The sequence below is a fragment of the Crassostrea angulata genome, chromosome 4 (assembly GCF_025612915.1).
Source record: "Crassostrea angulata isolate pt1a10 chromosome 4, ASM2561291v2, whole genome shotgun sequence".
Classification (NCBI taxonomy): domain Eukaryota; kingdom Metazoa; phylum Mollusca; class Bivalvia; order Ostreida; family Ostreidae; genus Magallana; species Magallana angulata.
Window position 1 is genome coordinate 19037494 of NC_069114.1, and position 52463 is coordinate 19089956.

The 52463-nt window shown below is 33.1% G+C and overlaps 3 protein-coding genes and 1 long non-coding RNA gene across 4 annotated transcripts in view; 2 read left to right on the forward strand and 2 right to left on the reverse strand.

Moving 5' to 3' along the window:
* Window positions 1–1040: 1040 nt before the first annotated feature.
* On the forward strand, window positions 1041–8460 carry LOC128182491 (fas apoptotic inhibitory molecule 1-like). Its single transcript, XM_052851128.1, has 4 exons — window positions 1041–1499; window positions 4710–4801; window positions 5662–5711; window positions 7892–8460. Exons 1-4 carry the CDS (start codon window positions 1426–1428, stop codon window positions 8051–8053), a joined length of 378 nt encoding a protein of 125 aa, XP_052707088.1. The 5' UTR covers window positions 1041–1425; the 3' UTR covers window positions 8054–8460.
* A 2816-nt stretch (window positions 8461–11276) lies between these two features.
* On the reverse strand, window positions 11277–20101 carry LOC128181952 (tetraspanin-7-like). Its single transcript, XM_052850534.1, has 7 exons — window positions 19883–20101; window positions 19518–19706; window positions 18992–19066; window positions 17857–17943; window positions 17079–17240; window positions 13176–13259; window positions 11277–12455 (listed from the first exon to the last, which is right to left on the reverse strand). The coding sequence occupies exons 1-7, from the start codon at window positions 19973–19975 to the stop codon at window positions 12384–12386; spliced, it is 762 nt and encodes a 253-aa protein (XP_052706494.1). The 5' UTR covers window positions 19976–20101; the 3' UTR covers window positions 11277–12383.
* A 1884-nt stretch (window positions 20102–21985) lies between these two features.
* Window positions 21986–28879, reverse strand: LOC128180801 (uncharacterized). Its single transcript, XR_008243255.1, has 2 exons — window positions 27464–28879; window positions 21986–22167 (listed from the first exon to the last, which is right to left on the reverse strand). It is a non-coding gene; the product is annotated as an uncharacterized LOC128180801 (long non-coding RNA).
* A 12148-nt stretch (window positions 28880–41027) lies between these two features.
* The window catches only part of LOC128180800 (alkaline ceramidase 3-like), a 30830-nt gene continuing 19394 nt past the window's right edge, over window positions 41028–52463 (forward strand). Inside the window, exons 1-3 of the mRNA XM_052848953.1 lie at window positions 41028–41336; window positions 43854–43964; window positions 47271–47323. Coding sequence (XP_052704913.1) covers window positions 41243–41336; window positions 43854–43964; window positions 47271–47323 — 258 coding nt within the window. The 5' untranslated portion in view covers window positions 41028–41242. The remainder of the gene's footprint in view (window positions 41337–43853; window positions 43965–47270; window positions 47324–52463) is intronic.

Genomic DNA, 52463 nt, shown 5'->3' on the forward strand with positions numbered 1-52463 from the left:
ATTTGTTGCTGCCTACATACCGCTGGGTGTAAAGGATGATGATGATGATGATGATGATGATGATGATGATGATGATGATGATGATGATGACGACGACGACGACGACGACGACGACGATGATATAATTCATAATGGAAACTAAAAGAATACAAAGGGTGTTATACTAATATAAACGTGGAAAATACAGATACTTTTATGCTTAACCTATCGTTTTTTAATTCACTTCGATACTGATACATTTAACACAAAAAACTGGCATTATCCAAAATAGAATTTATAAAGCATGCATGATTATGCATGTAACAAATGCACAAGACAAATGGGTTGCCCTATTAAGTGTCAAGCAGTGATATTTAAAGTTCTCTCAGCTTCCTATTTTCTCAGAAAATTCTCCGCAAATTAGATTTTTTTTTAAAACCCACATACTTCAGTAGAAGTGCGCTCAAAGTGTACAACAGGGTGTATATTCTATGTTGTCATTTTTTTCTCTCTTTTCTTTTTTTTCTCTCTTTATTTTATTTAATTAATTTTCTTTTTTTGAAATGTACTCGATCTTAAGGATGTAGCGTTACCTGGAACAAAGATAAGACATTGTCATTTCCTATCAATGCCTGGTTGTAAGATTTCAGGTTGGAAGGTGGTAGTCATTACCATATTTTAAATCTTATTTTATTCCAGAATAAAATTTTATAGAACAGTTATTTAACAGAAAGATAAAAAAAACAAGCAAACTAGCAAACATATCCACAGAAAAGACAAACTTTTCCATTCACTCTTTACTCAGATGACAGCCGATTGTTTAAAAAAAAAAAGTTATTGCATTTTTTAAGAATCACAGAAACCAATGGCAATATAACCATTTCTCTTTCTCGAAGGGAGAGATCAATAGAAAAAGTCAATGCTTTGCGGAACCTCTCGAACGGATTATGAACTTAACAAGAGTCTGAAATCTATCACCAATTTAATAAAAAGAGATCCATCCCGCCATCATCACTCGCCGATCGAACGTTTTGACAAGAGCCGAAGTTTTAGTCGCAATGCCGTATGCTGCGAACATACTGCGAGAGCTTGCATGGATATTGGTTTATACGCTATTGGCTTCTTGTAAACTTTGAAATCAATTTTTCTATTGGACTGGTTCGGGGAGGCACGGGATTGGATATATTGGCTCAGTGGCGTGTTTTTTTTTTTTTAATTTCTACCTGAAAATTCTACAGGTCTCAACACAGTGGGAGTATTGCTTTTCTTTTCATAATCCATGGTTAACGAGATATTATAGCGAGTATAAAAGCGAAGTTTAGTGCAAGATTTGGTATAGTTAATATTTCGCTCCAGATATCATAGAGATTCAATATCATACTTTTGAATTTTTTTCTCTCGAATTTGTCATCTTGAAACGGGGTTCATTTGGCCCAAGTTAGCAAAATGTCGGTAATTTTGATGGCATGTAAAAGGAATATAGCGAATCGGGATATGTCTAAAAAGAAAAAAGTCATCAGGTAAGATTGATTTCGGACAGTTTTGATATATTTTTATTTTTGTTTTTTTTTTTTTTTTTTAAATTGAATTATATGTAAAATGCATTTTGTTAAAAGCCATTTGAATTTTGATCCGATATTTCTATATCAATGACCATACTTCGATTAAGTTACAAAATGTAGAAGCTATTCCAAATAGCAGTCGGTCGCTACTCTTATTTAAGTGCGAGGAGGTTTGCAGGTTCGAATGTCGGCAGCGACATGAATAAAACATTTCTTTGAAACGATGTTATTATAGATGATTTTATTGGCGAATCATTATACATCGTGAGGCAAAAATTATCAGAACCGTTTGCTGAATCAAAATAAACTGGCGGTAAAGAATATGTCATAAATTAAATGTACACAAACAAAAGGACAGATATACAAACGAAGAAAGTATTGCAAGAAATTGATGAAAAATATTTGAACATTATCATTGGCAACAACTGGGGATTATTAATTCCAGAAATGGACCCTTGTCATTATTCCATTGCAATGGTTGAAACCCTTTTATATAATTGGCCAATATAAGTAATGAACAGTAATTCTAGAAAAATAATTGTGTTTAACACGTTTTAAGGAGTGTATGCATTATAAGTTTTTGGTTCATGAATGTCAATATATTTTCACTTCAATTTTTTTCGTAAATACTTTGAACACGAAAAAAAAAAATAATGATAATATACAGTTTTAAAACCTGTTCTTCGACATATTTTTAAATCAAAGCATTCAGGGACATGAGTTTGAAATGAGAGTTTGTATTTGACGTATATATTTTAACACGATACTAAAAGTGATGAGTAATTTCCCATTAATTAATAAAACACCCGACCTCAAAACCGCGAGCCTCTTTTTTTTGGTATATCTCCTTTACACCGGGGACAGGAATTGTTACAGTTCTGTTCGAGTGATATATTATGAGCAGTCGATCGAGATGCAACTCTTCCCTCACGATCAATAAGTGGCTGGATTCTCTGATCATTGGATCAATTGACACTTTTATTCATCACCATTAGACAACGCTGTGTGTGTGAATAAACGTGTTTACATAAAGCATACAAATATTTTCGTGACACATCGGTTTAATGCATTTTTCCAAATACTTTATTTTTTTCCCTTCTAATAGATAATGGCACAGAAAATGGAAAAACTTCATGCTCATTTTTACCTTTTTTGAATCTGAAAAACTGGATATGCAATTTTTATGACGTGTTTGAATATAATTAGTCATAGCTATAGCTTTAATGCATTTTTTCCAGGTACTTCTTATTTTCTCTAATTGATAATGATAAAGAAAATGGCAAAACACTCTATTCATCTTTATCCTTTTTTTGCATCTGGAAAACTGGATAATGCAATAGTTAGGACGTGTTGGAATATGGTTATTCATAGGTATAGGTATACATGTACACTGTATATTCATTGCATTTTCCAAGTACTTCACATTTTCCCAATACACATCGATAATGGCACAGAAATTTACAAAACAATATTCTCATTATTACATTTTTGACATCTGGAAAACCAGATATGAAATATTCAGGAAGCGTTTAAACTACTGAGTATGGTTATTCATAATTATAGCTTCATTACATTTTTCAACGTACTTCATATTTTCTTTCATAGATAATGGCACAGAGAATTGCGAAACGCCATACTCATTATATTAGTAAACCTGTTTTTCATCTGGAAAACTGGATATGCAATATTCATTTGTATAGCTTTAAATTTTATTGCATTTTTCCATGTACTTCTTTTTTTCTCAAACGGAGAAAGGCACAGAAAAATTGCAAAACATTATGCTTATTCATAGATAAAGCTTCACTGGATTTACACGGTTTAAAAGCACTGGTATTGTTTTAGATGTTTGTTCGTCGGATGAGCAGAGTGAATTTATTTTTAAAATGCGTTTGGTAGGCTTTCATTTTTCAAAAACTGGTCTTTAAAGCTTAGTGAAAGGATTTGCAGATGCGATATTAAAACTGGGCTCAATCACAATATCATCCTATCCAAATATTTGTTTTTAGATCGGGCGAAAAGTATAAAGAAATTTGTCGAAAAATTCCCAGCTAAGACGGTTTTTCCCTGAAATAGGAGGTGTAAAATCGATGTATATTTCAAAAGAACTACTCTGCAATGCGGCGTTATATATTTTCCTCAAAACACGGAGGCATTGATTCCTTTATGAAATATTTGTCAATTTCAGGTTATTTGAATAAACTAATTACCGTATTTGAAATTTAAGTGGGGTATTTGATGAAAGATTCTGACCATTAACAAACATGTTAACAATGAAGGGGAATCATGTTAAATATATGTTGACTTGGCTTCTAGCAAATCAATAGGACCGAGTTAAAAGTTTCATGGTACTTAAACAAAACGCGAAATGCCTGAAGATTCTAATTGATAGTAATAGCAATTAATATAACATATCAATTACGATGCTAATTAAAAGATGCTTTTAAGAAGGGATTTATTTTTTTTTTGTCGGTTAAAATTGACCCAAAAACAAGCAAAAACCAGAAAACCCACCAGAAAAAGAAAAGAGGAGAATTTTAAAATTTGTGGATGAAGTGTACTTGTGCAAAAAAAGTTTTAAAATACAGATCTCCGTCAATTTACTGCTAATGTTACAGCAAAAGCAAGTTATTTTGTAAACTAAAGATGGATAACATGAGTTCGAACGGACCGTCGCACTCGGAGCTAGCCGCATTTATCTATTCATTCATGTCGAGCACATGCATAATATATAACAATATTATCGGACTCGGTACCACCCGATCATTATACAAATGCACTGCATTTGGTGTTAGATAAAGTAGTTTACTGGTCTAATGCGTCCGTGTATGTGTGTTGACTGTATATTTCACACCTATTTTGTGTAATACAATATGATGCATTTCCGATAACTTCTTAACATGCACACCTATATAATCGAAAAAAGAACCAATACGTATCTAGTTTTTGTATAAACTAAAATAATGAATATTTCCTATAGTTTCTTACTATGTTCAACTACAGTGGTGACCAAAAAAGACGGGTTTTTTCTATAAAAATGTACTAATGCAATATGTATTCATCACATATATCCTAACTTTTTAATGTGCACAATTATAATGGTAAATTTAAAAACCATCAGTTTCGTATTATTATTTTTTTTTGGCATTCTCTTTCCCTCTCTTTTTCCAGAAAGGCGGGTCATGTTTCACAAGACGGCGTACCAAAGCTGACCACTGGCTGGGAAATAGAGATGGATTCCAAGGAATTCAAAATCTCCTTCTGTACGCCGTTTCTTCATCATACGTTCTGTCTTCTACATAAAATACGTCTTATCCGATTTATATGCAATTATTTTCATAGGAATTTTTAAAAAAGAAAAAACGATATCTCTTGTCATACACATGCGCAGATCAAAAAAATTCCGGGGGCGGAGTTGAGGGATATTTAAGTTTGCCCCCGGGGGGGGGGGGGGTCCGGTTCGATGCATATTTTCGGTAATTTTACGATTAAAATTTGAATAATTTGAATTTCCCTGGGGGGTAGAACCCCGCCCCCTTACCCTCTAGATCCGCGCATGATAGAGAAGATATCTCCTTTTTTACCGGAGATACCTTTTCTCTTATAAAAAAAAAAAATTCAACTTAGATATCTTCTTGGAGATACATGTCGATCTTTTCTGCCATGTGTAAGCTACATTGTATTTGTAATCCATTTAATGTAAATAATCTGTATACGCGTAATTTTATTACTCTTTGAATTCAAGACGTAAAATATTGGGAATTGGAAGTCTTTATTGTGGTAGATCCATCAAAATATTATCAAGATCACTCATAGTTTTGTCTTTTTAATGCCCTAGGTGTCTACTTAATAAAACTTCAAAAAGGTTTAAAACATTTAAGAAGTGTTTGGTTTTTCCCTTCTATTGGAGTGAATCGGGTTAGGCAAACTTGTTTACATCAAGTAAGCTCATGCAAGACTGACCACTCTGTCTGGAGGAGGGGGGGGGGGGGGGTCTTACAAAGGAAGGAACCAGATTATCCTCTTATCTAGATTCCATTCTTTGTTCTTATAATAGTTGGTTATATACCGGTATGTATATATACATGATTTTGAAAATATTCCCTTTGTTTTCATTGTATAGCTCGGGATAACTTGCACGTTTGGATCAATGGAGAACCCGTGGAAACTACGGTAATGTAGCGCTTTAGTTGCGATAGCTTCGCCTATATAAGTAGAAACACATAACTACCCTCGCCCCCTTCTTTATGATGTGCAAGCGCTGTCCAACTCGATCGCTGAGTTTTCTTGTTCTCGTGAATAATTCATGCTCTATTTCTATTGGCTCCTTCACAATTTCGTAAATGAAATTTCACCACTCGTGTTAGTGCCTGCGCACGCATCTATCAAAAACGGCATGAGAGTTTATCTCTTTCATTGAGAGTAATACATATTCATAAAAACAAAACCAATGAGTATCCCACGGTCAGTAAGCTAATGCGAGTCTACGAATGGGTTTCCGACGAAACAGATCTACAAAACGACAAGATTGATTTGGCACCAAATTGGACAATAATTTTGACTGCAATATAAAACTGCATTTCAGAAAAAAACCCTCTAATGATATGAAACTGTTGATAAATAGACAAGTTGAACAAAACCAATCAAAGCGTATAATATAACTGACAATTTTCTGCTCTTTCCACTCGAATGGTCAAAATTTATCATTTTCTCTGTCGCCTGTAAGCAATGACATGGAATCAATTTCTGTAACAGTTATTAATTTTGTATTGATGATGTTAATGTTTGAAACTTGTTGTAGTCGACGCATGCAGCCATCGGTTTTATTTTTTATATTATTATTTTTTGTTAATATTGTCTTTAAAGTTAGTATTTTTGACAAATCTTACTAAAAAGTTTGCAATATTGATGACGTCCTATTATTAAAGGAAGAATTAAACAGGAAAATCTTATTCTCCATTCCTATTTTTGACGAATTCAACACTAAATTCATTGAATTTTAGAGGAATCGAACGATGTTTAAATTTTAGGGCTAAAAATGAAGAACCATCGTATGTATCCCTTTTATCGTCGTTTCCCTCGAAAATGTTTGATATATTTAGGTGATTGACATTTACATATAGTTTACAAAACAGGAAGATTGACCTTCTGTGGTACATTAGTACATTATTTAATAGATGCGTCAACTCTCCAAAACTTTTTTGGAAAAAAATCCAAAATCATAAGTAGTTGAGAGCCAAAAAATCGTTTCTGCGAAGTAATGTTATCTAATTGCATTATGAACGCATCGTCAGGGTGAATTGCATGGGGATCAAACACAATTTGCATGGAAAAAATTCAAATGTATTCTCTTTCATTTCAAAGAAAGAAAACACAGCCCAATCCATTATTAAAGGTGATTTATAGCAAAGAATTGATTAATTTTAACAGACTAAATCCTATTATTGAAATCACAATTACACGCAGCATTTACCATGACCGAGACTTAGTACTGCATGGAAATGACGAATCTACAAGAAATTAGATTACTGAACAGTATTTATAGCATCTTGATTCTTGAGGGGGTTAAGTGTAAAGTGTAAAGAAAAGTATATGCAATGTGTGATGTATTATCTAACTTCTCCTTGGTTATTCGTCGGTATGATTAAAAGCTTGTGAAAGTTTGTATTGATTATTTCGTTTCATAAAACGCAAACTTGTATATACCTGGTCGTTGATTTTATACTCTCAGATAATTGATTCCAAACTCATGTAAAAAGAACTTCGAAAAATTTGTTTGCAATGTTACTCCCAATGTATACTTATACTCATCCGGTCGCAAATACATTCAACAGTAAAATAAAATGCTTGAGTTCTTTCTGATCTTAAAAGGTTAAAAATACAATTGATTTTATTTAAGGATTAAAAACGGTACACCGCTATGGTTATAAGCAAAGCGCGATGCAGCATTCATATGCTTTTATTGCCATTGTTATATCTTGCATCTGTATCCGGATTAGCGCCACCTATATACATAATCTATTTAAATTCTTTTCTAGAACATTTGAGATCTCGATCATTCCATAATAATTACAAGAATTTCTCCTGCCTATGTAATATTCTGATCGTTAATAAAATATTTCTAGATACTTTTGAAAAGTATACTATCATTAAAAAAAAAGTAAACAAACTGTAAATGGAGTATACATGATCATGTGGTTTGCCTAATGCCAGAGGTCCCTTATGAAACCTATTGTTTATGAAAACATGTCAGCACTTTGATGAATATAGTATAATCATAAAAAAAGAGAATTGCAGTGAATTTATGAACAGAAATATACCTTATGTAATTTTTGAAAAATCTTGTTTTGTAGGCTTACATATCGGATGAGGGCTATGACGTAGATATGTTTTTCGAAATCGAGGGTCATAAAGGACAAATTTTCAGTGACGTAGACAACGACAGAGATGAGATGGTGAACTATCTCCTCATCAACGATGAATGTGTAGCTAAATGCATTCAACAAGCTCATTAGTCTCCTGTCGTACAAAAAAACAATACCGACAGACCTACGCCATTTTATAGATTTGTAGACTTGTCAGTCCAAAGCGTATATACCCGGTAGTGTCCCTTGTTGCAGTGTGTATAGTATAATGCGTAAGGGAGCTTACCATTGTAATGGAATGTTTAGATTGCAAGTAAACCTTTTGATGTAGGGAATTTTTAATTTTAATTGTTATGAAACTATTTTAAAAATATATCCTAATCTTACATGTACATGTATTTCAATTGTAAAACTTTATGTGGTAGCTAATGTGATCCAATTAAGGTCCCATATCATTACATTAGTTGCTGATAAGGAGTTGAGTATACAATATTTTTTGTGGATTTTTTAAAATTTTTGACGATGCTGATTTTCCACCTCAAGATACACACTCTATTCCACAACCATGCAGTTCGTATAAATTATGTCAAAAATATTCATAAATCACATTTTAAGTCTTGATCTTTGATTAAAACAAATACTTCCAAATCACTCTCTCATTTTCTGCGATCGTCCATATTCAAATCGTTTTTAACATAACTGTTACATTTAATTTTTTTTCTCATATCTGCATATTGATTACTGAGAAATAAAACTCCAATCTATAGCACTCAGTATAGAGAAATAATATTTGATAACTTGCCAAGATTGTAACATGCATATGATATTAGCCTTATGTATTTAAAATCGATCCTCAGTGCAATATGCAAGCTCCAATACACAGCGGCTATGAATAATGCTGTTAAGAGCATCTCATTATCTCTCACTCTGCAGACATTGAAGGCCCATATAATATATATCAGCTGACAATATTCTTTATGTATTCAACGTTTTATGAGTTTAATATAGTAGAAATTTGTATTTGTGTTTTCAGTAATGAGTAAAAAAACCCACAAGTCTCATCGTTCATTTGTTGTTATTTAAAAATGGGTATTGTTATGTCGCATGTGTTTACATGAATTTACAATTATAGTTATTAATTTTATGGTAATACAAATCTGTCAATAAATATTTCATAATTTGGAATGACGCTGCAATTTTAAATGCACGCATGATAAATATTTGGCACCTTACAAAAAAAAAAACCCTTTACTAGAGTAGTTTACCAAAAAAAAATTCCGATATTATGTATTGATTTCTAGAACTGAAATTACCGAATTGATCATTATCTTTTTAATAAATTTACAAAATGTGGGATCTCAAATTGCTGCTCAGTTGCTACAAAAGCTTTTAGATATATACGATTTATGGGATCTCAAATTGCTGAAAAAGCTTGCAGATATATATATACGAGGTTGGTTTAAAAAAAAAAAGATGATACATGGCTGTTTTACCCACATTTATCAATATTTGATCCTTTAAATTCTACCCTTCAAATTACTTTCCCTTGGCTTGGATGCACTTATCAGACGATCAACTCCCTTCTGGAAACATTTGTCACGTGTCTGAATAGAGACACCCACCTTATACTGATAAATTGCAGACCTAATGGCATTTCGTGATTTGCATCTTTTCAAGATACTATAGATTCCTAATCAAACGCGCGGAATGAATATCCACGTAAAATCGGTGAATCGCGAGAAGCACATCTCGTGGATTTCTAATTAATTCTCGGCTTTTCTTTTTCGGACACATGAAACTTTTATAACAATTTGGCGTTTTCGATTTTTTTTTATCCTCGCGATCTGATGCAAAGCCATTGAATCGCGGAATTAAGTACTCGCATAAAATAGGGAATCTTTAGTATAGGTGGAATTTAAGTTGGGGAGCAGAAAGAAGTTGCAAGGGGCTAAATCTGGAGAAAACGGGGTGGGGTGGTAGGACAGTAACGGTAGATATATACGTATGGTTAAAGACCTCGTAAATTGTCAGAACTTGTGTCTGAACCATTTGTATACTTATCATACATGTATATACAATGAAATATGTTCAAATCGCAGTAACCTTTTCCGTCTCCAAATACTTAGTCACAATGCGTGCTTAGTGTGCAAACGCATTGTCGTACAAAAGTCGGATATACTACATTTCCGTTTTGGGGCGACGACCTTCGTAATATTTCTTCAGTTTTTAAGGGTACTCCACACTGGGAAAAGTTCTGCATACAAGCCAATTCTTCTTCAATAATTTAAGATATCAGTATTTTGCATGTGTTCGACTTGAAAATTACCCCCAAAAAAGTTCTTTATAAATTGTTTCACAATGATTTAAACTCGCCATGTTGTGACGTACTACCATAAAAAAAAATAGAAGTCCCGGGGTGTCGAGGATCCTTAAAAACATTTTTATAGAAGTTAGCTGCGACTGTTCTGTCCTTTTGCACAGTAATTAACATGACAAGGTCTTTATTTTCAACGAAAATAACATATAAAAATCTTCTTCACATTTTGTAATCTTTTAGCAATACAACAAAACACTCTTTTATGGAATGTTTTGCTTTCTGTGATGCCCAGATTCTCTTAGACCTCTTACGATATGGCTCAAAATAGTTTATAAACATCTCATCACTAGTAACTAAATTATCAAAAGTCTTCTCGGTATATTCTGGATACAATTTCAATAATTTCTTTGCATTTTCAACATTGCAGTGTCCATCTAGCGTTTATATTTCTAAGATTTAGATTTAAAAAAGAAATACTACGAACAAGCGCTAACGACGAGTTTGTCTTCAAGCCCATTGCATCACTGTATACTGTAAACCAACTTTTATTCGCGAAGATTTTATTTCGCGGTTTAGTTCCGATAAACTGGTTCGTGATGACTAATGTTCGTGCCCAAGCCTTCTCCAGACCCGCATTTTGTTATAATAACCATACGACAAGAACTGGTTCACGGCGAGAGAAATATTCGCGACGACGATGTCCTTACGAACCCCGCGAAAATTTCTCGCACGGGAATGAAAGTTTGTTTACAGTATCTTGCGTCTCTCTGTAAGATTTGGTTGAGTTTTACATTCGCAAGAAATCTCCTTATCAATAACTTAATTAGCAGTGTATTCATTGATAGCTTGAATAAAACTAATCTAAATAGTAGTAAATCAACTTGAAGGTATGAAGTGTTCTTTATAGGCTTTCATAAATGCGAAGGAAATCAAAATACTTCATCAAACCATCAAGAAATGGTTGGATTAATGATATTTTTAATTTTTTTTTTTTGTAGCCCGAAATCGAAGATCTTTATTGGTAGATGCACGCTAGATAATCAATAGAACATTATGTAGCAGTTACTTAATATATAAAGCAGTTCTTTTATTCTGAGAACAACAAGAGAAATGTATGTAACAACAGTCTATTGCACAGAGAACAAAGCAAGTAACATATGGTATATGAAGTATTTCAGTAGATAACTTTTCAATCTTCATGAAATATGCCTATATATAAAATTAAAATTGAGCATGTTCATTTTTAAAATACTAAATTTCCATAACCACAAAACAAAACAGAATTGTTTTTTAAAAATAGAAACAAGCAATTGCTGCAATTCACATTATAACAATATATGGCAGAAAAAAAAAACCAATGAACATTTTTTAATATCCAAAATAGGAAAAACAAGACAAAATATTGATTTAACAGTAAAAAAAATATAATTATTGTTAGTAGCGGTGGGGATTACACTATACTGTAGATAAACTTTTTAGTACATAAATAAACCTTGCACCATAATACTAAATTGTTGTACTTAAAACAAATGTAGACATACATACATGTATTTATATATACAAAAAAAAATCATAAACCTTTTTTACAAATATCTAACATTATGCTTTTTACTACAGCTGTAAAGTTTGCTAAAACTTTAATGTAAATATTTAACTTTCTCTAGATTCTATTCCGAGATCTTGTAAATAAAATTAACTGAAAAATTATATCAACAACTTTTAAAATACAACAACATCAATCAAATTGCAAAAATATTGATTAAGTATCCATGATTACAATGGAAGTTGTGAGCTATTCTTCAATACACTGTAACAGCTGGAAATCTTGTGAATTAAAATTGACAATTGATGTCAAATGCCCGATAGTGTATCACAATTAATGACATCATATTTGAAATCATATTTATATATCTTTGGAATGTCTTGTATAATTAGAAAAAATTCTTAAAATTATGTTTCTTTAATATCAATTAAAGAAAATCAAAAATGTAAATGCCCCATATATAGATAATACAATGTAAAATTCAACCTTAATTTCTAAATATATGAATTAGTTGAGAATTAGTTGATATCCAAACTGTTCTATAATCAAAGAATAAAACCGGTATATGACTTATCAGTTTTTAGTCATCCATATTTTTCATAGCGTCCACATCATGTCCATTAAGCCACCTGCTCGTAGTTGGATTTCTTGACCCGTTTTGCCAAGCAGCAAGCCAGCAGTGCTCCAAGAAGCTGCAATGAAAATGGCAGAATTGACATACACATGAATATGGTTATTCAAATTTAGTAAACACTTACTGTAGAAGCAGAAATATCTGATGAGGACTTAATTTTGTTATTTTCGTTGGCAGTATAAATCAACGAAATTAAATCCACCGCAAATTTTTAACCAAAGTACAAAGTTGATGCATGATCCATTTTAGGGATTACAATATGACGAAGTTAAACGCCAACGAAATTTAATTTTGTTTAAAAACAAAAAAATTTTGACCCAACAAAAATATGTGCTCAGTATTTCATTTCAATAGTATCATATCAAAAAATTATGTGAATTGCCTTTAAATACCTTGTCTTTATAACATTAGTGGCAGCATGGAGTTGAAAGAATCTATGTTTTTAATTTTGGCCAAGAGATCAAGATAAATCCTTTAGTTTAGACTACAGGTATAATAAAAGGTCCGAAGTACTCTTATTTTATGACATACATGTACATGAATCTCATGAATTGGAAGGTTTCAGCTTCATATTCATGTACATGTAAGCATGGGTATTATTTTGATAGAAATTGCTCTTGCATTTGATAAAACTAAAAATCAACCCTTGAGTTATCTCTCCTTACAAAGGAAGAACTGTTAAAAATTGGTAATAATTTTCCTGTCAATTACTTTTAGTTCATTCAAATACAAGTACCGCTATATGTTTAATAATGTATATTTAACTCAAAGAGCATACCTGGAAGAAAGATATACCAAAGGCTACACCTGCAATGAGGGCCATGTTGGACTTCATGAAACCTACGACCTTGTCGTAGCAACCCTGAAAAAACAGACAAATTTAAACTGCAGAAATGGACTGTGACATAAGGAGAAACATATGGCCAACAATAACATCATTTAGCATTTACATTTAAACATCATTTTGGAAATTAAGATTTTTTCGCATAACTTTGAAGAACGGTGCAAATTTTTAACACAGTGATCGAATTGTATCTATCAATTTACACCATGTTATGAAGAGGACTGCACAAATATAATTACCATTTCAGCTATGATGATAGCTGAGAATAATTAAAATGCTTACCAGTATATAGTACATGTATTACATAGTTGGTTTTTTTTTTGGTTTTTTTTTGGGGGGGGGGGTTTCTAGGCAATTCAGCTAAAGTGCAATGAACTTCAGCTTTCTTTATTTGTAATCAAATGTAGATTAAAAAAAATTGCAACTGCTGTTTATTTTGCTCATGTCATATTTACCACAACTTTAACTTAAAAATGTGTGTCATATAATTATAAGTATAACTAGAGCAAAGCTCGTTGCAAAGCAACGAGTGGGTCTTCCTTTAATGTCGGAAGTAAAGCTGTAAGTTCCTGTAAGATGCAGAGCTCTTAAACCAATTACAAGAGTAACTAAAATTAAAAAAAAAAAAAAAATCGAATATTCCTGGTATGACTTAACAAAATACGAATGATTTTAAGTACGACTTAACAACAACCTTTCCGATTTTAAGAACGACTTAACAAAAAAAATCCGAATGTGTTCAAGTACGACTTAGCAATTATTTTTGGTACGAGTTAATTTTACTTTGACATTACGCTATTTTTTAAACCAAGGACGCGGAATCAAATTTTCCGGAAAAATCAATTTTTAAACCCCGATATCTCTGTAATGCATCGTCTGATTTTCAAACGGATCTCAGTTTCGTATTCAGCATGACCAACTTTACAAACCTCGTAAACATTTGAAATTCAAATGAAAAATTCGAAAATTCAAATTTTTTAAAACACTTCCGGTTTGGACCGGAAGTAACAGAAACTAAATTCCAGCCTTATGTCCAAATAAAAACGATGAATGCTTCAACACAGAAAATTTCAAGTCTCTATCTTCAAGCGTTTTTGAAAAACGCCCTGGACAAAATCACTTTTTTAAAATTTAAAAATTGACGTAACGTAAAAACGGAAGTGACGTTGTAATTCAAAATTTAACATCTTGTAGGGACAGTGACGTTCCATTATCCCTGAAAGTTTCATGTAAATCCGTTGAAAACTTTTTGAGATATTAAGCTTTAAAAAAGTCAGAAAAATAAAGAAAAAGAATAATAATAATAACTAGAGCAAAGCTCGTTGCAAAGCAACGAGTGGGTCTTCCGTTAATGTCGGAAGCAAAGCTGGAAGTTCCTGTCAGAAGCAGAGCTCTTAAAGCAATAACAAGAGAAACTAAAATAAAAAGATGAAAAATATCGAATCATTCCTGGTACGAATTACCAAAATCCGAATGATTTTAAGTACGACTTAACAAAAACCTTTCCGATTTCAAGAACGACTTAACAAAAAAAATCCGAATGTATTCAAGTACGACTTAGCAATTATTTTTGGTACGAGTTAATTTAACTTTGTAAATTTTGCTATTTTTTAAACCAAGGACGCGGAATCAAAATTTCCGGAAAAATCAATGTTTAAACCCCGATATCTCTGTAATGCATCGTCCAATTTTCAAACGGATTTCAGTTTCGTATTCAGCATGACCAGCTCTACAAACCTCGTAAGGATTTGAAATTAAAACGATAATTCGAAAATTCAAAAATTTTAAAACGCTTCCGGTTTGGTCCGGAAGTGACGGAAACTAAATTCCAACCTTATGTCCAAATAAAAACGATCAATGCTTCAACACAGAAAATTCCCAGTCTTTATCTTAAAGCGTTTTTGAAAAACGCCCTGGACAAAATCACTTTTTGAAAATTTAAAATTTGACGTAACGTAAAAACGGATGTGACGTTGTAAATAAAAATTTAACATCTTTGAGGCACAATAATGCTACATCATCCCTGAAAGTTTCATGTAAATCCGTTGAAAACTGTTGGAGATATTAAGCTTTAAAAAAGTCAGAAAAATAAAGAAAAAGAAAAAAAATAATAACTAGAGCAAAGCTCGTTGCAAAGCAACGAGTGGGTCTTCCGTTGATGTCGGAAGTAAAGCTTGAAGTTCCTGTAAGAAGCAGAGCTCTAAAACCAATAACAAGAGTAAATTAAATAAAAAGATGAAAAAAATCGAATTATTCCTGGTACGACTTAACAAAACCCGAATGATTTTAAGTACGACCTAACGAAAACCTTTTCGATTTCAAGAACGACTTAACAAAAAAAATCCGAATGTGTTCAAGTACGACTTAACAATTATTTTTGGAACGAGTTAACTTTACTTTCATTATTACGCTATTTTTTAAACCAAGGACGCGGAATCAAAATTTCCGGAAAAATCAATTTTTAAACCCCGATATCTCTTTAATGCATCGTCCGATTTTAAAACAGATTTCAGTGTTAGATTCAGCTTGATAAGCTTTATAAAACACATATTCATTTTTGATTTGATCAGAAAATTCATTTTTTCGAAAAATTTGTTTCACTTCCAGTTTCGACCGGAAGTGACGGATTTTTATTTCCAGCCTTATTGCACATGTAAATTGCCAAATTCATAATCAGAGAAAATTTCAAGACTCTATCTTAAAGCGTTTTTGAGAAATGTCGCGGACAAAATGACTTTTTTTAAAGTTTAAAAATGACGTAACGTCAAAACGGAAGTGATGTTGTTATGGAAACTTTATCATCTTTGAGGCATTATAATTGCACATAATCCATGAAAGTTTCCTTTAAATAAGTTGAAAACTTTTTGAGTTATGAAGCCGAAAAGGAGTCAGAAAAAAAAGAAAAAGAAAAAAAATAATAATAAAAAGAAACCGAAGAATAACAAGAGGGTCTTCCGTTGAAAACGGAAGACCCTAATAAAAAGAAACAATAGAATAACAAGAGGGTCTTCCGTTCAAAAACGGAAGACCCTAATAATAAAAAGAAACAATAGAATAACAAGAGGGTCTTCCGTTGGAAACGGAAGACCCTAACAAAATTTATTTAGCTGGTGACATGAAAAATTGTTCCTCATTAAAACATTCCACAAAACGTTTGGAAAAAGGTACTGGTATACACACAAACACCAATATATTGATTTAAAAAATTGAATAGGAAACATTTGATGTTATTATACATGTACTTCCGTGTTAGGTACTGAAATCTGATTGGTTTAGACGCAGTTCATAATTCGTTCTATTACCCTCATCATTAGCAACACGCTTGGCAATGAGTAACACAATGAATTATTACATGCACGTGAATCATGCACGGTTTGCAGGAGAACTCATATCATTCCTCTATAAAAGCAGTAGAGTTTCCTTTAAAATTAAGACATTCAGTATAATACAATAAATAGAGCCTGTTTGAGAGGGTAACAGTTGAAATTGACACCCCTTGAAAACCACTGTCAATCTCCACTTCATGTCAGTTGACAATGGTTTTCTCTGGGTGTCAATTTCAACTGTTACCCTCCCAAACAGACACTATTTATATAATATTGTAATAGGAATATAAACAAATGGACTGTTATAAACAAACTTTTATCGTATATCAAGAATTTAAAATTAAAAGAAGTACTGGATGAAATTGTCAAAGGAGACTGAAAAAATTTATAAAGTCAAAGATAAGCAAAATTATATAATTGAGATTTCACATTTCTAGAAAGTAATAAGAGCAATTAAAAAAAAAATTTAAAAGACTCTTTTAAAATATATCGCTTGATAAAGATGTATTACCTGTTGGTAGATGTAAGTGGAATTTGCGTTGACATTCATGTTATTGCACGAAGTATCAGGAATTCGGCAGCACGAGTGTGGCACGCCACTGGTGGTATTAACAGTGCGCTCCCATGGTGTGCTGAACCAGTCCTCATAGGAATTCTTCCCACAACACTGTAACTGTAAGTTAAGGAAAGCATTAACAGAGAGTCCCAGTAGATAGGGGGGATTTTTTATATAATGATATGACAGTAATGTAAACATCACCCGTAAGAAGGCAATATAACAGGCTGATATGTAATTAAAGAGGAATGTTTTACCTGTTGGGGAAAAATAATAACTTTTTTTTTAAATTCAAACATTTCTCTGTAACTTTTTAAATACATTTAACCAACAAATATTGAGTAAATCAATGGGTCAAATGGTTCACACATGAGCTAGTGTATGTGTTTATCATATGTGATGGAAATTCATTTTTCATTAGGAAATCCAAGATATGCATTTTTCATATTCAAATCAAAATAATCAATAAAAATCAATATAAAATAAACAGTCATCAACAGCGATTTCAAATGGTGGTTAGAAGTTCCTTATTCATTAAGAATGAAGGCTGACGTCAGTATAAAAGTAATCATCAGAAACCCACGGCCAGTCTCACTTATCATACCTGACCTAACCAGGTAAGAGAAGTGAAACTGACCATGGGTTTCCAACAATGCCAGCAAGTGAATCAAAACAAATTCCTTATCAGTTGCACCTGGCTGTCAGAATCACAACCAGAACCTCATGTGTATACCTGGCTCTGCAGTTCATCCATTGCTTCACTTCCATTTCCATACTGCTTTAATGCATTATCTAATCCTTCACTGAAACCTTGTTCCAGCTGAAATGATAATTGCAGTTACTGTATTAATTAATAAAATATGGATTTATGTATACCGTTTAATGCTTTTTTGCCAAACAGTAAGCAAACTATTGTACAATAGGACTGTGTATTATCAACATGTCTAGTAGAGTAAATCAAAGTACTGAGAAGTACTGAAAGCCGGGCTCTTTTGGTGTGTCTTTATGCATATTGTGTAGTAAAGACTGAAAATATCTCTCTCTCTCTCTCTCTCTCTCTCTCTCTCTCTCTCTCTCATGCTTTTAATGTCGGCAAGGCATCAGAGAGCGACCAAATTTTGTAAGCGGCTATTATAAACAAAAAATATGTCTGTCTAGTAGAAGTTAAAAAGGTCAACAGTTGCTGCCTTGAGTTTTGCAACAAGCATTATATATTCAATCCCTATTTCTTCATTGCGCAGCAAAGTAGTTCATGGAAATTCATGCGCATTGTATGTGTCCAAAATGCATAGTAATGTTTTAAAAACACGTTATTAATAAGAAAACTAAAAAAAATAGACAATTCGTTCGAAATTTAAAAAAAAGAAACAAAATGCCAACACTTTTGACAAAACGTGGCTCTTTGTCTAACTATTTGGTATAGCGGAAGCTTTACCTTGACGCTGTTTGGTTTTTTGTTTACTTGTGCTATTTATAGTAACATTGGCGATTTGCCTGCCTATAGCCAGCCCTCTTCAGCAGAGCCCGGCTAAAAACATGGTGATACAATGTAAAACATTGTAAACTAAATGAAATAGTTGGCAGATTTTTCAATGTATATGAAAAGACCTTTTGCAGTATAGAAAATTATTTACCAGTTAAAAAAATAAATATTTTCAAAATATATATACAATGTATATACTCTGTACGTTGAGCTGTACGGTATAATTAATACTTTACTTACAAAAACATCAAATTGTGTGGGAGTAAAATTGCAACTGAATACCTTTGGAAAATCAAGGGTCAAATATTCATTGCAGCAAGATGGATATCTTATCTACATGTCTACAGCCATTTTCAATTAATTGGCTCACAAAAGTCATTTATACCTTTCCTTTGTAGAAGAAACCTGCTGCACCAGCACCCAGTTCCACAGCAAATACAACGATCAGGAAGAAACCATACTGTGAATTAGAGACAATTGTTGATTAATACTTTAATTAGCAGGATGTGCATTTTTCATACCAAAAATAAAAGACCAAAATTAAGCACTACAAGAGATTGATTTATCATTTATATATGTCACATGACTGCATGAATGGCATCTTTAGCATGTTTAATTCTTTGCCAATGGGATGGAGGGGGGAGGGGGTGTGACTTTACGCATTACATCCACATGATTATCCTGACTCCACTCACTCAAAGTAAGTTAATGAAATTTATTCTTGTAGCAATAGACAGTATATCTATTCTAATACCATGTACATTTTGTTTACAACAACAAAAATCTTTCAAATATGTATTAAATTTGTTAATAAATGTATTGAAGTTACTGAAGAAAAAAATTTCAGTCATGTATAACTTTATCTCAATTGTTTTGATCTTTCATCGATTGATTGAAAAAGGGTTGATTACCAGATATAATAACACAACATTTCCTTTGAATGTGCAGCAACACCCAAATGAGCCTACAATCACAATTACAGCACCAACTGCTATTAAAATCCACGGAGAATCTTTGTAGTAAATGGAAGACAGTTCCATATATTTGTAGAGATCCACTTTTGTCCAGATTCCCAAGGCCAAGATAGCTATTCCAGTCACCTAGATATAAATACATGTATTATAAAAGAACATACAAGTTGATACTTACTGCCAAGGTCATTAAATATAATATAAAAACATATGCTTCAATTAATTGCGTGTTAACAGTTTTATTCCTCTGAAAACAGAGCTCATGTATGGCCTCTTTATCCAACAATCTGTGAATGTGAACTTACCCAAAATATAAAGTTGAAAATCATTAGAAGTGTTTTCATGCATCCAACGGCCGCTGTGGTGGCCATGGTAGATTTTGCTCTTCCTCGATCCATGCTTCTGTCAATGAATTAGAACTTTTTACGATTTATGTGCAATGCATGCGCAGTATGTCTCCCTTATCAAGTTCTGTTTATATTATGCTAATGTCGACAGATGACATCTCATGACCGGATATTGACTTCAATTGTTTAAAATTCAAACATACTACGGTGAGATTCCGGAATATTATCAGGGACGTATAGGTGTATTATTATATAGTATATGATGTAAAGCACGCACAACTCAAGTTCTTCAAGTAAAAGAATAAATATTCGTTTCCATTCCTAGTTATGTGTAAACGTTTTAATGATATAATAATAATCCTTGTACTATGATAATAACATAATTAATTTGTGATAGTACACGTATATGTACAAAGATTTTTTTTTTCACTAATTTAAGAGCATTCATCCATGAAGGCTATGCCTGTCTACATCTAAAAAGAAAAGTTGATTTTTCTAAATCATACAAACAATATTCTGAATTGTACGTACAGATTTAAAAATAATTCAAACGATTAATTTATAAATTTTATAAACAAATTGCTAATACGTACAACCAATTTTAAAACATTCAAACGATTTTTTAAAACGTTCAAACGATTTTTTAAAATCCTTTAAACGATTTTTAAAAAGTTCGAACGAGTTTCTAAATCGTTGAAACGATTTTTTTAAATTGTTAGAACGGATTTCTAAATCGTTGAAACGATTTTCTAAATCGTTGAAGAGATCATAAAAAAAAAATCATACAAAGTAAATTTAAAATCGTTCAGATGATTTAAAAATCGTACAACCGATTTTATTTTTTCTGCTGCCGTAATATATGAAGATGATTACATTGCAGATTTAAAAAAAAACCGGGGCGTCGGAACGCATTTCATATCTTGGCGACGGCCGGATTTGGTCGAAAAGGAGGGGTGCGAATTGACCCCGGATGTGGTTTCCTGATTGGACTTGAAATTTATACTACATGTAGTATAATTAATGGTATAAGTTATTATATTGTCGTTTCTATGATGTCCCTATTATAAATAGATAATAAATTATATTATTACAACATGAGTCATGTTGTAAATTCTGTATTTACACCCACCCCCTTAAATTCAAAATTTACAACATGACACATACACATGTATATATGTTGTATATGTCTCTGCAGGCTCCTGCCCTGGCGTTAAAAATGTTTTCCTTTTTAGACGGAGGCTGTAACAGCCTCCCCATATTGTGATTGTATGTCTTGCCCGTGACGTCAAATAATGAGGATTCCTTATAGCGACCTGATTGGATATTTCGGTTTCGGGAAACCATGCGAGTTATTCTAATAGATCTTTTATATCTAGGGGGACACCGATGATGGGATATTGGTCCCATGTGTATAAGTTACGATCCGGTTTGCAGCAGAAAAAGGGTGTAGGGGCATGTAGGCTACTGAACTTGCAATGACTTTCGACACTTTTGGTAGGATCGAGTGCGTGCGAGTGTAGAAAGAATTAACACAACCCCCCCCCCCCCCCCCAAAAAAAAATAACGAATTGGAGGTGTGAAAAATATTTTTGAAAAATAGCGGAATGAGATGATTGCATAGAGGCTTCGGAAAGTAAACTGATACGAATAATTCTTTTAGTTCAGCTTGACCACCTGCAGGAGTTGGTGTGAATAGGCGCCTGAACAACGACGCAGTGAAAGAGGGAAGCACGGAGGCAAAATATATATACATACATACATATTCAACAAACTTTTAATTACTATATATATCATGATTGTTACATGTTTATTGATATGGCGTTTTGTACATATACATACTCTTAAACAAAAAAATTTGGCACGAACAGGTACTTATTTTAGCGCAAACACAAGTATCGAACAAAAACATTGTGTATATTATATACATGTACATGTATAATTATACACAACAATGGTATTGAAATCGGAGGTACACAATTTGTATATATAAGTTACGTACATATCATATTTATTGTCTTCCGAAATCTCGGCATTTTGTCGGATTCAATTATTTAAAAAAAATCATTATATCTAACATATATATTTGTATCATTCTATAGAATAAACTGTTCAGGATTTCATGTTCGGGTTGTTGGCGGGTCTCATGCCGTCACAGACGACGGAGTTCTCTGTCCCTGGTTGCTCGCAACATTTCTTTAGAGCGTCTATTACGGGCTGACACTTCTCCCTGTTGTGTCCGTGAACTACAAAACAAACAAAATATATTAAATATTATATTTCAATTTACGGACAGCACAAGCACGAAGCATCGGTGTGAGGGTTTGGGGGGGGGTGTCTTTTTCTTTGCAGCAAACAATTTACACATAGAAAGTTAAATTTTGAAGGCTCCAACTCTTGTTTTTGGAAGCATAAAACAATTTGTATAGTGAAATGAACGAAATTAACATTAAAATGTTCACAGAAGAAATTGTAGTGACATAAGCAAATTAATAAAACAGTTAAAGGTAGGTCTATTACCGGGCATCACTAAAAGTATGATATACATGTACATATATATTTATAAGTAAATGACTGCATCTGACGAGGCACGGTTTTGAACGTGCATGTGGGCCGGGGGGGGGGGGGTCCGAAATCTTGTCAAGAAAACAATAAAAAAAAAGAGGGGATTTAAGACTCATTTAAAATTCCATACTCTACTTTAAAGAAAATGTAAAAATGTTTGTAGCGAGCCGCCCCCCCCCCCTCCCTCCCGATGTTACGAGTCTGAAAAAATCTCCCGCAGCCTTGATCGAGGTTCAATGGATGTGGTGGGAACATTTTTATCAATAAAACACTGGGCTATTGAATTATCAAGGATAAAAAGCTTTAGTTAAACTATATTATAGACTTATTTGATGACACAACTTACAAAGGCTGTTTCAGCTAGTAGCATTAGTGATAGATTACCTCATTACTGACGAATATCTTTCATGTAAATATAAGTTTATGTACCATCAGGGACGTAAACTATTATAGCGAGCGCAGCAAGGCGGCGCGAAGCGCCGCTCGCGTAGCGAGCTCCATAGACAACGTGTACGAACGGAGGAAATTCGAGTTGAAATCTTCACATTGTTCAAAGAAAATTTTGTGGACCCGCGTGAAAACGTTCTACTATCCCAGTGATCCTTTGCGGTGCATAGCAACTTGGCGGAACAGGAAGCGTTTCTAAGGAATATTCTTACCTGTAAATCGCATACATCATTTTCATTAAACAATAAAAAATCCTTTTAAAAACATTAAAGTAAACAACATATATGCTTACGTAAAAAACTGTATCTATGACGTCATTTCCTTCCCCGAATTTGTCCGACAATTTACGAAAACTGTCGAGCGCAAAAAGTTAAGTATGACGTCACAGTGATCTCGCGTTTTATATTCCCGAGATACATTTAGAGGTGGACCAAGCATCTGTACTGAATGTAACGTGTAGGAAGTACACAGTAGGGAGTCACCGTTAATACTGATACTGCGCTCACTATTAACGGTGACTCTTTGGCTGATTAGTTTTGTTTTGATGATTTTTTTTTTTGCTCAGTAAATACACATGCAAGTTCCATGCTAAATTTATTGTCATATTGATCCAATCATTGTATACGTTAGGTAGGTGACAAAAAATTATTAAAAAAGAAAAGTCTAATCATTACTAGATCTACGTGTAGCCACGTCATTTTGTAATAAATAAATAAAAGAAAAAAATTAAACTGTTATAATATCTACATGTATTTGTTATAGTTGCGTATGTGGTCAAACCTTTCAATAATATTGGATATCACACACTAAAAAAAGGGGGAGGGCACATGTCTACAACGCTTATATAGCGTACAAAAATTAGAAAGATTAAAAACAAAATTGATGTCACAGGAAAATTAAAACACCGGTAACAACAAAGAACAAAATGAGAAATACCACAGACACACAAATTTATTGATTACAATGATCATTATTAAAAGGTAAAGAAGAGATAAAAAATAAAAAAAAACCGGCTTTGTGTTTATCAAAATATCTTAATAAGTCTTTTTATTATTTTATTAATGCTCAGTGGTAGTTTTTTGTTTAAGTGTATAAACTTAGGAAGGGACCATTGGAATAAAAGTTTGATATCTTCCGGTTCCTTGCGGTGGTAAAAGTTTTCGAGACAAAGCCAAAGTTTTTTTGGTTTGGTTAAGTCCACGGGTTGCATTTAACAATGATGACAGATGTGTGACTCCTTCTGCGCTCGCCCCAACGGTCACACCGTAAAACATAATATGTAAACGTTGGGACCGTTGGACCGAGCGCAAATTTAACACAGTGCAGGTTGACTTTTGTATTATAAAATCTATTTAAAACGCACACAGTAGGATTCGCCTGCATGGTTGCCTACTCATACCATTCGTCAAAGTTAAACTAAACGTCGCGTGCTCAGTCTACATTATGACGTCATATCTCAGACGTAAAACGTTCAAGTTTTGTCTACGGAAATAGCCGAAGAGAGTTACGTTATTCCAATTTTTTTTATTTCTTCTTTTAAGAAATGAAGATAATAATTTTTCTATTGATCGATGTATCAAAGAAAAAATTGACCGGAAAACTTCATCAATGCGCGTAGCATTATCTTCATTTTTTATCATTTAATAAAACAACTTCAAATAAAAAAATGTGAAGTGTCATTGATCAAAAATATAAATAATGTAAATGAAGCGGCGCATATGAATACAAAACAACAACAGCAACAATATTCAAAATGGATTCGCCTTCAGCTGATGCAGAGCTTTTGTGCTGAATTTAATGGAATATTAAACACAAATAGTGAGTTAAAATCTGAACCGGCTGAATTGAAAACGAAAAGAAAATACATGCGATAGCTTGTGATATTATTCACTGTGCAGAAAAACTCGTATTAAAAATAGTTTTCATGTGAGATCGCTGGAATATGCAAATTCTGGAAATAACCATCCAAGGAAAGGCGATCGTGGACGAAAATAGCTGATATGTCGACAAAGTATAGTATGTATAAGCGACTTTTGTAAACGTTGTGGTAACTAGATAGCCAGTGATGTACTTAAATGGTATATATCTGCCGCTTGGAATGCGCCGAAGGAGTTGATGCATTACTCATAGCTTTTCTTTACGACGCTTATATATTCTGATGACCGATCATCTACGTGTGTAAATTTAAAAATTATCGTTACCAAATTTGAACAGCAGTGTTACCGTGAAAGTTTATAGGCCTATATGTTCGTTATAATATTCCTGGAAAAGGAACAGCCAGCCTCGCTGTAAAGGTTGATTGATCTCAAGCAGACGAAATCGTGAGAAGACGCTTAATTTTCTTTTTCGTGAATCAACCAATGTGTTTTGTTTATTTTTGAAGGTTAAACTTTCAAGTTTTTTTATTCACAAGGTTGCATTTTGTTTGCTGACAATAAAACAGACACAACTTTACATTTTGTTGACAGTGTTTATCTTGGAAATTCCCGTTTAATAAATAGTGTTAGATCAGAACAGTTGAGAAAAGTAGATCCGGCAAAAATTTTATTGATGCAGGTATCAAAGAAATTTTTCAACCAATCAGAAGCGCCGATATCTCATCAAACGAATAAATATTAAATGATTCATTGTTCATCAATTTACCTCATATGAATGCCGCTGTAATAAATTTTAATACTTTATTCAGTATTTAAAAGATCAGTTCCTTTACGTTAAAATTTAATCCGTCTAAAACAAAAGCTGTTTTTTTCACTAAGAAACATGTAGAAGAATTTCCTAAGTTATTTTTTCAAGGGTGTCAACTGGACTATGTTTCAACCCACAGACATCTTGGTTTACTTTTTTCTAATGATTTAAGTTGGTCTCAATATATTAATAATATAGTAAACAGTGCATACAAAAAATTAGGACTTTTGAAAAAACTTAAGTTTACTCTAGGTAGAACTAATTTATCAAAAATGTATATCACGTTTATTAGACCAGTTCTTGAATATGCTTCTGTAGTATGGGACGGTTGCAATATGTTTGACATGGAGAGATTAGAAAAAGTTCAATTAAGTGCTGCAAGGATTGTTACTGGTTTACCCATTTTAGCATCTACAGATTCTCTCTACACAGAAACTGGCTGGGAATCTCTGGTCAGTCGACGAAATAAGGCTAAATTAATAACCATGTTTAAAATTCATACAAATCAAGTACCTGAGTACTTGAGCAATATTATTCCTCCCGTAACAAAAAATGTCTCAATATATCACACAAGAAATAGCGAAAATTATAGTGTTCCAATCAGCAGATTAGAACTTTACAAAAAATCTTTTGTACCTGACACCATTCGGAAATGGAATTCTCTCAAATTAGAAGTTAGGGAAGCAACGTCTCTCAACATATTCAAGAAAAACATTACTGAAAGTATTCCTCAACCTCCAAAATATTTTTCATTTGGTAAACGTACTATTAATATTTTACATACCAAGTTGAGACACAACTGTATTTTGAATTATGATCTGTATAGAAGAAACATTATTGAATCACCCAATTGTATTTGTGGTCAAAAGGAGGATGTTTATCACTTTTTCTTTGTATGCAAGAATTATGTAAATGCAAGAAACAATCTTTTTGAATTACTTTTTAATAGGCTTGATGAAACAATTTTAATTAACTCACATTTGCTTCTTTGGGGTAGTGACAATTTGTCTTACAATACAAACTGCTTTATTTTTTCAGCAGTTCAAAAGTTTATTAATGAGTCTGGAAGATTTAATAATTAAATTCCTTTTTGCTTTTGCTTTCTATACTGTACATTAACGTTATCTACTATATATTTGCAATTACTTTGTAAATGTATGTCTATGAATTTAATTATTATAAAGTCAATAACTATAAGTAACATGTAATATTACATGTACTATGACAATTGTATATATTGTATGTATTATCATTAGGAGAGGAACTTGTAAGTTGCAAGAACTTGTTTCCGATCCTTTTGTGTTACTTACACAATAAAATATGTTCAAATCAAATTACGTTAATGTTTTTATTTTCCATCTGATAATTTGATAAGACATACATAGAACAAGTCGTGTTTCTTGATTGAAGCACTATTGATACTTATCTGGTTTCCTTTATAATTTCTTTTAATTCAAATTAACTTCTATTGAAACACTGGAACTTATTTAATCGAGTTTAGGGGCAATAAACATCGATAAGTACCAGTCAATCAATGATCGAACTAACTTTTTAAAAACAAAATGGCTGCCAATATGGCGGCGCCCAGGGCTGGAAGAAATTTTTTTTGGCCTTAGTACCCCTGATTAAACTTTCATTTTCCACTGATTTTCTTATATATACGTGTTACCATTAATCCTCGCTTCGCGAGGCGGGCTTCGCCCGCCTCTCGCTGCGCTCGGTATTAGCGCCGGCGCGAAGCGAGCTCTACCGGCAAGGCGTGTGTGAATAGAAAATTCGGACTATACTCTGTCCCAAGATATTTTGGATTCACGTTTGGACGATTTTTAATAAAAATACACTTACCTGTGAAAGAAGTGCAATTGGAATAGTTGAAAGGGATATTTTCCAAGATAATTTCATTGACACATTATCATCTTTCACTCGGAAAAATTCACAGGAACGAAAACAGATTCCTTACGGAGATTTAAAATGGGGAATGTTTACATCTTTTCTCCATTCGGAATACACTCGGAATACATCGCGCAATATTTCAACGTTATCATCCGGGCTTGCTGCAATGCAAAATCTCCGTAGACATCACATTTTTTAGCATTGTATTGAAACCTGATAAGCTAACAGGGGCGTTTTGACTGAGAAATCTTGGAAATTTTTCATACTTTTGAATGAACATCGTTTGGATCCTGAGGTATTTATAAATATCAAACAATTAAGCCAAACGTGAATCCAAAATATCTTGGGACAGAGTATAGTTGCATTCAAAGGATTTTTTTGGCGTCAGTAAATCGGACCAGTAATGCATCGTTTTAATCGTCCCAGTAGTTCCCTGTAATCATGGCAATTTTTATCACTTCACACTCTCACGAGAATCAGCAAGACAAAACAATAACGATGTAAGCGACTACAGTCAATGTTACCTCTAAAGTTCACCTCAGTACACTTTCAATCAAAAATAATCGTGTGACGTCACAAACGTTTACACATTGATCCGATATATTTTTTCGGAGTCAGTAAATTTTGACCCACAATTCATAGTTCCAATGGTTTCCAACCTCACGTTCCAACATCACGTTCTCCCGAGAATCAAAGTAAAACCTTTGAAAAGCTTATAAGATGTGTAATTTTAAGAACATCATGCTTTTTAAGTAAAAAAAACAGTATATTTCGCAGACTTTTATTTCTCAGGGGAGTTTTAAAGAGTAAGACGACACTTAACCAACGTCAGCTTTGACGTCACAATAAGCACTGATAAGGGGAAATTACTCTAATTGAAGTTATTGTAAATCTGCTGAAATGACCAAAATCCTCTCAAAAACTTGCAAAGGCTAAGATAAAGAACAGCTGACGAATAAGGACATTTCTTCAGATACAGGAAACAGTTGTAAATTGCACTAATTTGGATGAATGCTCACAAATATTTTATTCACTATAATTACGGTAATTTCCTGAAACGTAACGTTATACGTAGCAGCGCCTTTTTTTAAAGGGGGTGGGTGGGTGGATGGCAGCCTCATCCAAAAAATCTTTGCAAGCAAAAAGAAAAATAAACTAGAGCAGAGCTCGTGGCAAAGCCACGAGTAGGTCTTCCGTTGTTGCTGCGAGTTGAAAATGTATGTGATATGGTGTCAATAAATTATAATGACTAAACTTTCAGTTCTGCTTTTTTTATAAAAATGTGTTGTGATTGAAAGCCTGTAGATAAAACGTGTTTTGAAAAAGAAAGAAAGAAAATGTTTTAGGAAAACTATCTGTCGAACACAGTTTATGTAATCGTTTCAACATTTTAAAAAAAATGAGATGTTTAATGGCGAGTAATTTTCAGAGGGTAGCAAGCATTGTTACATGTACTCATGATTCATGTCAGGAATTGTGTTTTTGGGGAGTTGATTTTAATCATCTCTCCTATGCAGTTACTCTAGCAAACCGAAACTGAAACTGTGTTTGCACCTAAGCACAAATCATCGCAGCTGACAAGACTTTATTCTTGAAAATAATCGATAAATTCGATGTTATATACGCTGAAGCATTTTTTTTAAAGGAAACTTAATTATAAATACCTTGGAAATAGTCAGATTTTTAATGGTACGAACAATTAGAAGTTTTTTGTAGTCGTGTGTATTCCTACGCCAGAGTTCAATATATACTTTCGTTCAACCATCGGCTCTCTCCTTACATCTCCGGCAAGTAGAGAGTCAGTCTATATTTAGAGGTTGCATTATCAAGCTATCACGTGACCTGGTATCTCTTACTTGTCGGAGATTAACGGAGACAGCCGAGCATCTGGTTGAACGAGACTAAAGTTCATTATTGGTTGGATCCATACAATTTTTGAAATATTTGGAATACCAAAACACAGTTTGTTGAAATCAATTCTATTTCAAAATATAACACAACATGAGTCATTAGAGGTTTTCTCGAAATTCTTGTCGGAAAAGTCAGAGAAATCATATTATAAAAATGTGCATAATTCAAATGCAGATTATAAATTACTTGCCAAGCAAACTAGCATATCGTTGATTTAAAAATAAATAATATTCGATAAAATCAACTCCCGTCAGTACATCAGTACTTTGATTTAAAAACCGAACCCGCCTACAAAACACGTAACCTTTTCTCTAAGATAACTTCTTTATTTAAAAATATTTCTAAATTTTTTAAAACTATGTGCAAGTTTAGAATTGTTGCGTGATGACAAAATTTACAGACCCTGAAACGTACTACTACAACAAAAATGTGCGACCTACGTGCGAGAAACGTTTCGTGTAGACCGTTTAGCGTTTCGTGTGATTGTGAAGCGTTTCGTGTAAACCGTTTACTGTTTCGGGCAAAGCGTGTAAATCGTTTCGGGCAAAGCGTGCGAGAACCGCGTGAAACATTCATCAGATTTCATTCGGAACTCTCTGACAATTTAATTGTTTCAAAATGGCGCCCGTGTTTTACATTACTTTAAACTGTTTGTGATTGGCAAAACTCTTTTGTACATGTAGGTATTTTCATGAAAAAAAATCTACAAGAAATGATGAAGCTTTTAATAGGCATTTCTATGGAACGCCATGGCTGCCTTATGTTAGATGATTTTATTATATGCTGTTGGTCTATTATTATATGCTGTGGTTCTATAATTATATGCTGTGGGTCTATTATTATATGCTGTGGGTCTATTATTATATGCTGTGGGTCTATTATTATATGCTGTGGTTCTATTATTATATGCTGTGGGTCTATTATTTTATGCTGTGGTTTTATAATTATATGCTGTGGGTCTATTATTATATGCTGTGGTTTTATAATTATATGCTGTGGTTCTATAATTATATGCTGTGGTTCTATTATTATATGCTGTGGTTCTATAATTATATGCTGTGGGTCTATTATTATATGCTGTGGGTTCAATTATATGCTGTGGGTTCATAATTATATGCTGTGGGTCTATTATTATATGCTGTGGGTCTATTATTATATGCTGTGGGTTCATAATTATATGCTGTGGTTTCATTATTATATGCTGTGGTTTCATAATTATATGCTGTGGGTTCATTATTATATGCTGTGGTTTCATTATTATATGCTGTGGTTTCATTATTATATGCTGTGGGTTCATAATTATGTGCTGTGGTTTCATTATTATATGCTGTGGTTTCATTATTATATGCTGTGGGTTCATAATTATATGCTGTGGGTTCATTATTATATGCTGTGGGTTCATAATTATATGCTGTGGGTTCATAATTATATATGCTGTCGTTTATTCGAAACTAGCTATTCGAATCCGGATTTCTCGTTTTGAAGTTTACATTTACAAGCACTTTCAACTGACACCAAGGACAATGGTCGTGTGACCTTGACTGAGACCCATATGCTAAAAATTGCTTTTCAGAACTTTGTTGTCGCCGGGCGCATAGTGTTTCACAAACACATCTTGTTTCAATTTATCAATATTATACTTTCAGACTAAGCAGAAAATGTGTTTGTGTTTTTAATCTTTTATACAATAAAAAATGATTAAAATACTGAGTATGCAAAATTGATTTCTTGTTTTATTTACTATTATCAACTATAATAATTTAAGCTTTACTATTAATCGTTGATGTTTTAAAAGATTCTTTAAAGGGAGTGTGCTATCAAAAATCAAGTACAAGCTTGAGAATCTATACTGTCATTTGAGAGTACGTTACTGAAAGTCCAAGTAGCTCAAAAAATTCTATGTCTCAGCATCTCTCTTTGCGCAGCCGTACGTGTTTGCTCACGAATTCTATCAGGACACATTTTTATGCGTCCGAATCGTATATTGTTTTTGTCCTGTTTGTCTGTTGTCAACTTTAACCTTCGCCATAACTTTTGAACCGTAGGAGAAAGAGACTTCGTATTTAGTATGCATACTTCACTAATTAGGTGCTTTTAAATGACACCTAGGATAATGAGTTTGTGACCTTAACTGTGACCTATATGCTAAAAAATTGCTTTTTTGAAATTTGTTGCCGCCGGGCGCATAGTGTTTCACAAACGCATCTGATTTTAATTTGATAATTTGTTTGCCCCCCAAATGCACCGTTACTGTATTTCTTTTATGGATCCGCCATCATAAATTTATTAAGAGAGTGAGAAAATTCTGATCTTAAATTCATGTCATTTAATGAATTATGAGTAGTTTTTCAAAGGGAAAAAAGCCAAGTTAACCAAAATAAATACAAGATGTGTTTGTGAAAAACTATGTACCCCCAAATCTTCGATTACAGTGGCATAAAATACCGCAAAATTGAATCTGTGTTGGATTTCCGGGCATTGGGCGAGGCTGAATGCACATCTCTACTTCAGTTCCTCAGACAAATAAAAGATAGTGTTTTCAACATTGCGTACATGTATAGAAAAGGTAACGCACTATAAAAATGTGTCCTGATAGAATTCGTGAGCAAACACGTACGGCTGCGCTAAGAGAGATGCCGAGACATAGAATTTTTTGAGCTACTTGGACTTTCAGTAACGTACTCTCAAATAACAGTATAGATTCTCAAGCTTGTACTTGATTTTTAATAGCACACTCCCTTTAAAGAATCTTTTAAAACATCAACGATTAATTTTAAAGCTTAAATTATTATAGTTGATAATAGTAAATAAAACAAGAAATCAATTTTACATACTCAGTATTTTAATCATTTTTTATTGTATAAAAGATTTAAAACACAAACACATTTTCTGCTTTGTCTGAAAGTATAATATTGATAAATTGAAACAAGATGTGTTTGTGAAACACTATGCGCCCGGCGACAACAAAGTTCTGAAAAGCAATTTTTAGCATATGGGTCTCAGTCAAGGTCACACGACCATTGTCCTTGGTGTCAGCTGAAAGTGCTTGTAAATGTAAACTCCAAAACGAGAAATCCGAATTCGAATAGCTAGTTTCGAATAAACGACAGCATATATAATTATGAACCCACAGCATATAATTATGAACCCACAGCATATAATTATGAACCCACAGCATATAATAATGAAACCACAGCATATAATAATGAAACCACAGCATATAATTATGAACCCACAGCATATAATAATGAAACCACAGCATATAATAATGTACCCACAGCATATAATTATGAAACCACAGCATATAATAATGAAACCACAGCATATAATTATGAACCCACAGCATATAATAATAGACCCACAACATATAATAATAGACCCACAGCATATAATTATGAACCCACAGCATATAATTGAACCCACAGCATATAATAATATATCCACAGCATATAATAATAGACCCACAGCATATAGTTATATAACCACAGCATATAATAATAGAACCACAGCATATAATTATAGAACCACAGCATATAATTATAAAACCACAGCATATAATAATAGACCCACAGCATATAATTATAGAACCACAGCATATAATAATAGACCCACAGCATATAATAATAGACCCACAGCATATGATTTTAGACCCACAGCATATAATTATAGAACCACAGCATATAATAATAGACCCACAGCATATAATAAAATCATCTAACATAAGGCAGCCATGGCGTTCCATACATTTCCTCCAGAAAAGTTGTTACGTAGTGTTTTGACTGACTTTTGTCCAATCAGATTGTAGAAAGCGGAGTTGAGACAATACTGGTCGTGACTTAATTTGAGAGAGAGAGAGAGAGAGAGAGAGAGAGAGAGAGAGAGAGAGACAGACAGACAGAGAGAGAGAGAGAGAGTTAACTGGTTAATGGAGTAAATTATAGATGACGCAGACGAGTGAACTATCTATCAACAATAGTTATCGTACAAATTGACAAATCACGGTCTATAGTATGTCCCAAGTTATTGCTTCCATCAATTGTTGATGATTTTTAATAAAAATACACATACCTGTGAAAGAAACACAACTGAAATTGATGAAAGGGAATATATCCAAGATATTTTTATTGAACAATTTTCACTCATAAAATTTCACAGGAACGAAAACAATTTTCTTACGGATATTTATAATGGGAAATATTTACATCTTTTCTTCATTCAGAAGTAATCGGGATACCTCGCGCAATTTTTTAACGTTATCATCCGGCCTTATTAATGGCTGATGCAATGCAAAATCCCCGTAGACTTTCAATATTGGGATGTGTATTGAAACCTGAAGCGGTAGAGGGGGCGTTTCAACACATAATCTGGACATTTTTCATATACATGTAAGTGGATGAACATAGTTTGAGAACTAAGGTATTTACTATTATTGAAATATCTAGCAAAAAGTGGTGGAAGAAAAAACTCGGGACATAGTATAGTATATCTTATAAATTTATAAAACTTTGAAGTGTTTTGAAATTCTTTAACCAGGGAACAACGATGTCTATATATAGATCAGTAATAGGATAAGGTAATGTCAAACATCGAAGACTGTACGAATATTTAAGAAACTGTTTTTATTACAAGTGTTACCGTTAATAATCAAATCAAAGTTTGACGAATCTTTCTGGAATTAAACATAGGTTGTAAATTTACTTTGTATAAAAACTTTCTTCATGGTTACTCAGTGTGAAACATTCTTTACCTGACGTTTTACTTTTCCAGTAAGCATCCGCCTTCGTTGCCTTTCCTTTACACTACATCTAAATTCATCATGTTCCTAAGTGATCATTCGTTCGCATTTCAAAATATTTAATGTCCGTATACTCGGACTCCATGCTAGGAAATTTAGTTGGATATAAGCTACGTCATTCTTATCCATGTGCATGCTGTCGACGGCGCGCGGCCGAATAAATTTTCACAATCGTTCTTTAAAACGCTTTAAAGTTATACAATATAGGATATACATGTAATTTTTATATACATACTTTAATTAATTTGTTTGCAAGTTTATAACTAATGATTATTCCTTTATCGAAACCACTTATAATTTACTCAATTCACTCTCTCTTTCCTTTCTCTCATTCAAGTCACGAGCGGCAATGTCTTAAAGGCCGAACATTTTTACCGGGTGGTAAATCTCAGGAGAGGGCGGGGCTTAATTATTAGAGGTGTGAAAGCCTCCGGGGATTGCAGTCTACCTGTGGTCGTGAACGCTGCTAATCGCTATACACAGGAGGCAAATTAATACACAGGAAATAAAGAATTAGTCAGAACTGGTCTTAGTTTAAATATCTTATTGTTCTAATGACCATACAAAGCGATTATATACGGAAATGGTATGTGTCGTCCGAATTTTCTCTAAGCACACGTGTGTAAAGCACAATTGAAAAAATGCAGTAAATTAATTCTGCTATAAAAGTATAGCTCAGTACATTGTGTTTAGCACTTGACATTGTTTAAAAAGTTAATTTTAACAATTATAATAGTATAAGAAAACCATACGATCAGCAAGAATGTGGAATGTAAAGACAGCCATTATATGTCGACAATTAATGGAGTTCGTTTTTCCATGGAGTGACGTTTACATGCACCAACTTCCAACTGAGTGAATTGCCAGTAAATATAGCTTTAGCAGCATAGTGTATGTTTGTTGTAAAAAGAAAATTTTATATGTTTTGGAGCTGTCCATGCATTTTTGTGGAATTTATTAGGTCACACACATGCAACATAATTTAAATATAAGTTGTGCGTATTTTCAATCACTGAATAATTATTTTTCATAATCCATTTTAATACTGGTAATGTTTAAAATCAATTTTCAATTCCCCCTTTTTCATACATGACGGAAGATATCAAAGATAACGTTGTTAATTGCTAGTAAACAGAAATCCGCGGACCTGGCAAGATCGCGCTCGGACGATCACGTCAATCAAACTGGGTGCTATTGTTTCAAACTTGATTGACAAGCGGCATCATTTTGAAGTTTGTACAGGTAAAAAAGGGGGCGTTTGTAAAATGTTCGGCCTTTAACTCCGCCCAGCTACGATCTGATTGGACAAAGGTCACTCAAAACATTAGGTATAAACTTTTCTGGAGTAAACCCCTATAAACGCTTCAATGTACTTCGCTGTAACTTAAACGATCATGTTTTGATAAGCATATATTTTTTTTATTTATTTACATCGATAACTCTTACTGAGACCATTCGACTTTGTACAAGCAGCACACATAACCTCGGACATCGGGTGTCTCCTGCACCTGGCTGTACCTGTCAATCAAACTCTGTGTATTTGTTTTCATTGGATGGTCAAGCGTCTCTTTTTTTTGTCAATAGCCAATGGAAAATTAATGACTTCAAGGTAATCGGAATCAGTATTTGATGAAGCATACAATTTAAATTACAAAAAATTTATTTATTATCTGAAAATTATTTAAACCACTGTTAAAGGAAAACAAAGAGTCTTAGAAGTAATTAACACACAGGGATTTGCCTACAATGTACACAGTCATGCAATTACTAGTAATTATTATGGGAATCTTTACGCATGGTATTTAATTCGAACAGATTATAATAATTTATACACTGTACGCCGTTACACATGTACGAAGCGCCGGTAATATATACGAATATTGAGTCAAAAAATTAAATCAGTTTTATTTCTTGTTCTTTTCAATACAATGTGAAATTACTTTCAGAAAAAAATTCCGAAATAATAATTACAACATTCTTTTTTGTGTAATCATTTGATTTTTTTCTGAGGTACATGTATATATATATATATACAGAACATACTTATTTACGAATGATACGACATAGGAAAAAAATAATCGGTTGTTCGTAGAAAACTTTTATCTTACGAATGTGACTAATTTAATTTTAAATATTTTTCAACATTATCAATGTTAATAATATCAGGTGTATCTACTGTTTGTGTTTTTACACCGTAATCTCTGAAACCAATAAAGATACTAATGTTAGCAGAAAAATCAAATCCCGCCGAATACTGAAAACCCAATTTCAGTTTGCAATCATACGGATTTTATTTTTGGTATTGACTATTGAGTTACGGTAACTTTTTTTCTGGATGATTTTATTATTTATTATTTTATGTAAAAGCACCATTTCAACTATTACTCAATTATATAACAATTGATGACCTGGGGCTATATATGTTCAGAGCTGTGTGCGCTGAAGCGACACAAGATTTTCGGTCGCACGCGTACGTGGCGGCGATTGTATTTACACAGACTGACCGAATAAACAAACGGGTGGGAAAGTGAAAGAAAATGTTTTACATGAAAAGAAGCCACCAAAAATGATTTTCGATAGATCTTGACAATTAAAAAAAATCCAGCGCGAGCTCCTGTCAGCGGGCCGGGGGGGGGGGGGGGGGGGGGGGCGGCAGCAATGAGTTCGCTCCTACAAAGAAACGAACGAGCATGTAGAAAAACTACAGAAGTGATTAATATGTGACCGATAGAAAAAAAATCATCGAATGCCTCAATTCAGGACATTTTTTTTATCGTGCTAGCACCTACCGCAAACATGTTACATGGAACTTTGATTATAATTTGATTTTTAAATTACCTTGTACGCTATCTATAAATCAATGCTTAATCAACTGTACAAGTTTAATGAATTTATCATTTCATCTTGAACGAATATACTAGTTGAAAACATAATAAAATATAGTTGTGTCCGTGCAAAATATGAAACATGAACGCGTGATAAGGTACATGTAGAAGAACACGAACCGACCGCGGATTACTTGTCCACTCGCGCCGGTTCTCCTCAGCCATGTGCGAGGGATGATCACCATTTAAAGCTTTACTATTTGTGTGTGTATGTGGGGGGGAGGGGGGGGGGGTTTAAAACATTATTTGTACAGTTTTTAAAATATTTTACATAAACAAATTTAACTAACCATTTATTTATGTCTTACGATGTGTGCGATTTGGAGTAATATCGCTCATTAATATTCATTTACATTCAAATGTTCAATTGAATAAATTCAAGATGGAGTTCCCGTTTTTACGAATATATTAACTATAACACGTTCATATGCATGTAAGTGTGCGTCGCGGTGTGAGAATCTTGTCTATTAAATAACCGCTTAATTACCGCTAGGTAGTGCAGCCGTGGCTGATCTCATCGGCCGTGGGTGAAGTATATATTACGTAAAGGTACATGTACAACGCACAGACAGGCACAGCTCAGAACCCAGGAAGATTTGAATAGTTTGCAGTATAATGACCATAATCTATCAAATAGAAGTTATTTATTTTAAACTTAAAACCCACAATTGATATGTGTCTATTATTGCTTTAGATTGAGAATGACATTGCCTTTATTAATTAACTGAACGATTTCTTAATTGACACCCAATCGTTTAATCCATAAAAAATTATGTGTAATCAAAATGAAACCAATTCTTGAGTTCGCGGCTAAATAAACTCATACATGTATATGAGAGACACAGCTCTCGTGTATTAGATAACCGCTGACCGCTAGGTAGTCCAGCCGCGAGCATGGTGACCGATTTTCTCGGCCGCAGGCGAGGCGAGGGAGAACTTACGTAATGGTACACACACACACAGCTCTGATTCAAGGTAGATTGTAAATGCCGGGAGTTAATAAATAAAATGTAATGCATAGAGTTTTTTAATTCCATATTTTGTGGTTTACTAGAAAAGAAAAAGAATGTTTTGTTTTCCAATTGCCGTTTTTAATGATTGTGCACTATAAGAACTTAACAACAATGACTTAAACTCCTAAAAAAAAGCATGTACTCCAACAAAAAAAATATTCTTATAAATTATTGCCTCCTGTATAAACCAGCATACTTTCTGCGGCAACTTTATGCCAGTTGTACGCACAAAGACTTTCGTTTTCTTGTTAAAATGAAAACAGGTACATGTCAACATATAAAGCTTTTTACACTCATACTACACAAATCACTTACAAAATAATATTGTTACGACCTTTATGAGATCCCAACAAACAACTTTTCCAGCGACAGCCATATCAAAATCCTAATCGTGTTTGAGTTATTAAGCAAAAACTTTTAGGGGCTATTGGCCCTTCATTTAAAGGGCCAGCCCTTTTTTATAGATGTCAAATGAAAGCCCTTGATATTCTGCACAACTTTTATTCTACATGTTTTAACAAATTATTTTTCGTTTAAAAGATATAAAGGAAAATATGTCTAAATTTTTGCACTTTTTTGAATCCTGTTTTTTGACCCCCTACCTTTTTCTAAATAAGGAACGTAATCGAAAAACAAAAACCGATGTGCACCACTACAATGTCTCTGCTATTCAAATTCGTTGGATTCCTATTCCCTGCTATCATAGTCTCGGAGCCTTTGTCTGGAAACAAAAGGCCCTAAAAATTTTTAAAAGGGGAATAACTCTTTAACGAAAAGTGAATTCTAAATTTTATGAATTGCTTAAGATAGTGTTTTGTAAAGTACATTAGCCCTGAAAATTTGAGCAAAAACCGTTCAGAAATGAGCAAGATATGAAGCTCCAAAGTTCGCGTCTAGGAAACAAAAAAAAACTAGAGCAAAGCTCGTTGCAAAGCAACGAGTGGGTCTTCCATTAATGTCGGAAGTAAAGTTGGAAGTTCCTGTAAGAAGCAGAGCTGTAAAACCAATAACAAGAGTAACTAAAATAAAAAGATGAAAAAATCGAATTATTCCTGGTACGACTTAACAAAATCCGAATGATTTTGAGTACGAATTAACAAAACCTTTCCGATTTCAAGAACGACTTAATTAAAAAAAATCCGAATGTGTTCAAGTACGACTTAACAATTATTTTTGGTACGAGTTAATTTTACTTTGAACATTACACTATTTTTTAAACCAAGGACGCGGAATCAAAATTTCCGGAAAAATCAATTTTTAAACCCCGATATCTCTGTAAAGCGTCGTTCGATTTTCAAACGGATTTCAGATTTGAATTCACCATGGCAAGTTCTATAAGACTGTAGTATTGTCTTATTTTGTTCAAAAAAATGAAAATTTCCAAAAATTGGAACTGCTTCCGGTTTTGAGCAAAATTGATGAAGAAATTTTTAAACCCCCCAGTACATTATAGAATTGATACATCTATCATCAATAAAAATTTCAAAGCGATATCTTTAAAGTTAACGGAGATTTCTTCCGGACAAAATCACTTTTTTTAAATTTAAAAATGGCCGCCAAATTTGAACGGAAGTGACGTAAATGCTGAAACTTTGCCATCTTTGAGGCACGGTAACTTTACATAAGCTCTGAAAATTTCATTGAAATCGGATGAAAACTTTTTGAGATATAAAGCCGAGAAGGAGTCAGAAAAAAAATAAAAAATAAAATAATAATAAAAAGAAACCGAAGAAAAACAAGAGGGTCTTCCGTTGGAAACGGAAGACCCTAAAAAGAAAAATAAGAAAAATCTTAACCCGCACAATAATAGAAAGGTCTTCCGTTTCCAACGGAAGACCTTAATCATGAAAATTCTAATCCTTCAGCTCTTTAGCAGTTCAATGGTTTCTTTATTTTCACTTCCATTTATTACATGCGGGGGGGGGGGGGGGGGGGGGGCAACACCATGTTCTTTTAACATGATAAGCAAATATTTTTAAGCGTAAATTAAAAATAAAATTAAACATTAATTATTTTTTTTTAAGTGGAGGGGCAAATCCATGGTAAGTCGATTTTCTATGTATAAATTGACAAAAATGAAAACAATTTTAGCATGGAGGGGAGCTCTATGATGAGTCAAGTTTGATATGTAAGTTTAAGAAAAAATGTCTACTGCAAAAAAAAGGGGGAAATCAATCAATCAATCATAATCACAATCACTTTAAAAGAGGAGATGCAGTGCAATGAATATTTATAATTTTATATATTAAAATCTTTATTATTTAACAACATTGTATCTGAGATTAAACTATTGTTCTACATATAAATAAATAAATTATAACAAATCTTATAAACTATGAATAATGAAAATTTACTGAAAAATGGGTATGTTTTATTTTTTGGCATTCAAATTTCACGTTGTTAATTTTATTTTGTTAATTTATTATAATTCATTGTTTGATCACATGCTGTGCTCGCCCCAACGGTCGCACCGTAAAACATATTAAAAGCTAAAGTTTATACACTTCAGTCCCTGTAACCCCAGGAGAACAGTGATAAATGTTTTTACATGGCTCACTTACCAACAAAGCAATGCTGAATATCACAAGCTTGCTTTTGGCATGGATCTCTTTTCTGATTAGGCATCAAGACAGATATAATAGCCTTGTATTTACGTCACTGTCTATAGTTGATTGTGTTCCTAGTCACCTTCGAGAAACTTACAAATTCTTGTCGAGGAATTTCGAAATTATAATCTAAGAAAATTCGGGCTTTTTTATTTACATTGGTAACTCGTACTACAATTAAATATGTCGATTTTATCCTTACTATATATTGTCGGACTTCAGTCATATATATTGTTAGGGTGCTGTGAGATATTTATTTATAACTAATTTTTCGTGTAGTTTTCAAACTTATTATTACATGTATCGATACCTTGAGACTTGATTTAGTAATATTGGCGGATTACGACACAACATATGTAAGCATTGTTTACGTTTAAAGAGCAAACGGGCCAAAAAACCCAATGGAATGGGGACTACGCAATATATAACATTACATGCACGATACGCAAGAGTCGGGTTTGAGGTTTTGTAACAAGTGAGCAGACGGTAGTTTCCTTGATTTTGACCGACCATTCACCAAGATGCCACCCGTGGATGGGATTTGGGGTACTCCAACATCAACCATTGATTGGTGTGAGGAGAACTATCATGTTACGCCGCTGATCGCGGAATTCTGTAAGTCTACAACTCATCAATTCATTGAAATTTATTGGAGTTTATTCAAAGCTATTAACAGATTGCATATATTTTGTGCATTACTCGATTGTGTGCTGTTACAGTCCAATTTTGTAGATCTGTGGAAAAGAATGAATTCAATTCAGTGAAAATAATTGACATCGCTCTTGTACTGATGTACATGTAGGCTCATAAATTTATGTATAAACACGTATGCTAAAGGGTCGAACCTTTTGTTTTTACCGCTGATTCTGGTCCTAATTAAAGAAATACACAACAATTAAATCATTGTAATATTGCTTTTTTATGTGATACTCATTAAAAAATGTGGGATGTCTTAAAATACAATGCAATGATGACAAAAAAAGGTCACACACGGTAGAGCTACTATTTTCAAAATAGTTAGAAATGTGTGCTTTACAGAAAAGGTATTTGCAATAATTGGAGAAATGGGTTCAATGTTGGTTTGGTTGTTTCAACAATCTGTAGAGATTTAAATACTTACTTAATTACCTGGTTTCTATAAACACTTTTAAATAAATCTGAGTATCCATACAAGTATTGACATTTCAAAATCAGTACTTTTTCTATGGGGAACATTATGTTATTTAAGTTTTGACATATAGCACTAAAATAAATTACTTCATAAAAAGTAACAAATGGTCAAAATAGTTTGTAGTTGGTTCTGCCTTCACGCATTTTGTACATATGTACAAGTTTGTCATTACACAACATTAATCACTGCACATTACACAGCATAGACATCAGGAACATGTACCATGATTAAATCTGATCCAAGTGTACATGAGGTATGTTTTAGTACTTAGTGTAAAATGGCAAGAGCCGCAAGACTGTAAAGGATTATTTAACATGAGATGTCAATATTTGACATGTCTAAGACCATAAACTCTGTGTTTACTTTGATCTTGAAAATCCCTGCTGCATTAGCAGTTCATGAGCAGCAGTCTTTATCCTAAGACACAACAGCATTTTAAATCTTTCAGGGTACAACACTAAATACTTTAACTTTTAGTGGTTTTAACATTGAAATCAAGAAGCTTATAAATCAGAATAAAACAAACTTTTTTAATACTGATCTTGATAGAGATACTTATAGATATGTAGTGAAGATACAGATTTTAGCTCAGAAAATCAAAACTTCTCTTCTTTAGAGATTGTCAGATGTTGGTTTTTTTTTCACTAATATAATATGTTAAGATCTAAAATGAACATATTTTATTGACATTTGGATATTTAAAAGATTAGGACATGCACAAGCTCGAATTGCTTCAAACTTATAGTCATATGTATATCAGTGCAAGTATTCCTGTTGACACAAATATGAATTATAATTGTACCTGGTAAATACTGACACAATTCCTTACAAATATAATTTAAACTAGACTCTTGTTGCTATAGCAACAAAAAGGTCTTCCGTTCCTCATGTATTAGTCTGTAAAATATTGTATCCTCTGCTAAAAAGAAAATGTAAATTTTATATACTGTGAAGGAATGTTCCAGTTATTACTTTGATGTAAAACAAGACGCAAAAAAAACCCATATCAATTTTTGAGTACTTCCTGTGATGACTGGAAGCTACGCTGGATCAAACAGAACATGGAAAATTTAACTTCCTACATTAATTATTTTGTCTTTTCTCAAAGTTTGGTTGTTCACTTTCTGTCAGTTTTAAGACTGAATAAAAACAAAACAAGTGTAAAAACATGTACATACATAGGTCTATCAGCCAACAATGTTTAGTTTTTTGATTAATTTTTGAGCTATTTTGGAGACAAGGTTTTTTGTTAAAAAATGAACTATCAGAAGTGCTCAATGAAAATAAAAGCTGGCCTGTCTTGTATACTCTCCTTAAAAATGTGTTTACAGTAAATATTTATAGCATAAAAATCAGTAGAACATTGTTCAACAATACTTATCAATGTTTGATATTACATCATAAGTTTTCGAAATATGCTGAAAAAAATTTATGGTTTATTATGCTCTTTATATAAGTGAACTTTGTGCATTTGAAAATGACAGCCTGGGTGGGGGGGAAAAATTACATGTACATGTATGTAAGAATTATTATGTCATGTAATTACAAAGAGACCTTGATAGACCATTATTAATGTGGATGGAATCATTTTTATAAGGAATAAGGAATCATTCTTTGAGTATTATGAGGTGATAATTTCGGTCGGGGTGTGATCAAATCCAATAAAGCCTGAAGGGCTTTAAGATAGATTTGATCACACCCCGACCGAAATTATCATCTCATAATATTCAAAGAATGATTTATTATTACTTATATTTATATAATTTTAAGCCATCGTACGATTATATATTTAAATATTAATAAGCAAACTTCACTGGCTCCTCGATTTGGCGTCATTTGTATTATGGGTTATATAGTACAAAATCGATACGTAGTGTTATCACAGGCAAAGACACTGGAAAATGTAAATATAGATATATATATATATCATAATTTTTGGCATTCTTTGTTACATGTTGTAGGGAACACCATCAGCAATGTGATTTTTATCGTCCCCTCTCTGTTGATGCTGGGTATAGGGACCATTGAAGGGCATGAAGAGAGATTCCAGTGGTGCCATTTCTCTGTGTTCAGTAAGTACATGTACAGTGTACTAGCTACTATATTATTTAAAAACTACCTGGTACTACCTGTATTCTAGTCTGTCACTCAACACTTAGGCCCTGTTTTATGTTCTAATGTTTGCATGTAGTGCTCCTCTTCACAGTGCTTTAGTACTGTAAGGATCAATGCTTGCATGTGTACACATGCATTTACGTTTCATCATGTAGTTGATGTATTTGATCTACTGTAACATTTTATAAATTTCAGATTACTTTTTAGTATTTTGTATTAGAACCATTTTAACAAGAGCTTGGACTTTGGGTAGTTAGTGTCAAACAGCATTGTGACGTAGGCCTGTCTATTTCATTGTAGACCACCCAGCCGTTGCTCTTTGAAACCAACACGATTTGTCTGGCTTTTGAGCTATGACTACGAAATCTGTGTATATTTCACTTAATACCAGCGTCATTTTAACTTGTTTTGACGCAAGAAATAGATAGATACGTCCTGTTGAAAGTCCAAGGCATTGTTAAAATGGTTCTATACATATTTTTTTTAAATGGACGAATTTAATGGTTCATTATTGAAGTGTAAATGATGCAGAATTAATCTGTTGAGTTCACTTTAAATTTTTTAATGACGTTTATTGGTATAAACTTGTGAACTGAATTTATGAATCAGTATATGCATACTTGCATGTAATTCTAATTTTCAAGCAGTGTAATACATTGTATCTTTGTGTTTCGAAAATTTTGTGCTGATGTATCGCTTCATGCATGAAACATACCTGGATCGCTCATATTGATCATTTTAAGTTATAGACAAAACAATTTGGTATCACACCTGCTTGGATAAGAAAAGGCACAATTCTGTGAAATGCTTCTATTTAGATTTGATCAAATTGACTCGATAGAAATTCATTGTTGTCCATGTTTGCCTAAGCCCAGTGGAGGGAAGATTGATTCACTGTGAGTCAAACTAAACAATGTACCATTACCATTTAAACTAGGGTTGTTATATCACAATAAGCCTGGGTAGCACAATATCATTTCAATTACCTCCTATATCAATTACAAAACTTAAAAAAAAAAAATAACAGCACAGCAGGAGTTTAAAATCTTGGCATTATAGAAATAAAGTTTTACTTTCCAGTTTACACGTTTTGTGTACCAATTAAATTCCAGATCAGCCAGGGAATTGCATTACCAAGGAGCTTACACATACAACCATATCAATAAAATTGATTAAATAAATGCTCATTTTACATATGAAATTAACGTTTAAATTCAATTACTCATTTATTGTTATGACATAGACATTGAAGAAGTAGACTGAATTGAGCACGTCTGAGCTGAGTACTCAAATGAAATTTTTTGGTTGTTGATCATTCCGTAACAGTTGTCATCTACGTCGCTGTTGTCCCTGTTGTGTAAATTATATCTTTTCACATTTTCATTTTCTCCATAACATCTGGATCAGTTTCAACTTTTTTGTCAGTTTACCAGAAACTATTCCCTATTAAAAAAGACATTGTTATTTTTCTAATACAAGATCCTTTTTTTCCGAATTAAGAGTCCATAACATTTTCTTCACCTTTTTTTATTATTGAGCATAAATAATGTAAATATCATTTTTTGAAATTTTTACAATTTGAACAAGTTACGTGTCAGTTTTCCCAATTCAACATATCATTGGACCCATGAAGTTTAAAAATAGAAGATTGCCAAATTTAGCAAAAAGCACTATTTATAATATCAATGCATTCAAGTCTGTAAAACTTAAGGACACTCCAGCCACTTTAAAGGGTGGAACATTTGAAACACGAATGGTTGTTAAAATCTTCAATGCTCCATTTTATACAATGTGTGCAATTCGTAGGTGTATATACATGTACTAGCTGCAGATTTGTAGCTCTACAGGAACATTCTAATACTAGCATGTAAAAGTGGTACTAATAAAGGGACTCCAAAGGGGGGGGGGGGAGTCAACATCCCCTATTGGGTATTTAGGGGGGGGGGGGGAACTTTTGAGATCCTTTAACCAAGAACTACATCATTACAGTCTGTGATATAACCAATCTTCCTCATGTTATATCTTTTCCTGATTGATGCTCTGTACACAGCTTGACCCCAAGACCATTAATTGGGCCCCCCTGGAAACATGGCATTCAACTTATCAACTGAACAGATAATCCAGCTTAATTCCTGATCTAGTCTTCTTAATCAGAGGAAAATCTTTGTTTTCTGTCTAGTCTAAAGTTGAAAGGAAATTATGAAAGAAATGTTATCCATTATTTATCATACTTGTAGATTTAAACCAGCTAGTTTATACATGTATCATGTATGCTTTTTGGTTGAATGAATGTTGAGAATTTGTATCAACAATAATTATAGAACAATTCAATCATTTCCTATATATTCCATCATTTTTGTTTACTGCGCTATCATTGATTTATGTTGGAAACACACATTGCAGATATGCTCTGTTGATTAGACTTAGTCTTGCTTATCACTGACAGTCAGATGACATATCCCAAAATATAAATTTGATTCTTGGTGCATGCAGTTACTGTTAAATTACATTGTAATGTATATTCCAATTAAGCCTCTTTTGCATATCTAGCAAACAGACGACTGTACTTGTTGCCACTTCTTGGACGTATAAATCAAAACAATATAATATCAAGGAAAAATTACTCAAAATAAATGAATATCAATAACTTTCATAAATATTATGAACATGATGCAATTAAACATGCATAGATTTGACTTCTAAAATACTCAAGTGTTTATGTTGTGATATTGTGAATATGATTATTAATATAAAATGCAAGTCAATGTGAAATTAATATGCAACAATGTCCTACAAACTGGATGTTGTCGTATCAGGTGAAAATTTTCAGAACCAATCCCCGCCAGATTAGACAAGTTTTACAGTATAAACATATATATAACCTGATAATTATTGGGTGTTTGTTCATTAATGTTCAATAAGAATTTTTGATTACTGAATACATGTACTTTAAAAAAAAAAAATCATATTGATATTCTGAACTAAGTCTTGAGAATGACAATGTTGTAAAAAGCAATGTCAGCAATTTTTTCAGTTTTTGCAGATGTAGAGCAATAAACCTGAGAATAGAAAAATAAAGAATGAAATACAAAATGAAAGAAAACTAACCCCCCTTCCCCCTCAATAATTCATAATTTGAAGCTTAACTTTTCTCATAATATTTGAAGTAAAACTAACTACCATGCAATTTTGAGAGTCCATGTTAAAAAATTCATATGAATCATTAAATAAAAATGCAGTCTTTTTTTATCTTCTACTTTCAGCGGTTGGATTTGGTTCGTGGTGCTTTCACATGACATTGCTGTATAGTATGCAGGTATGAATGTACTACTAATGGCAAATAAAACTCCCAATTACCCACCCCTTATTATAGGTGGCGCTCACAACGATTAGGTTCAACGCTATTCTCGCCTCCGCGACTGAAGATCACTTTCACTTTAACCTTCAATCGTAATTCGCTTCGCAGATTCCTTTAATCATTATACATAATGGCTGATTACGGATCGTGGTGCCTCAAAGATATAAGAGACGAATTGCGTCGACGGAATGCGCGAGTCTCCGGTCGGAAAAGAGAGCTTGTCGAAAGGTCTGACTCGCTTCGATATTTAACCATAATTTCCTCTGTTAAACATTATTGACATGTAGAGTGGTGAATAAATGAAATCTAAATGTTTTAAAGTTGTTTTAACTGGTGTATGAGAAATATTTACTTACGCAAATGACTATTACAGTTGTAGCTATAGGGTTAAGTCATGGAACATTGTTTTGAAGTAAAAAAAAATACTGAACACGAACTTGAATATACACAAGGAAAAATGTCTTTCATTTTAGCACATAATTGAATGAAAAGAATTAGAAAAATAACAACAAATCCGAATTAAGTAAAAGATTAAACTTATTATGGTCTATATTTTCAGACTAGAAGCTTATGACAGAAACAGTAATTTTGGTAGCAGTGAGAATGTTGAGAGAGAATATGAAATGAAAGTGCCCTGCTATGAGCAGTACAAAGATATTAACAAAGACACACAATTTACACCTGTAAAGAAAGAAGCTATTGCTGCATATTTAGGGAAAATGGGGAAAAGTGTGGATGATCATGTGAAGTATATATATGAGAGCAAGTTTCTGAAATATGTGCGATTGGCGTGTGATGTTGGTTTGTTTTTTGTGAGAGCTGAATGTCATGCAGAGATGAAGAAAAGCATTTCATACAAAGTGGATGTCTGTGTGGATGTAGATGGATGTATTGTGCAATGCCAGTGTGAATGTGCTGCAGGGATGGGCCCATCTGCTGTGTGTAAGCATGTATCTACTGTGTTGTTTGGTTTACAAATGTTTAGTGAGTGTGGAGACATAGTAACAGAAGAAACATGTACTCAAAACCTACAAACATTTCATCATACCAAACGTTATAAGGGTAGCCCCATCAAGGCCAAAGACTTACCATTGGCTAACCAAGACCTTAATGTCATTTTTGAACCTCGACCAAGAGAATTTCAAAATGCTGCTTGACATCAAGACATTTTCAGAAATGTGTGGTTAAATCACCCAAATCTTGATTATTTCCCTGTGTCTCAGCTATTTTCATATGCCAACAAAGTGGCTTTAAACAATGACCATGACTATCTACAAGGTTCTCTTTCCGACAACTGGCTTCGGAATATGAATATTACTGCCATAACTGACAATGAAATAATGCGGACGGAAAGACAGACATGTGGACAAAGTAACAATAAATTATGGCATACTGAACGTCAAAAGAGAATTCATTCCTCTAACTTTGGAAAAATTTGTAAAGCAACTGAGAAAACTGATCTAAACAAAGTTGCCAAAAATTTGACAAAACATAGCCCCCAATTATTTGCCCCTGCTATTTTACATGGCAAATGCTGTGAATCAGTTGCTTTACAGGAATTTCAAGAAAAATCTGGTATTCAAACCAAAAAGTGTGGTATTTTTGTGTCTAAATCACATCCTTACTTGGCTGCATCTCCTGATGCAGTCATTGATGACAACAGATTAGTTGAAATCAAATGTCCCTATTCAGCAAAAAACAAAGAAATATCAGAGGAAACTGTACCTTATCTTAATTATGTTAATGACACCTTAGAGCTTGACAATTCTCATGATTATTACTATCAAGTGCAAGGACAGCTCTTCTGTTCTGGAAGGAAGGAATGTACATTTATTGTTTATACTTTAAAAGACATAAAATCAGTTACAATACATAGAGATGAACATTTTATTGAAAACATGCTCAAGAAATTGAAAGAATTCTTTGAGACTCATTTCAAGAAAGCTGTTTTGAATAGGGTTTTTTTTCCAACAAATGGATTAAATGCTGAGATGTGCCTTATTGAGTTCTTGTGGAATTCTTGGTATACATTAGACTTCCCTGTATATTGAACATAAAACTCTGACTGTACACTAGATTGAAATATGCAGCACTTACAAATTGGATACATTTTCAGTGCACAATTGTTTATAAAAAGTGTTTTTTGATAATAAAAAATTTCAATCTATAAATATGTGATACTTTTTGTTTTCAGCAAAAAACTGAAAGTTTTCAACTTGAATAGGAGTGTATTTATGCATGTTTAGGGACAATGCACTTTCGAAAATTGCACATAATAAAACACACATAAGAAATTTCACTTGCTAATTTTGTTTCCGTAGAGTTGAGGGGTCCTTTTAATATCTTATATGTTTTCGCAAGCCCTATCAACCTTTCAATGTGAACACGTTTGCTTGAAATTTTTCTGTCTCTTAAAACAGTTTTATTAGACATACGGTTTTTGGGAGTTGATTTTAATCAACTCTCCTATGCAGTTACTCAGGGAAACCGAAAGTGAAACAGTGTTTGGACCTAAGCACAAATCAACACCGCTGACAACATTGAGTTCTAATTAATAAATTCGATGTAATGAGTTCTTAAGCATTGTCCTTAAAGAAAATTCATTTATAGTTACCTTGTAAAAAGTCAGATTTTAAATGGTACGAAGAATTCGAATATTTTTTGAAGTCGTACATTTTATGTATTCCTACGCCAGAGTTCAATATAGTCTCGTTCAACCAGACGCTCGGCTGTCTCAGTAAATCTCCGACAAACAGAGATTCTCTCTTGCGTGTCGGAGATTAACGGATACAGATGAGAGTCTGGTTGAACGAGAGTAGAGTTCAATTTTTCTTGGATCCATACAATTTCTCATAACTTTTTCGATTACTAATTCGTAGTAATTATAGAATAATTATTTGAATATTACACATCATAATCGATATCGGGTTCTCACGAAATTCCTGTAGGATTCAGATTATAAAAATGTGCGTAATTAAAATACTTTTAGGAATTTACTTGCCACGCAAATTAACATATCGTTGATTTTAAAATAAATAGCAATCGATAAAATCAACTCCCGTCAGTACTTCAGTACTTTGATTTTTCTTAAAGAATGTGGGAATGTTCACCTTAACATCCTTTGGGGCAAACAAATCCTGGACATTGAATCCTTTGTCTGACATAATCGAGTCCCCTGGTTCACAAATGTTTGTTAAAGGGCTACGTTCAACAATTTGCCTGTCACTGGTAGACCCTCCATAAGCTGGGGAGATGTATGATATAAGTCCTCCAGGTGTAGCACCAACAAGCACTTTAACAGTGTTTCTGTTTTTGTAAGTTGAGAAGGTAGATTGTTGAGCAACAGGTGGTTTTGGTTTTTTGACTGGGATTTCAGTGCCATCAATGATAACTCTTGTAGAGGGAAATTTTTGAAAAAAGTCACAGGGTGAAAACAAATTAACTGTGTCTCTATCAGGCCAGAAATTAATTTCTCTAAATTGTTTTGCCATAAAATTTACCCATGTAATCCAAATGTTGTCTACTGTAGTTTTTGATATTCCAAATGAGCGACTCAATTCATTGTTTGTTTGGTTCTGTCTTAGTTTTATCAAAGTTAAAAACAGTTGATTTTCAACTGACAAATTTTGAACTTGATTGTAAAGATATCTTAGATGATAAGCGGCTGGACCTAAACTATGAAGAACAAAAAGGAAATCTGTGTGTGTTGCAAGACCGGTGTAAAATAGCATTCCTTCATGGTCATCAATAAAGTTTTCTATGGATAAAAAAGGTGTAGGGATGGTTTGAGATGATGTCTCTGTGAAGCACACTTCTTCCTTGTCTTCCAACTCAGTAAAATTTGATGCATCTTCGTCCTGATTTAAGTTGCTGTCTGTTGAATCAACAGTACACCAGTTTGCCACATCAGAGATATCAGCATCATCCATCAATACTTCTAATGGTTCTTCAGCCTCATTCTTAATCTCTTCAACTTTAAGATTGCGCGCATCTCTTCGCTCACTTCGCTCATCTTTTTTCTGTTTGATGCAGCTATTCCAAGGAAAAACTGAAGGGATCGCATCAGCCTTTCTTTGTTTTTTCAAAGGATCAGTTCCTAAAACAAATATTAATACAATTTCATTTTATTTATTCAAATTGCTGGTCTTATAATGAATTTCTTTTATCAAAAAAAAAAAAAGCTCAGATTACATCTTCTCTCAATAGCAGACAGGCTTTACCTGAAGCTATGACTATATTAAGCTTCAGTTCTAATTAGTGAAAAATTTCTTCCATTTCATTTCTTTCTCAAATTTTAATAACAACATTCAACATTATAAGTATTATAATGAATTTTATCTGATTCATAAGTTTGATAACAACATTTAACATAAAAGAAAATAATAAATCTTATCCTGCATGTTGTGACATTCCTCCTCCAAGAAATTGATTTTCTTCATCATTCTTCATCACATTCTGTCAGCTCAAGTTAAATATGGGTCTATGCTTTGTGATTTATGACAAAACAAAATAGCTATGGAAGAGCAAACTTTGTAACATAATCACAAGTTTGTCAATTTCATTGCATATTTTGAATCTGCCAATTTATTCAAACATGGCCAATCAATTCATGAAAATAAAGTAAAAAATTATTCAACAACGAACAAAAGTATACAACATATAAATAATCAAGACACATATGTTTTCACTTTCTCGTTTTTTTCATTTTCGGGACATCAATACATTACAATGCAAAGCAATCCGAACCCCCCCCCCCCCCCCCCCCCAGTGAAAACAGTCTCACTCATTATAAAAATTTAATACCAAAACACAAATTCAATTAACTGAAAATTGTTATAACGCCAATGAAACAACATATCAGAGAGAAAACTTACCGTGCGAAGTTACAGATATGAAGTCATCTTCCCGAAAATGTTTGTGACAGACAACGCTGTGTGGCTGAGGACACCATTGTTTATAGCGAAACTCCTCGCTGTTTCTTTTGATGGCTAACACCCAGAGTTTCTTCAGTTTTTTGTCTTTAGGGAAACTCAATCCACCGCGGGTTGAGCACCCAGGGACACAGCAACATGTAGGCATTACGATAACAATCATGTAA

What these genes read in the sequence shown, in the direction of transcription:
- LOC128182491 (XM_052851128.1), top strand. Translation starts at nt 1,426, where the DNA reads ATGTCGGTAATTTTGATGGCATGTAAAAGGAATATAGCGAATCGGGAT. An exon ending in AAAAAGAAAAAAGTCATCAG is followed by an intron (nt 1,500 to 4,709) that starts GTAAGATTGATT and finishes CTCTTTTTCCAG; the next exon opens with AAAGGCGGGTCATGTTTCAC. An exon ending in GGAATTCAAAATCTCCTTCT is followed by an intron (nt 4,802 to 5,661) that starts GTACGCCGTTTC and finishes TTCATTGTATAG; the next exon opens with CTCGGGATAACTTGCACGTT.
- LOC128181952 (XM_052850534.1), bottom strand. Translation starts at nt 19,975, where the DNA reads ATGGATCGAGGAAGAGCAAAATCTACCATGGCCACCACAGCGGCCGTT. An exon ending in ATGTTGTGTTATTATATCTG is followed by an intron (nt 19,067 to 19,517) that starts GTAATCAACCCT and finishes TCTAATTCACAG; the next exon opens with TATGGTTTCTTCCTGATCGT. An exon ending in TGGATGAACTGCAGAGCCAG is followed by an intron (nt 17,241 to 17,856) that starts GTATACACATGA and finishes CTTAACTTACAG; the next exon opens with TTACAGTGTTGTGGGAAGAA.